This window comes from Haliotis rubra, unplaced genomic scaffold (genome assembly GCF_003918875.1).
Source record: "Haliotis rubra isolate DU_JTF1 unplaced genomic scaffold, ASM391887v1 Scf189, whole genome shotgun sequence".
In the NCBI taxonomy this organism is placed as follows: Eukaryota; Metazoa; Mollusca; class Gastropoda; order Lepetellida; family Haliotidae; genus Haliotis; species Haliotis rubra.
Genome location: NW_025765880.1, coordinates 910,082 through 982,170, shown reverse-complemented (window position 1 = coordinate 982,170; position 72,089 = coordinate 910,082). Strand labels below are relative to the sequence as shown.

The 72,089-nt window shown below is 41.4% G+C and overlaps 3 protein-coding genes, 3 long non-coding RNA genes and 1 pseudogene across 8 annotated transcripts; 2 read left to right on the top strand and 5 right to left on the bottom strand.

The window, feature by feature from the left end:
- Window positions 1–21,375: 21,375 nt before the first annotated feature.
- On the top strand, window positions 21,376–26,436 carry LOC124274228. Its single transcript, XM_046709566.1, has 5 exons — window positions 21,376–21,484; window positions 21,964–23,208; window positions 23,720–23,919; window positions 24,373–24,773; window positions 26,192–26,436. Exons 1-5 carry the CDS (start codon window positions 21,430–21,432, stop codon window positions 26,373–26,375), a joined length of 2,085 nt encoding a protein of 694 aa, XP_046565522.1. The 5' UTR covers window positions 21,376–21,429; the 3' UTR covers window positions 26,376–26,436.
- Window positions 26,437–30,824: 4,388 nt separating this feature from the next.
- On the top strand, window positions 30,825–35,758 carry LOC124274225. Of its 2 annotated transcripts, none has more exons than XM_046709562.1 (5): window positions 30,825–30,942; window positions 32,495–32,922; window positions 33,458–34,350; window positions 34,901–35,118; window positions 35,426–35,758. In XM_046709562.1, the coding sequence occupies exons 2-5, from the start codon at window positions 32,499–32,501 to the stop codon at window positions 35,505–35,507; spliced, it is 1,617 nt and encodes a 538-aa protein (XP_046565518.1). In that variant the 5' UTR covers window positions 30,825–30,942; window positions 32,495–32,498; the 3' UTR covers window positions 35,508–35,758. The 2 variants fall into 2 exon arrangements, with proteins under 2 accessions (XP_046565518.1, XP_046565519.1); XM_046709563.1 differs by having other exon boundaries at window positions 30,835–30,942; window positions 32,498–32,922.
- A 1,965-nt stretch (window positions 35,759–37,723) lies between these two features.
- On the bottom strand, window positions 37,724–40,853 carry LOC124274226. Its single transcript, XM_046709564.1, has 3 exons — window positions 40,240–40,853; window positions 39,311–39,392; window positions 37,724–38,831 (listed from the first exon to the last, which is right to left on the bottom strand). The coding sequence occupies exons 1-3, from the start codon at window positions 40,301–40,303 to the stop codon at window positions 38,462–38,464; spliced, it is 516 nt and encodes a 171-aa protein (XP_046565520.1). The 5' UTR covers window positions 40,304–40,853; the 3' UTR covers window positions 37,724–38,461.
- Window positions 40,854–41,037: 184 nt separating this feature from the next.
- LOC124274227 lies at window positions 41,038–44,533 on the bottom strand. 2 transcript variants are annotated; one of them, XR_006897892.1, is made up of 3 exons: window positions 44,391–44,533; window positions 43,393–43,476; window positions 41,038–41,138 (listed from the first exon to the last, which is right to left on the bottom strand). It is a non-coding gene; the product is annotated as an uncharacterized LOC124274227 (long non-coding RNA). The 2 variants fall into 2 exon arrangements; XR_006897893.1 differs by lacking the exon at window positions 44,391–44,533 and adding an exon at window positions 43,787–44,384.
- Window positions 44,534–46,741: 2,208 nt separating this feature from the next.
- Window positions 46,742–49,357, bottom strand: LOC124274186. The gene is made up of 3 exons (XR_006897885.1): window positions 49,237–49,357; window positions 47,507–47,901; window positions 46,742–47,046 (listed from the first exon to the last, which is right to left on the bottom strand). It is a non-coding gene; the product is annotated as an uncharacterized LOC124274186 (long non-coding RNA).
- Window position 49,358: 1 nt separating this feature from the next.
- On the bottom strand, window positions 49,359–51,288 carry LOC124274187. The gene is made up of 3 exons (XR_006897886.1): window positions 50,088–51,288; window positions 49,598–49,955; window positions 49,359–49,423 (listed from the first exon to the last, which is right to left on the bottom strand). It is a non-coding gene; the product is annotated as an uncharacterized LOC124274187 (long non-coding RNA).
- Window positions 51,289–54,036: 2,748 nt separating this feature from the next.
- On the bottom strand, window positions 54,037–70,822 carry LOC124274204 (annotated as a pseudogene).
- Window positions 70,823–72,089: the final 1,267 nt, after the last annotated feature.

Sequence of the window (72,089 nt, the reverse complement as noted above, 5' to 3'; positions counted from 1 at the left end):
CCGACCGATGATACTGGAAAGCCTTTGAGCAAGCCCACCGAGAATCGACCACACGTACGTTCTAATTGAATCGTTCAGTCTGACAACACCATGACGAGAAAACCCTTTCGATGTATCCAACATCATTTTTTTCCAATCGTCTTCAACCTATTTGGTTTGCTCGACATTTTTGATGGTGAAAGCAATGTCGCCTGTAAAATCCATATGATCATCGATGGCCTTGAAAAAATTACCTAAAGATATGGTGAATTACGAAGTTTGTCACTGTATGTTTTCTCAATGCTTTTATGGGGAGTTGAATGCTGTATGGAATACCCAAACCCAGATTAACGCCTGCCAGACGCCAATCCGCCGTCTTCGGATCAATTTGAAATTTCGGCGCAAAAACGTTCGAACGCACGTCGATCATACTGATTGTTCGTCGCGTCCCATGCCACATCTTGTGGAAGCGATGCGCTGATTACTTTCAGGATGCGTCTGATCTGGTAGTACACGTGAAACGAAAACACGGACTGATTCAGTTCATCGCGACGAGTGTCTTTCAAATTCACACCGCACCGGTCATGGCACACCACAAAGTGAAGTTGAGTGGATTTTGCCAGAACTACATCGGGTTGTTAAACCAAGCGTGCACCGCTTTCACAGTCATTACAGACAACCTGTAATATTCAAACACGTCGATGAACCGAGCTTGGAAATGGGATCCATCAGCATCGACTGCAATCTTCATGCGAGTGAGCTTGGCAGTGGTTACACAATCATTTTTGTGATAAAGCAACATATTGAATATTATAATTACTTAGATATATATAGTTTCAACATGTACGTGATGCTGCCGGGAATATGCAGCGGCGAGCCCATTCAACGTGATTGATAACACGTTCAGTCGACCCGAGGTCACCCCCTGCAATATCATGTACTAACCGCGATGGACCAACATTGACGGCGGCAACAACAACCTTTTTGTCGACATACGGGGACACACGCTGACCGATGGTTTCTACAGAGTGTGCTTGCCCAAAGATTCCATTGGCACCGTCGTGCTATCAAACAACGGGAAAAGTGTCCTGAGACCCAGCCGAACTTCTGGCCAGAACGCTATGTGACAGGCACGAAACTGGCCGACCTAGTTACCTATCGTGAGCTGTGCATTCATCTCGATCAGATTAGCATGACCGATAACATTCAAGTCAAACGGCTTTCCACTCTGCTGAGAGCCATACCTGTCTAAAAGGAAAACTACAACGACAGCAGAACCGAGTCATTTCCGTACCTGCAGTACAAGAAATTTACCTGAGTCACAATCACGGGATTAAAAATATCAGTGTTAGATATGAATCATGAACCAATATATACTGAGTCAAAAAAGAAACTTCACATTCTTTCTTCAGGGCGCTATAAAAGAACAAGAGATGGTAAGATGGTTAAATTGTTATTATTTCATTACTGAGATCTGTGTGATGTACTCGATACACTGACAGTGCCATAATCAGTTCCATTAGGCTACACCGCCGTTCCAAAACATGGGTATACAGAATGTCAAGTCACAAGAATAAAAATGCGAAATTTCTCGGTTCAATATCGTGTATGGTCGCCCCGCACATTCACCACTGCCAAACACCGTCTCCTCATCGACTGACTGATGCTTGTGAACACGTGGTTGGGGATTCTGCGCCATTGCTCTTGCAAGGCAGCGCCAAGTTCCTGCAAATTCTGAGGTTGGTTCCTAAGACCACGAAGCCTTCTCCCAAGTGCATCCCAAACGTGCTCTGTTGGATTATGGTCAGGGGACCTCGATGGCCAGTCCATGACGTTGATTCCAACGTTTTGAAGGAAATTTTGTGTCAACATCGCGGTATGCGGCCGAGCATTATCATGCTGGAACTATAGACCTGGGCCATGAGCCGCCATGAAAGGAACGAGTTCAGGGGTGAGCACCTGGTAAGCAGCAGCTGTGAGGTTTCCACAGATGACCAGAAGTCGGGAACGGTTGTTCCCACAGAAAGCTCCCCACACCATGCAACTTCCGCCCTCGAATCTGTCGACTTCCTGTACACAACATTCGGCATACCGTTCACGACGTCGTCTCCAGACTCTATGCCTGCCGTCCGCGAATCTGAGGGTAAACCTGGATTCATCACTAAAGACGACTCGATTCCAGTCTCTCTGGGTCCATCGGAGGTGACGTTGGGCCCACAGCAGACGTTGATGTTGATGAAACGGCATCAATATTGGCCAACGATATGAACGTCGAAAATGGAGATTGGCAGCCCGCAACCGATTTCGAATGGTCTGTGAGGACAGTCGACCTCTAAACATCTCAGCCCTGGTTCGTGTAGCCGGCAGAAATCTGTCACGTAGGTGACGTAGGACGATTTGACGGTCTTCTGCTCGTGACGTCACACGTGGACGACCTGACCTTGGGCGATCAGAAGTGGTGCCAGTTTGTTGTAGACGACCTCGCAAGTCATACACAGTACGACGGCTGCATCCCATTGCTCTTGCGATGTCAATAACTGATCTTCCCGCTTGCAACATGCCAACGGCACGTTCACGTTGCACATTTGACAATCGTGGCATTTCAAGTACCATTAGAACTGTGGTTTAAAAGTGTGTTTTTTTAATTCTTGAGGCCAATGCAAACACGTGCATATGAAGAAAACTTCGATGCGAAGATCACGTGATCGACTGCACGTGCAAAACCTGATTTGGCACTAACGTCATTTGCACGAGGATTTGATGGGTTTGAGTGGGTTTTGCTAACGTTTTTCTCGAGTCGAGAAATTATTCATTATTTTTCAAATTACATTTTGTGAAGTTTCTTTTTTGACTCAGTATACATAGGATATCTCAGCACGATGCTGCACGTAAAACAATGACGCAATCTTAGAGTCCCAGAACCACGCAAAGCAGAAAATGTGCCACCCTTGCGATCTTAGACCTCGGGGACTTCGACAAACCTGGAATCGAAGGCAGGCTGTATGCCCTGAACAGCGTGTACAAACACAGCGGTGGTGGCGGAAGCGTCAGCAACCTAGGAGATTTGGATGATGTCGAGACCGGGGACTCGTCAACAACACCCCATGCAATATCACTCGTAACAATAACAACAAAGTGGTGATGGTCACGGCATTCACTGTTGTTCTAGGGGATTTAAACGATGTCGATACGCGGGGTACCTCCTAAAACACCACCTACAATCTTGTCTACACCGACGACAACAAATAGACGATGATCTCACCTAAAATCGACTGGCTGCTCGATATCAACGTCGTTTTTCCCTACCTGTTAACGGAGAATAAGAGTCATTATTTAACGAAAGTCGTCAATAATGGGATCATGCTTGGAGCTTATTATTTGTCCCGTCGCAAAGACAGAGTGTGCTCATGAGCGTCGTCTCGAGAAAAGCAGACCACATGCTATCGGGTCGACCGAACCTTCGAGATGGCACAAGTTTGCAGATGGTGACCAAATTCAATGAAGCATTGAATGTATTACAAGGGATTCCATTGACCACAACGGTATACGCTGTTCAACGTTGAAATCATGACGGGAGTCAAACATCATTATCACGTTTGCATGATTTACGTACAGAGAAGCATGTCGGTTTTTGCAGTCTCGAGGGGGGCAATGTTACCATGGAGGATATTTCGCTCAACAAAATTTTACTTACCCATGAATTTACATCTCGTGATCTTGAAGTTCACGCACGAAACACTATCGGAAAAACAATTAAAACTATTTCGTAATTGATATGTGTAATGATGGGTGAAGTCTCAGGCAAACATCGCATTACAAAATGTGCCACACTAGCACTGTCCAATCTCTGGGACACGCGAGCATTCGATCAACCCGGTACGGAAAATTCCTTGTATGCATTTTGCTTACAAAATCATCTTTACCAGCGACGAGAAATGATGCCCGATTATCAATATTACCCTCACCCACTACGTCATCACGGATGATGAGGGGCATGTCACCGAAATAAAAAACATTGGGCTTCTACTCGGTACTTTATTAACTGAAGTTCGAGATGAAATAAGAAATATGTTAGTCACCCGTCAGGAAAACACGTTTAAACTCCATTTAACAAAAATGTATCAAGCCCCAAATACGTGGAGAAAAGATGTTATACAAGGTTCTACACTTATTATTCAAGTCTTTCTTTTATATATCGACATTGTTCGTATTTATGTGCGCCCAGGAACACCTTTACAAGCCTCGAGGGGATCATGGTTTTCAAGATTGATCGTCTCTTCTTTCACTAAGTACTTTTTTTATGTACTCACATATGGCCTTAACGGGCGTAAAGTATATAGACCAGAAATTGTCAGAAAACCAATTAAATATTATTTCATGACTTATATTATACAAGATGGGATTATATCCCACCATGGACGAAGTGGCCAAAACACTCGAAACCGTGGACGGATTTTTGTCTGTGACAGATAAGCGAGATCAAACGCCAACTGGAACAAGAACGAGACGCGTGAAGCGCATTGCACAAAAAGTACCACAGAGCTGTGAATGACGTCGAAGGTGTTGATACGGCACTAGTGACAGCCCATGGGACTCAGGGCAGACGGGGTAGGTCAGTCTGTCAACCATCATAGCCACGCCAGTCGTCCTAGGGTTGGAAATAGCAGCGGGGGTATCGGGGCTGGCGGGAATAGCTCTCAAATTCATTTCATGTCGGCTGCAACGGAAAGCCCTGAAGCATGACGAGATCAGGGTTCTAGCTGAAGCCAAGTTGTAGTTTTCCAAGTTGTATCAATGGCGCTCGCCGACAGCAAAATTACCGAGGAAGAGTTCCAGCTGATCTTGGCAGAACTTGTCAAGTACCACAGAATGAAACAAGAGATTTGAACCAAGGTCCGCAAGACGAACGACATCAGCGAAGACGAGAAAATAAAGCTCATAGAACAGGGCAGGGAACAGGCCAGGCAAGCGTTCCTTTCCAAAACCAAAGAGATCATAGGAGATTGATACTGAACTGTTTCCTAGATATCAATGTAAATCCATGAAATAATCCGATGTTTTCAGGGTGTTCGATAAAACTGTTAAAGTGGTCGGTACGATTTTGCATGGACGGCGAATGATGGCATGCCATCATACACGCCTAATTTTTAACTCCCGCAGGGAACGGAGTTTCACAAAAATAACACTTATAGGGGACCTGAGCCCGTGCCACCATCGCCTATACTACTATTTTGAAATCTAAGGTGAACAGCTGGTAATAATGACATTAGAATATGTTTTCAGTAAATCATCATCAGTATCTTTATTGTTTAAAACAGTTTAAAATCCTCTAAAGGCAGCAATTTTCGTTTGCTTCAGAGTGCTTTCTTACTTTTGAAATTAAACAGGAATAGAGTTGTCGTTCTTGTTTGAAGTAGTTTTGATTCTCAATCGCCAGTATGAAATCAATCCAGACGGTCGCTGGTCGCTGGTCGCTATTCGGTTTGTCCTTCAATAACACGTGTGGGTCACGAATGACTTTGAGCATCACTTCAAACAGTTAGTTACGATATGACTGAAATGTTGCCAAAGTGACTTAGAATTTTAACCTTCTCACTCAATTCAAACAGTGTCCTGTTACAGATAGTGTCTGCTATTTCCTGCAGTGAGGAGTGGTAACTTTATAAAAGGTTAGGTCAAGCTTAAAAATACAGTGTTTGCTATCTCTCACCCTGAAACGGGTTGTGGACTGAATTGGATTTGAAAAGCATAATTAACTGTTATTCTTTGCCAATTTATTATTTTTTTATCTTTCAGTTTCTGTTTATGAAGGATTTTAAGTATAATTACATTGAATTCTTGATTTCCTGCCGTTGCACGCAAATTTTTGTCACAAATAAAGAAAGACAGTAAAGAACACGTACGTTTGTATTAATGCGATGGTATTCCAGCAATATCACGGCTGGGGACACATTACTACTATTTATATGAAGAAGTACAGTGCATTCATAATTGTTTCAATGTGTACATTTTACAACTGTTGAGGCACCATCGAGCATGCATTTTCTAAGAAGATAAGAAAGGGCGCCTTGTGACTCTTGCTTAGAGGTTGTTTGATCAGGATCTTAGTACAAGTTTCAAAACGTTTTGTAAGAGAATTTATTTGTAGTCTCAGTGACCAGCACACAGGCCTACACTGAGATTTATACTATTCTACGGACGTTTAAATAATCAACGCCATTTAAAATCTACCGAAACATATTCCAAATGGTTTAAAGGCAAAGTAGGAATGAAAATTATTTGACAAACATTGAGGACACCAGGTGTTCTCAACATTGGTAAACGGTCATGGTGTTCCTGTAGCACCCGCCACTCACACACATTTCACTAACTTTGTATCTGACAGTATATAAGAAGGTGTATGACATCATGTGATGTTATAGTATGGGGTGGCATTGTAATTATAAATCTAAACATAGTATGTGTTTCCGTGAAATAAGCATAGCATGTACATGCTGTCAAATACCTAAGCATATACCCAAGTGCTGATAACATATGGTCGACGTTACCCAACATGTGTATCATCCTTCTGGTCACTAGGCTTGAAACAGGAGTGAGTGAGTTTAGTTTTACGCCGCACTCAGCAATATTCCAGCTATATGGCGGCGGTCTGTAAATAATCGAGTCTGGACCAGACAATCCAGTGATCAACAGCATGAGCATCGATCTGCACAATTGGGAACCGATGACATGTGTCAACCAAGTCAGCGAAACTGACCACCCGATCCCGTTAGTCGCCTCTTACGACAAGATAGTCGCCTTTTTATGGCAAGCACATGGGTTGCTGAAGACCTATTCTACCCCGGATCTTCACGGGTCGCTTGAAACAGGAGCTCTGTTGGCAATGTTTGAAAGTTATTTTGAATACGAAGACATCAAATGCATTTTGCTGAGTTTTGACCCTGGGTTTGAGCCCTTACGTACTTTGCAACACACCTTTTCAAACCCCAGCCACCATGTGCAAGCTGATAATGTATTCACCTTATCTATTTCTCTGATTTCGTCGCATGATGTACAAGGGAACTGTATTTTCAAGTGTAATGTCTAGGTTAAAACAGACTGATATGGTCACAGCTAACATCGGTGCCATCTCATTCCCAGAGGATCCACATCCAAGGCAGGTCATCATCATCATCATCATCATCATCATCATTGTAATCATCATTGTAATCATTCTCATGTGCATCCAAACGACTGACTACAGTACATCCAGAAATTATTGAGAATTTAAAGATTGTAATTTTTATATTTTTTTTCACTCATTACTCACGTATTAAATGTGAATAGTAGGAGAACATAACTCCAGATTCAAAGACAGGTGAACAGTTAGTATTTTGTCAAGTCACCATGGGCAGCAATGCAGGCTTCAATGCGGCGGGACATACTACTGATCAAAGAAGTTAGAAAACCGTGGTCCATGCTGTCCCAACATCGGACCACCTCTTCTTTCATTTCAGCAATATTTGTCAGATTTTTCTTATTGACACTTTCCTTCATAAGTCCCCAAACATTTTCTATTGGATTTAGGTCAGGGCTAAAGCTTGGCCAATCTAATAATGTCATATTTTGGGTCTGAAACCAGGCCTGTGAATGCTTTGAACGATGTTTTGGGTCGTTGTCCCGCTGGAAAATCCAAACATTTCCATAGAACACGTGAGCAGATGGAAGTAAATTTCCCCTGAGAATATCTGTGTACAGCTCACTGTTCATATTCCCTTCAAATACACAGAGGGGCGTTGCCCCTAACACAGATATGCCACCCGTCACGTTAAATTTAGGACTGTACTTTGGGCACTGATACAAAAGTTTTTCAGTTTGTTTGGTTCAGAATTTCAGTGTATTAGGAAACATCTACACAGAACTTTCATCTGAGAAAATCACATTGTCCTAGTTAAAATTTCTATGCTGTAAGCACCAGTTCAACCTTCGCTCCTTTTGTTCAGGTTTCATGATTGGTGATGGAATTCCTCGACTTTTCTGCCAACCCATTGCATGCAGCTCAGTTCTAATTGTCTCCTTACAGACAGGCACAGTTCCTCTATCAATCATATCCAGCCTTAAGTTTTCTAAACTCCTTCATTTGTTTTTAGAAACAAGAATACCAAACCGCCTCCTGTCACCGACAGTCAATTTTCTGGGCCTACTTGCGCTTCCTTGGTGCTCAATGCCATATCCATTTGCAATATTTTTCAAAACACGATAAACAGTGGACAAAGGGATGCGTGTTCTACTTGAAATCACTTTTGCTGATCTGATATCCTTGTTATAATACTCTAAAATCATCTTCCTCTTCTCTAAATCATCCATACTGAGGATCACTGAAAATGTCGTCTGCTAGCAAGTAAACAAAGGGGGATAACTCTTCACAAACTAATGAAAAAGGATTAACGGAGTTGTCTCTCTTGAATGAAACCAAGCACTTGATAGCTGGTCAAGGTTGTTTATACTAGAAATCCAATTAAACATATTTCTAAAATTCTCAATAATTTCTGGTCATACTATATAACCACAACAGAAGCATGTACAATGAGCAGTCAAATCACTAACGTGGATACAAGAAATGTCAATAATAGTTCAAAATCGTTGGTTGATTGTCTATAAACGCAAATTAACTACTGATACAGATATGTTTGACATCTCAAGATGTGCGACCGTCAGAATATTCCCGAATTGGTTTAAGAATTAGGAGATAAACATCATGTGTTGGACAATTGCCGGGTGTTATTGAGTATTTGAAGCACGGTAATTCATTTGGAAACCGACGGCGTAAGCCGGAGGTTTCAAATGAAACATTCCTCTGCTTCAAATACTCAATAACAACCGGATCTGCTTCTCCCTCTGGTAATACGGTCTAATGTACGCCTTTTTGTAGCAGTGTCATCCCTCGCCTACCGGCTCCGGTGACGTACACTGCTACAAAGAGGCGTACATCAGACCGTATTACCATCGAGAGAAGCATACAACTTATAGTGTCAATACACAGCGAATAGTCTTGCAATTTCCCAGAGGATCCACATCCAAGGATAATGTTTTTCAATAAATCAGATTAAAGAACGCCGTGGTATTTGGTTTATAATGGAAGTTGCAGGTGTTCTGGATTGCCTCATCAGTTTCCTATCTCATAAATTCTTAGGTAGAACAGTTGGTTGTACTGTTAGCGATCTGTTTTGGAGGAAGACTGAGTTGAACCTGTCACCCACACATTCGCGATGACATACACATGGTCCCTCATCTCATTCCCAGTCATATATATGTATGACTCTCCCAGGTACACAGTGGCAAAGATATCTGATAAGAGTACAGTTGTATTTATTTTATGTATGGTTTTATGCTGCTGGTCAGTGCTGACGTCTCTGTCTCATGTTAACAGTGTTATGAGATAATCTATACAATAGTAAGGCATTTTGGAAGGTTTTGAAAAGGTTTTCAGGCTCCGTCCCTGTTAGACCTAAAATTTCCCTGCAGGAATGGTATGAGTATTTTTGCAATATATATGTGTCTGCAAGTTGATCGGATTCTACCAGTGAGGAAAGTGTTGATGACTCATCAGTTGATGAGGTGCTCAAGGCAATCAATACACTTACATGTTCTAAATCAGCTGGTGATGACAAGTTAATTGCGGAGTTCTTTAAGCACTCGTGTGATGTTGTTGTCCCTCTTATCACTACACTTTTCAATATTTTATTTGATAAAGGTATATTGCCAGCACAGTGGTCTGTAGGGGTAATAGTTCCTATCCATAAGAGAGGTGAGGTACATGAGGTCTCTTGTTATAGAGGTATTACAGTACTCAGTGTTTTCAGTAAGTTATATATATCAATCATTAAGGATAGACTCCAGTTTTGATGTGATGCTTATGATAATATTTCAGAGTTGCAGGCAGGGTTCTGAGTTGGTTATTCCACCTTTGACAATATTTTTATCTTGCATACTATTGCACAAAGGATTCTATCCAAGAAAGGCAAGTTATATGCTTTTTTGGTTGACATCTCAAAAGCTTTCGATCTGGTTAATAGGTCAAAATTATGGTTGGTATTGAATAGACAGGGTGTGTCTCCTAAAATGCTAAAAAAACCATAAGGTCCATTTATGACTGTGTCAAGTCCTGTGTTAAATCTAACAATTATTTTTCAGAAATGTTTCAATGTAGCATTGGGGTACGACAAGGTTGTGTCCTAAGTCCCTTTTTGTTTTCCATATTCATAAATGATTTAGTAGATAATATTGAATCTGTTTGTTATCCTGGTATTCAGCTGCATCCTGAATTGACGCAATTGTTCCTCCTTTTGTTTGCCGATGATGTTGTTTTTCTCTCTGATACTATATGCGGTTTACAAAAGCGCATCAATGTTTTAGAACAGCATTGCATTGATTATAATCTCACTGTTAATATAGAGAAATCTCAAATTGTGGTGTTTAGAAAGGGTGGACGCCAATGGAGAAGGTTCCGCCTCCACGATAAACAGCCAGGACACGTGCAATCAAATCCAAACACTTTATTGTCGAAGCCAAGGCGACACACAGACAGACCGAAGAACCGATCATAAAACTGGGAAAGCGAGTTTATGTTTAAGGGAGATAACTCTAAGAGTCATTGTGTTAACTAACTGCCAACTGGCGTAACTTTTCCTTCTTTCGTCTTATAAAAAAAATTATGGATGGGATCCACACATGTTTGCATATGAAAGGGGAATACCAAATACAACGGGCCTATGTGGTAGAATATGATCACTAAAGTTAATAACAGTAAACAAATGGTAAATTGTCGTTTAGACTCTTTGGAACAAATATGTCCTGTAGAGGTGGATTATAACACTGACAAACTGAAAAGGAAATGAGAGACCATCACTGAGTAGACTGCCCTCCAGTCTCGGGGATTATTCTGCCCCATCACATAAAGCAACTGATATATGTAACACAGTATCACCAGAGGATGCTCACACACATTACTCTAGTAAAGGATATAGTCTGAGAGGTGGCATGGCATCTGACGATTGCGACTGGACCGACGCAACTTTGGAGACATAGAAGGTTCTGATTGATCGATAGGGGAGTCTGTTGAAGTATCTTCTGGATAGTCAGTGTTACCAGTAGTGCGATACGGGTATGAATTCATGTCAGCATAATAGGGTCAGCTCTCTGCAGGTGTAGGGGCTCCATGATGACATCTGGTATAGGAGGAGGTTGAGGAGGAGGAGGTAGAGACTTTGGGAATCTGTCATGTTCATCTCCCACTGGCAGATATTGAAGATCAGCCGACAAAGTGGATGCTTGTTGCAGTGAAGGTTTTGTAACAGAGTAACACTCCGACTTTTTCACTCTATAGGAAGTGTTTCGAAGTTGTGATCCGGTGAATTTACGAACGTTGCACCAGTCATTGTCAACTGCTGTGACAATGTAACGATCACGGGCACGGGACTTGGAGCCATCGCTGTGAATGTAGACTATGCTTCCTACATCAATGTCAGGTGTCAGACCCTGCTTGAGGGTGGGAGTCTTAGACTTCTCACTTGATAAATGATTGGACACACGTTGGCCATGTTGACTAAGAATTAGATCCATGTCATGTATAGGCAACTGAGAGTTTGTGTGCTGGTCGCGTTGTGTCCACAATTCCCTGGCGGAGAAACCTCTGGTTCTGATCCGTGAGTTCAGACATGCAGTGGCAAGAGAAAGGTTGAGGGGCGAGACGTAACTGCACTGAGGGTCTTGACGCAGTAACTCAGTTATGAGTTCTTGAACAGCTCTTTCTGCAACTGGGTTCTTATTCTTGTTCTTGACTCGACCGATTTCAATAACTACACCATTTTGTTTCATAAACCTGTCATTAACAAGGGCTACAAAACCGGGAGCTGGATCAGTTCGAATGACAGCAGGCGGTCCATCCATTGGGTGAACTTCACTGCACAAAGCAATAATTGAGCTGCGGAGTGTGTCGTGACGCTCGTCATCGAGTAGACAGGACAGTGTAAGAGATGTGACACATTCCCGGACTACAAGTATGAATTGCCGGTTGCGGCGAACAACGTCCGCTGCGAAACTGATTCCAATAGTATCAGGCGGGTCTCCAGTGGACTGTTGGATCACTGTATGTGGTAAACTGCGAAGTGATTGACATCTATGGCAACTGGCAGTGGTGTCTTCAATAGTCTTGTCAAGATCCAAGGCATAGAAGTAGCGCTGTATGACCTGTTTCATCTGGTGATTGGTCGGATGATTGAGTTGAATGTGTAGGGCAGTCAGTAATCCGCTGACAATTTCATGCGGTACAATGATCCGTTCTCTGTTAAACGTGAAAGGCTCCTCCTTGACAACAACAAGTAAGCCGTCCCGCGCAATGGAAGTGACCTGTAGGTAACGTTTAACGGCCCTGATGTTAGTCAACTTCTTGGACGGACGTGTACCTTGAGTGAGATGGGCATGTGTGCGTCGAAGATCACTGCACTCTGACTGGATGGATTTCCAGGCAGCTCTGCTTGTGAATGGTAATCTTGACTCTCCAGTGATAAAGTCCTGAATGGAAGTGATACGGACAACCGAATCTTCCGTACGAGCCATGAAAGAGCAAATTTGACAAGTAGGTTCATGGCAATCTAGGGCATTTCTGCTCGCAAAATCCGAAGGCAGGTTTGCGGCACCTGCAAGGTGACGAATAGATGCTTGATGGTGGCTCACAATGGAGAGGAATGTGTACACTCGTGGACTGGCAGAAAATTCTCCCCTGCACAATTTCTCAAAGGCTTGGACACAAGGCTTACTGTCAGTGAGAACACAAGTCTTATGCTTTGACTGGATCATGTAAGGGTTGAAGTGTTTGACAGCTAAAGCGATGGAAAGTGCTTCTATTTCACATGGTAACCACTTCACTTGATGACCTCGGAGCTTGGAGCTGAAGAAACTAGCAAGGAGAGGCTTGTTGTTTCGAGTAACATAGAGGGTAGCACCAACACCCTGTCTCTTAACTGAACCATCGGTGACAACCCATAACTGGTCACCAGTACGTGGAAGAGTGAGTACACGACAAGTTGAGACAGCCCTCTGAGAATCCCTGAACAGTTGGATGAGATCTTCAGTCCAATGTATTCGATCAGTTGACTGCTTTCCGGCAATAGCATCATCAAGGGGTGCCAGGATAGATGAGCAGTTGGGAATAACTCGTGCCAGCACTTTGTATGTCCCTACATAGGACCGGAGTCCTTTCACTTTCTCAGGAGGAGCACAAGCAGACAATGTAGAGATCCGGTGAGGGCTTGCAGAGATCGTACCGTTTCTCCAGATCCAACCGAGGATGGTTGTGGATGTGGGTGCAATAATGGTCTTCGATGCAGAGAGATTGAGACTGTTCTTGTGAAGAGTCTCCAGTAGACGTTTCCAGTTGCTGTATAGATCATCAAGCGAATTACCACCACAATACAGGTCATCAGCAAGTTTTACTACCACCCCTTCTTCAAGTAGGTCGCCAAGTACACGGCACATCAACTCCTCCAACGCAGTCTCGGATCCAGGCATGCCCATTGCAGATCTTGCATACATCCGTACACCTCTGAAAGGGGTTGCTACACCACAGAACTTCATGGAGTCACGAGCTAAAGGTATCTGGTAGAAGGCATTGGTGAGATCCGTGGAAATGAGGAATCGCCACTGAGCAATCTGTCGTAGAGTGGAATCAACATCCGGGAGAAGTGATGGTTGGGGCTTTGAATATCGTCCGACATATGCGAAAGCTGTAACTAAGCGAAAGCCGCCCTGAGGTTTCTTCACAAGAAAGGATGGGTTAAGGTACTCAGCAGTTACCCCAACATCTTCGGGTCGAACAAACACTCCTTTAGCTTCAAGATCGTTGAACTTGGCTTGCAACTCTTCAAGTTTATCTCTGGCATACTGGGGTACTCTACCTTTCCTTTGAGGAGGCAACACAGGGCCCATGTTGAATGCAGCATATACAGGACCAGAAGCTCCATTATAAACTTTGAAGTTGGGATCAAAGACATCGTCATACTCATCAAGTAAGGTTCTGAACTTCTGCAGCTTATCTGGGGGTAGGGCATGATCCGGATCCAACTTAACAGCTTGAGAGAAACCACTTTGCTGCTTCTTCTGGAGCGACACATTTTGGCTAGTGATGACAGAGTCTGTGGGTTGTACTTTGTCGGGGGCATCTACGACATGTCTCACCTGGCAGAAGTGTGCATGTTTCAATGACAAAGGCCCATCTGTCAGGTTCGGGATGCGTATCCGTCTGCAGACACTGGGAACGATGTCAACCTCTGGCCAGTTTTGTTTCCCCGATGGGAGAGTTTTCAACCCTAGGTTCCAGGGCGAGATGGTCATCATGTGTAGTGAACTCCGGTGGAACTTCCAGCTCGATGTAGTCTCCTGGCCAAATAGTGGTGGGACTGTTCGCAACGGTGTGTTGATCAAGCTTTGACTCCTTCCCTGAATGGCTGTAATCTACGATGACACGTTCACCTCGAAAGATTTGTCGCCTAGCGGGTCTGGCATAAACATCATTCAATTCCATAAAGGGAATGCCTGCTAAAATGTCGACATCCAAATCCTCAACAACAAGACCCTCGAATGTGAATTCTTCCTGGCCACGAACGAAGACAGCACTAACTTCCCCCACAACTCTGAGGGGCGAAACACCATCTGCTTGCCTAGCTGACTGGGTGCTAATCTTGACGTCAAGATCCAAGTTCTTTGCCACAGATAACTTCACCATGTTCCCGGTGGCACCACTGTCCAAGGTAATGCGTGCCAAGTGATGTTGGTAAAAGGTATTGAGGCAGGGGGACTGAGATACTTGGACTCTCATCACACCAACTGGTTCCTCATATTCTTTAACATCGCAGTCATCATCAGGGGTTTGGTCATGACTATCGTGGGAATCGTCCTCAAGGGCAAGTACGATCTGTCGAGCCTTAGCTAGATAACGTTTATCACTAGCCGGAAGGTAACTGCACTCACTCAGAAAATGGCGATCAGGTCTGTCAGCCAACTTGCACAAAGGACAAGACTTGTCAGTTTTCTTGTGAGGGAAACGGCTTGAGCGAGAATGTTGCCGTTTGTCCTGAGTAGGGAACGACGTTGCAGTTCTCATAACTTTCATGTCCTGATTAGTCATAATTTCATCTTGAAGGGAGGACATAGCTTGAAAGATTTCAGGCTTTATGGATGCCAGGGTACGAGAACGTAGTTCAGTGCCATAGCGTTGCTTAACCAATTTGGGTAAGTCCTTATGTATGAGGCTAAGCCACGTGAGCACAATAAAGTTCTCAAGAGATGGGGATAATTCTTCATCCTCAATGATTTCTTCTCCATGGTGTGTGATATTACCCCCCAGTCTTCATCAAGTTATCTTCAACGAAGGCAACCAGACGCTGGTAAAGGTCTTCAGGACGCTCATCTGGTAACAAAGAAATGTTGGCAAAGTCCAGAAAATGTGATCCAGTTGACTGAAATCCGTAATGTAAACGTATTTCCTGCCAAATGTTGCTGAGAGAGGTTGACTTCTTGACAATGGTGCTTCTAGCAATAACAGGGCAATAATTGGCGATCTGGCCAAGCATAAGTTCAAGCATTGTCACTTTCTGTTCAGAAGTACGACGAATGGCTATATCAACATCATCGCCATCGTTTACAAAACCACGTCAAGGGTTATCACGAGTTTTCTTCGTCCAGGTCACACCATCCACCAAAAAGTGTGCAAAATTCTGGTCTAGTGACAGAGTGTAATGGAGATTTTGTTTCCAGTTCTCAAAGGAATTAACTGTCTCAGATTTTGTAAGACACCATTGCTTCGGGGCTCTATGTGTATGCGCCATTTTGGACAGTTACAACGATCACACGTGCTATCCAACCAATATGCTGACTGACTGACCGTTTACGTTTTTAGTAGTTACCGGGAAGCGTAGGTCATGTAGTTAATCCATATCGCTGCCACCACGCCAATGGAGAAGGTTCCGCCTCCACGATAAACAGCCAGGACACGTGCAATCAAATCCAAACACTTTATTGTCGAAGCCAGGGCGACACACAGACAGACCGAAGAACCGAACATAAAACTGGGAAAGCGAGTTTATGTTTAAGGGAGATAACTCTAAGAGTCATTGTGTTAACTCGCTAATAACTAACTGCCAACTGGCGGGAAAGCTTTCTAAAAGAGAAAAGTGGTTTCTTGGAGGTAGCTTAATCGATTGTGTAGCTTCTTATAGATACCTGGGTGTACAGTTCTCCCAATCTCTAGCTCGGTACACCCACTTTGATAACGCCATTTTACAATTAAAAAAAAGACTTTGTTCAGTATTTTCAGATCTCTATCAAAGTTACATGCCATTTATTTTTCAAAAAATTTGACTCGAAAGTAACGCCAATTTTGCTTTATGGCGCTGAAGTCTGGGGGCTAGATTGTGATATCAGTTCTAATGTGGAGAGGGTTCAGACGCTGGCCTGTAAAAATGTACTTGGTGTTAAATCATCTACGTCCATTGAGGTTGTTCGTGGGGAATGTGGCAGATATGCCATATATATTTATACGTACAAACGCTGTGTCAAATATTGGTATAAGTTGTTGAAAATGCCGACATTGCGTTTTCCTAAAAACTGTTATAACTTAATGTTGCTAGATGTTTCCCATGGTAAAATTAATTGGGCCAGTGTATTAGCAATCTAGACTCATTTCCTTTTGAATGTACAGGGTTGGCATGAATCATTAACATTGTAATATTGTACTACGGGCCGATGGCCTACATACACCAGAATAAAGAGAGATTGAGAGTGTGTTTTTTGTAATTTGTATTATCATTGATTAGGTAATAGTTATTATGGGTCACAATGTTTAAAGTTTTGAGTGTGGGTTGTGGGTCACATTTCGCATCATATATGTTCAATGGCAATACTATTTTTAGCGGTACGCCTTTATGATAGAGCTCCAGAGTTGCCTCCCTTGGTTTTATTTCAAAGACACGTAACCAATGTAAAAAAGATCGTTCCCGTTGACAAGTCCAAAGTCACCGTTCAGACAACAAGCAAAATTCAAGGTCATGGGGCTGACATAACGTGTTTCACAGATGCTGCTTATACAAACGAAATGAATGGGAATCTCCATGAGGTTACTCTTGGGTCACGTGTCTACGTCCAGGTAGAGACCAGTGTTGCTGCCGATGTCAAACTGATGGTGGACAACTGCTACGTCACGAGTGGAAACTCGACACAAATCCCAATTATGCTTAACAGGTAAACTCGTCTCAACAATATGTAGTAAAGATACGAAAACACGATACCATTATGTGGACACATGTAACAAATGTGATATTATGTAATAACGATCATATATAATATTACTTAGAAGGGGAAATAACAAAGTGAATACATGTGAAAAACCTTCATGATGACAGAACTGTTGTTTCACCATAGAGAGTTCCATGTGATTATTGCCCTTTGTGTGTTGGTACAAGTGTGAAGCCAACCATTTCACGCACATCATTGGACATGTTTACAGGTTAACACGTTTCTACTTCACATGTGACGTCAGCTTCTGTCCACTCATGGATTTTTCATCACAATGCCAAAGTGAATGCCTCAGCACAAATCCGTAGCAGAAAGAACCGATTATGCCAAATGAAAGAATAACTTTATGATGTAGTTTGTGAAATGCAATCCGATCCTGCAAATTTTCAGCCAATCCCCAAAACGTACAAAATTTCAACTTGTGTATATTTAACGCGATAAGAAAAAGATGGCTAAAAAAATCCCTAAAACAGGTACAGCCCACGTTTTCCTGTGTGTGATCTATGTTTGTGAATCTGTTGTTATAATCAAGTGGAGGGGCAGATTATCCTCATTTATTTATGATAATATACTTTGATCATACATCAAAGAATCAATTTCGACACTAAGTCATCTGTGAGTGAGTGAGTGCGTGAGTGAGTGAGTCTGGTTTTACCTTCTTTAAGGATTATTCCAGCAATTTTACACATTGTGCCAAAGTTGGGAATCGAACCCGGCTCGTCGCTGTGATGAGTGAACGCTTTGACCATTAGACTGCCCCACCGCCCCATGCATGGGAAGTGTAAAGTGAAACATTAGAATCACATTCTTTTCTAAATGTTACATAAACGTGTTCCACCGAATATAAGTCCGTCTTGTATTCCCCTTGACTACCTATTACGCTTTCTCCTCTTCAACCCGTCCTTACAGAGGTGACATCCGTTTTAGTGTCCATCCTGTACATTGACGTCGTCCATTGTTTTGCTTGACTGCACACAACAGAGGTGGCAGTGTGATAGATATTGATTATTCTTATCGCGTTGCTCGCCATTCCGTTTTGAAATCATACTTTTATATAAGTCACATGCTACTCGGAAAACGTCCGACGTCATGTCGCGCCTGAAGTCTGCATCATGAGGTCATGTCGCTGAAAAAAACGAAGCTGAACTAAACGGTTCCTTAGTGCTGCCCAGGACTTCCTCTGGGTACTTTACACCACTGACGGCGCGGTTGGCACGGATGACGTAAACACTGTCTGATCAGATATCTTTCGCAATGCTGGACGTACAGACCCGTGCAAAAAGTATTCGGCACTTGACGTAATTTCCATAGACTTACATGCTATTTCAGTGTAGCATAAATAATTTTCATGATGTGTGTTTAGGATGGATCTTTGTCAAATTTGCCGGCAAATTTGAAATCATTTCTCCTCTGCGCACATAATTTCAGTTCAGTTTTCCGACCACTATTTAAAGGAGTTCACGGCACTGTACATATGTTGGTTAAATTGTTGCCATTCGATAAATAAGCAACGGCAAATTAAACAGAAATTATGTGATTGTAGGTAAGATGATTCCTAACAAATGTTCCAAATTTGACTTGAATCTGACTTAAATTAAATTCATGAAAAGTATTTATGCTACACCAAATTAACATGTAACTCTGTGGAAATTACGTCAAGTGCCGAATACTTTTTGCACGACTCTGTATATGCATTCTCGAGACTGGTTATTTTATCCGACGTTGGCGTTTTATAGTTAAATTTTAAAAGTTTAACTTTTATCCTGATTTACTTTAAAATTGATAAGGAAGTTAATGCGTAAGTCATACTTATTGGGCTGTCTGTTGACGTGCATCTCAATGTTACCATATTGTGTGGTAGTCAGCATATGTAGAATGGGTTAACAAAGGGTTAATCATCGTTTAGGAGCGGCTGTTTCTTAAAAGTTTTGTAGGAATCAGCACATGCTTGCACTGAAATATAAACCTTATCATGACTTCTCTGACATTGGAGGTTATCATTTGAACAACTTTATCTTACATGCTTCAACATAACATAATATATATTTTGAAAACTTATATATTTTTTTCAGTTAAGAATTATCGTTTATTATTAAACAAATATGTATCCTAAACGGCATTCACAATTTTGAATTTGGCATGTGATACATTAAATGACAATTTGTACAATGTGTTCAACACTTCTTAGTATAGTATATAAATATTGTGATGCACTTTATGACATGACAGACTGACACACCGTACATGAAGATGTTTTCACGATTCATTCATGCATTCCAGTATGTTTTAGATACATCCCTGAAGTCCATACATTGAAGAAACTGTATGTTTTATATATATTAACGTCAGTATATTATACAAAGTAGTAGAAGAATGAAAGTCGGGTTCCTAGGAATATTCTTAGATCTGTTTTTCGTTCAAACAATAGGATGGCATCATTTAAATATTTGTTTGAAGTATTTTGATACTTTTGCTAAAATAGCAGTACTTAGTATATACTTATGCTTATATTACTGATGTCTTGACTTCTATGAATAATATGAAACACAACTTGTTTTGAGTGATATATGCCATTATCGTCTCAGAACTTTGGAATTAATTAATTGAATTTAGGGGTAGAAATGCGTCATCTTACGAATAGTCGCCCATTCATCATCCAAGGATAATTGCCTTCTGAAATCACACCAGATTACAGAATACTTTTGTTCGGAACTGACTATTGCGGTGGCATCGGGAAGAGAATTCAGTTTAACATGGCTGTGAACGATTTTGTGCTATCTTGACTGTTACTTTTCGGAAAGTTCGAAATACTTTCAGTATTGTGCTGACACATCTATGATCAGGACAGAACCTCCTCCTAGAATCGAATTTAAACAATTAAACAACTTGGAATGGACAAAACACGAACGCAAAATACATGCCCATATGTTATAGACAGCATACCACGTCCCATCCATTCGGCGTATCCACTTCGCCTGTTACTACCTCCCTTTGATTAGGTCAGTTAGTTGAATGGCCTGACATATGGGGTCAGAGTACCTTATGGCACTTTAAAAGATAGAAATGTATATTCCCATAAGCATTAGACATTCTTTTTGTATAAAACATAATCTTGGGAACACAAACAAACCATTAATGCCAGGGAAAGTACGTCAAAAAACAAATTCAGTTCAATTCAAATCAAAACAACGGTGAAAATCAGAATACCTTATGACACCGCAACTTTATAGATAGCAATACTCGCTCATTGATGATGTAGCCAGAAAAAAAACACAGAATGATTATGGCTTATCTAGAATTAATGACTGAAGACTGTGCTATCTACTCAAACTACCAAAAGGAACAGGAGAGAAACTGGAAAAGAAAAATGATTATTTCCAGAACCGTTAGACATTTTTAAACAACACATAACCATAAAGGTAATACTGAGAACACAAACATGCAGAGAAAAATCATTCGTGACTGTCTCACGAAACACATTCCGTTGAATTCACGACAAAACAGCAGTGAACAGCACTAACTGAACTTCTACTGCCAAACAATTGTGTACTACCATAGTGTTACCTTTGTATTGATACATATTGAGTTGGATACTAGAATACAATTGTTCATTGCATACATTTCTTTGTTGTTTGTTTTTTCACAGTTTTCTATTAAGGACTGATTCTCCGGTTACAGCTTGGGAATCCACACGTAACAACTGCCAGTATGCCTCCCTGCTGTGGCATCATACCCTGTCTGAAGTTATAATTGATGAAGTCAAAGAGTTAAATGCTTTGCAGATACATTTGATTAGTATTTAATCATCATAAATTTCCTCTTTTCTTGGTCTTAAGTGGATTTACTTTTCGTGTAAAATCCTGAACAAATAGAAACGTGTGATCTTCATTTCAAAGACAGTCCAAAGTGTCCTAAGTATCGAATCAATGTAGGTTTTCTGGATTCTCTCATCAGTTAACAGCTTGTACTGTTAGCGATCTGCTTTGGAGGAAGACTGAGTTCCACCTGTCACCCACACATGCGCGATGACATACATATGGTCCTTTATCTCATCTTCAGTTATATATGGCTCTGCCAAGTACACAGTGACGCATTCACTGCACAGAGCCTCTAATAACAGTCATGTTCTCCACCGGACTACTGCTATGGATGCTCTGCATCACAAGCTCAGCTGCTGGTGAGAATTGCATACTGAAACCATGATATACAGTCCATAATGTCAAATAATGTCAAAGATATCTGATAAGAGTACAGTTGTATTAATCTTATGATCGCAAATGATTTTCTGCACATAGTGTTTAATAATAAAATGCATTTGTTTATGCTTTTAATACTCCAAGTTGCTGGTCAGTGTTAATTTTTCTTTAGATCCTTAAAGCTGTAAAGATATCTGATAATACCGCAAAACACAGGGAATAGACAATACAGCGTTGATATCTTGTCCTTACTGGGGAAAACATGTAGCTTCTTCTACGTCAAAGCTACATATTCCATGACAAAAGCTACAGACAATGAGACAGTATCCTGGTACACGTACTGAGCAAATGACAACAATAAGTACAAAAATATTAGTCTAGCGGTAAAAATAAATGATAAAAGAATTAGTGTGATGGGTTCCATTTCTGAAGACCTGTATTTTTCTTTTTCATCAATCAGGTTCAGCGATGTACCTCGGCTATCAGTTTAATTTTGCCCTATTGCCATTTATTGATTCAAGTAAACAAGGGACAACGGCTGTTTTTCTATATATCACACATACAAGAGAAGGCAGGTGCAACGTGACAGACGTCGACGGGTCAGAGTACGATATCCAGCTGCCCGGGAACGACAGTGTGACACAGTTCCACCTTCCGACAAACAGAATATTGACCATGGGTACTGCTGTGGAGGAGCATCGTGCAGTGGAGCTTATTTGCACAACGGAAGTCAGTCTCACTGTCATGCACAGATTCCTTCCTGGGGGTGTTGCCGATGCATTTCCGGTCCTCCCATTGGCGTCTCTGTCTACCAAGTATATCATACCATCAGTGCCAAACAACGCTTTGCTCGGAGTGTTGTCTGTCCACAACAACACAAATGTCACTGTCCATCTCAACTCCACCTGTTCCTACTCCTTCAGGGGTTACGATTACGGGCAGGGAAGCAAGTTTAATATTGCCCTGCAACAGGGAGAGTTGCTCCAGTTCACTTCTAACGCAAGTAGTACTCTCAATGTATGTAACCTGGGACGGACAGTTGTAGAGAGCAGTCATTCAGTTGCAGTGTTTTCAGGCTCTCCTTTGTTGTGCTATCCTGGGGATACATGTGATGGAGCTATGAGTCAAGTTCCCCCAATAGAAACATGGGGGACATCATTCATTGTGCCCCTGGTTCCTGGAATTGATCAATACAGCATTCGAATTACAGCAGTGTATAATGGTACCAAAATCACCATTGACACATTCACAAGTGTTGAGTCTATCGTCTTGAATGAAGCGGAGGTTTACGATAACTACTTCAATAAAACATTTGCTGTATACATCAGAAGCTCTCATCCAGTACTTGTGTTACAAATAGCCGGTACAACTGATTACCAGGTGTTTACTTCGATCGTTCGACCAACTGATGCCTATGGCACTGACTATGTAATACCCGACATCCAGAGCAGTTCCAAGACGTACACAAGACAGGTCACTATCATGACAAGCTCAAAGTGTACATCACATATAAACATCAATGAAAACTGGTCAGATCGGTCAACAGATTCACAGACATTCGCCATAGCCAGCTTCTACCCCACTTCCGGTTCCCTCGCCATTAAAAGTAATTCCTCAGTGTGTCCTTTTGGCGTACTTGTCACTGGTACAGCAGACAACGAGATGTATGGGTATTTCAGCGTCCCAGTGTTAGATAACAGTGGTGGTGAGTATAGATTAGATTCTAAGCTCACCCGAGTGAGCATGTAAAATGTGTAGCAACAGAACGTCAGCGCCAGTTTTGACTGTCTTCATAAATAGAATACATTTAGTGTAAATAGTAAATGGTAAGAATCCATTGAATGGACAACTGAAAATCAGTGTTCGCCAAAAGGGGTTCACAATCAGCCTAGATGCCTAGAGTAACTGAAAACTGTGTAAATATCAGAAACAATGTGCACCCATGTTTTACCCCCGCTGTAATAAAAATAGCATTACTCCTACTTGCATGTGTGAGCCTGTTATTATCAACAAAGAAACAAACAGTAGAGTTTTTCTTATTAACTTAACGAGGTTGGATCAGTGTTGAATGTAGATTTAGACTTATCAATATAATATATTTTAACAACATTTTTTTCAGATTCAGCATTTGTGTGCTTTATCATAATATTAACCCTCACCTTAATTCTTGAACTTTATGTATAATGCTATAACTGCAGTACCTGTACATGTTTCAGTATCTCTGGAACACTCGGTTAACCTAACTTGCTCTCAAGACAACTGGATAGTCACCGTGAATACTCAAGACATCGCCACTGTATTCCCGACCTCTGTCAAGAAGAATATCTTCATGTCGAACGCCTTCTGTCCTGGCGTCCTGGAGGGAGATGTCCTTGTGTTTAATGTCTCCTACAAGGATTGCAACACACTTATCCAAGTATGATGTCCTTGTGTTTAAAGTCTCTTGTAATGATTGCAACACACTTGTCGAAGTATGATGTCCTTGTGTTTAATGTCTACTACGACGATTGCAACACACTTATCGAAGTGTAAAGTCTTTATTTTTAATGTCTCCTACAGGGAGCTTTACTGAGGACTTGCATGTGGTAAACCATGATCAAACAACTTTCAACACAATTCTGGAACTGTCCCTTTAGTGAGATCGAGGGCTCAGTTTTTCATTTACCATGATTGAATGACCCCGTAACAGAAACATGCTGCCTGTTTTGAATTTGCGAACTTGGAATCAATGGGACTGCAAATGTAAAACCAGCTGGTCGATGATCGAAGCCTTGGGAGGCTCCTGCGACGTTCTTACAAATATATATTGGGAAAATACATGCTCGTACTTCATACACATTGAACTTGACCAATAGATCATATGTTTCAGGACAGCAGCAATACAGTGACATTCAGCAACTATCTGATTGAATATGAGAGAGACGCACAGACAAATCTAGCGACAGGTGCAAAGTGGCGCTACAACTTGGAATGTGTCTTTCAAAGACACGAAAAAGATAACTTAACGTTCGTTCCCGTTGACAAGTCCAAGGTCACCGTTCTGGGAACAAGCAAAATTCAAGGTCATGAGGCTGACATAAAGTTTTTCACAAATGCTGCTTACACAAACGTACTGAATGTGACTCTGAGTGAGGTTCCTCTTGGGTCACGTGTCTATGTCCAGGTAGATACCAGTGTTGCTGCCGATGTCAAACTGCTGGTGGACAACTGCAACATCACGACGGACATCACGAGTGGAAACTCGACATACGTGGCACTTATACACAAGAGGTAAACTCATATCATTAATATCTACTAAAGATACCAATACACAACACCTTTCTGTGGTCAAATGTAACAAATGTCAGTGTTGCTATTACACATTCTTTGTACAGTTTGGTAATTATTTACAACTCTCATACTGATTCACTAAATCGCACAGTCAACGATGCAACCGATTCATCCACAAAGGCCTCCACAACATAATGTAGTGTGAGAACACGTGGTGAAGATCACGTAAACTGTGTACATTAGCCGGCGAATTAGTGGCGGACTCTGAGAGTGTTCTTTAGACAGAATTAATAATTTACTTTTAAGAAGTGTAATCATAGACTTTTCTAGAAAATAGAAATCGAAAGAATACAACGCCCTATCACAGGGGCTTGTAACGAAAAAACGCACTGAATAGAGCCAGCAGTTTCATGTGACATTTATGACACAGGCTCTCTTCAGAGCGTGTGTGTGTGTGTGTGTGTGTGTGTGTGTGTGTGTGTGTGTGTGTGAGAGAGACCAATGAGAGCGCAGGCTCTCTTTAGTGTGTGTGTGTGTGTGTGAAAAATAAGAGCGCAGGCTCTCTTTAGTGTGTGTGTGTGTGTGTGTGTGTGTGTACAATAAGAGCGCAGGCTCTCTATAGTGTGTGTGTGTACAATAAGAGCGCAAGCTCTCTTTAGTGTGTGTGTGTGTGTGTGTGTGTGTACAATAAGAGCGCAGGCTCTCTTTTATGTGTGCGTGTGTAGACAATGAGAGCGCAGGCTCTTCTCAGAGTTCGCGCGAGCGTGCGTGTGAAAGTGTGTGTGTGTGTGAGTGAGAGTGTGCGTGTGTGTGAGAGAGCGAGAATGCTTGTGTGTGTGTGAGAGAGAGAGTGCGTGTGTGAGAGAGAGCGCGCGCGTGTGTTTGTGTGTGTGATTTTAGTGTCTGGGAAAGAATAGCGGTACAGATTCTGAGCAGGGATATTTGCTCGGGATCGAAGACCCTAGCTCAAATGTCCGTCTTCGATTTTATGTGATCTATGTCGCATTTCGCAGATACTGTTTTGATAAGGGTACATACAATGATTATTGTCGAATTCGTCCTGAAACGAACTTGGAGTCTTGATCTCGTTACACCCCTTCCGGTTTATATAGTACTAATACCCCAATTGTGACAATATATACCTCCATGCAACGTTTTGGCGTTACAAGCCCCATGTGGTCCCAAGCAAAAACTGGCTTAACAAGATTTTAAAGGACAGGATTACTATACATCAATTGGGTTTGCATTCAGTGCAGGCTTGGTGCAAGGCTAGTGTAATACCAAATGTGATATGTGTTGCTTCAAGATTAGTCAAGGCAATCGTGAATAAGATCATGTTATGCTTTTTTATGATGACAGAACTGTTGCTTCACCATAGAGAGTTCCATGTGATTATTGTCCTTTGTGTGTTGGTACAGGTGTGAAGGCCCCAACCATGTAGCGCACATCATTGGATATGTTGACAAGTTAACACGTTTCTACTTCGACGTCTTTGAACTGCCCCATCACCAGGACATGTACCTCACATGTGACGTCAGCTTCTGTGCACGCATTGACTTTTCGCAAGAATGCCAAAATGGCTGCAACAGCATAAATCCGTAGCAGAGTGAACCATTCACGTCAAATAAAAAACAATAAGATTATTTTAGTTTCTGAAATGCAATCTCATGTTGCAAATTTTCATTTAATACCAAACTTTCAGCTTGTGTTCATGTATCGCTATAAGAAAATATAAATGTCGTAACACTCACTAAAACAATTACAGCACATATTTTCCTCTATGTGATTTAAGGTTTCAAATTTGTTTTTATAATCAAGTGGAAGGTCAGATTATCTTAAATTATAACTGACAATATGATTTTATCATCAATCAGATAATCAACTTCGAGACATCTGCATGTGAATGAGTGAGTGAGTCTGGTTTTACGCTGCTTTACGCTCCTTTATTCCTGCAATATTACACATTCTGCCAAAGTGTGGAATCGAACCCGGGGTCTTCGCGAACGCTTTGACCATTAGACTGTCCCCTGCATGTGACGTAACGTGAAACATAAAAGATCATCATACTATCATCTAAATGTTACACAAACGTTTTCCATCGAAAATAAGCCCATGTTGGATTCTGACTGACTATCTATTGGCGTTTTCCTCTTCACAGACGTGTGCCGTCCTTACAGAGGTGTTCATCTTGTACGTGGACGACGTCTATTGTTCTGCACACTGCACACAACAGAGGGGGCAGTGTGAGAGATATTGATACTTCTAGTCGCGTTGAAGTTGTCCCTGCTCGCCCATGAAATCACACTTTTACATGTCACATTTTTAGTCGGACAACGTCTTGAACCTAACCGTTATTCAGCGCTGCTTGGCCTTCCTCTGGGTACTTGACACCACTGACGGAGCAGTTGACGTAAAAACACCGTCGGCCGTTTTTCATTTTTGCACTGTCTGATCAGATATCTTTCGACATGCTGGACGTTCGGCGGATACTCGAGGCTGGTTATTTTATCCGATGTTGGCGTTTTATAGTTAAATTTAATTAACTTTAATTAAATTTAATTATCCACATATGCTTTTAAATTAAGAAAGAAGATCAAGTCATACTTATTGGGACTGTCTGTTGTCGTTGAATATTACCATCTTGTGTGATATTTAACATCTGTAGAATGAAAAATAAAGTTATATGTAATGCTATCAAAAGTACTAGGTGACAAAGGGTTATCATCGTTTAGGAGCGGCTATTTCGTTAAATGTTTTGTAGTAATCAGCACATGCTAGACTCAAATATAGACCTTATCATGACTTCTCTGACAGCAGAGGTTATCATTTGAACAGTTTTATCTTAAATGGTTCAACCTAATATAAGATACATTTTGAAAGCATAAATATTTTGGGGAATTTGTGAATCTTACTTAAATAAATCATGAAAAGTATTTATGCTACACCAAATTAACATTAATATTACGTCAAACGAATATGCACGACTCTATAACGAGACATATAACATTTTTTTAATATTTGTAATAGTTAATGTGTCCTTATGTTCTACGTGCAATAGTAATATTGTGGTAGTCAGCATATGTTGGGTTAACAAAGGGTTAATCATCGTTTAGGAGCGGCTGTTTCTTTAAAGTTTTGTAGGAATCAACATGCTTGCACACCTTATCATACTGACAGTGGAGGTTATCATTTGAACAGATGATACATGAAAGCATAAATATTTTGGGGAATGTAGAATATCGATTTATTCATGCATTAACATTTTAATATTTGTAATACATGTGCCATGTTCTAAATAGTAATATTGTATATTTTTAGATCACAATCAGATGAAGTCTCATGCTTCAGTATATATATAGTCTGCTTCATATATTATGTATATTATGCAAAGTGGTAGAATAATGACTGTAAGGTTCCTATTCGTAGATCGAAAATCTGCTTTTTCTTTGATTTCCTTTCTATTGTTCAAACAATTGGATGACATCACTTCATTTGTTTGTAGCATTTTGAATCTCTTGCTTAAAATGGCAGTAAGTAATATATACTACTCAAAGCTTAATACGTGATGAAATGACTTACATCTGGGCTTCTTTAACTTGTTTGAGTAATATAGGTCATTATTGTCTAGGAACTTTTGGGTGAATTAATGGAATCCTTTGAGTAGTCGCCAATTCATCATCCCTGGAAAATTGCCTCCTGAAATCTCAACAGAATACAGAATACTTTTGTACGGGACTGACTATCGTGGCGAACGCACAATAATACAGTCAATTTTAGCATCCCTTAACGACGATTCTGTGCTATCTTGACTGTTACATTCCTGAATGTTTGAAATACTTTCAGTATGGTGCTGCCACTCCTATGATCACGACAAATCCTCCTCGTATTGAATTAAAACGATGAAAATCTGGAATGGAGAAAACACGAACGTAAAGTACATGCCCATATGTTATAGACAGCACACCACGTTCTATCCACTCGGCGTATCCATTTCACCTGGATATGTATCGCTAGCAGTTATTACCTCCCTTTGACTAGGTCAGTTAGCTGAATGCCCTGACATATGGGGTTTGAGCCAAAGAACACCTTGTGACACCGCAACTTTTATAGATAGAAATGCTCGCTCAATGATGATGAATCCCGGAAAAAACAGAGAATTATTATAGCTAATCTAGAATTAATGGCTCAAGACCAGTGCTACCTACTAAAGCTACAAACAGGGTCAGGAGAAATGATTATTCCCATAAGCATTAGACATTCTTTTTGTATAAAACATAATCATAAAAGTAATATTGGGAACACAAACAAACCGTTAATGCCAGGGAAAGTACGTCAAAAACAAATTCAGTTCAAGTCAAGTCAAATCAACGGTAAAAATCAGTGATTAGTGTGATGTTTTTTCAAACAATTAAAATCACTTTAGACTGCCTCACACATTAAATCTAACAAATGCAATGTATTACTGAAATACTGCCTATGCCCAGTTTGAATGTCTTATCTTAACATTTAATTAAATATAGGTACGAGTTCTTAACTTCTGTTTACAGCGTCTGATCCTCAACTTTCTCCCACAAAGTTGTCGGATCTCGGCACTATGCACACATGGACAGTATTATGATTTTATTGTGCAACCAAAATGTAAGGTATCTGAGTAGCAGCGCTTGTGAAAGAAACAAAAACACTTAATTAACTGGTTACGTATGCATAAACCGGTAAATTTAGCAGGTGATAGGGACCGTTCATAATTTATGGCTTGGGGATGATGATGATTTTTGTGGAGTATCATGTACAATGTGACTGCCCACCCCCCACCCCAACCCTTAAAATTTATGTTCAAAGTAAGTGACAACCGCCCCCTGCATGCCATGTTCAAAATCAGCTTACACCCCCCATAAATCTGAAGCATAATTTTGTATATTTATACGTACAACTTGACCCCCTAGTACATGTGTACAAAATTGCTGATACCCCTACCTCCCAGATTAAAAAAGCCCCCTTTAAATCATCATCACACGCCCCACCCCCAGCCATACATTATGAACGGTCCCCTAGTTAAGTATGTACAAGTTCAAGTCTTAAGTCATTAGCCAGCCCAAAGTACATCTTTGTTACTTCATATTAACGTACAATGTATTTTATAAACATTAACATACATATGTTCAATCTGTGCACAACCATTGCGCAGTAATCAATTACACAGCAGAAATACGAAACAATGATACAAATTATATCCCTTCAACAAGCTTCTTACAGGTAACACAAAACCAAATGTTTTCCCATAGACTTCTAGAGTAACGTAAACTTTAAAATCATCCGGGTTGTCAGCAGCCATTCCGTGTACACATGGGTACAGTCTGGCCTTTAAACTACCATAAAACACAAATTCAGGCTAGCTTAGCCTCCCTATTTTCGAGCACAGGAAGCTGAACGTATCAACTCCAGTTTCACACCAAATGTCACCTACATGAAAATATATGTGCACACATTCAGCATAAGTGATCGTGTTAAGAAAGGCAGCACTATATGTTAAAAAATGTGGTCAGTTTTAATTACTGGATGGATGTACATTTAAAAAACATAATTATCTTACACAATACCATCCAATCACAGCTGTCACATACCTCCATCAGGACTGAAGTTTACTTACAATACTCGCTCAGGGAGCTATTTAACTGATTTTCATTTAGTGTAGTAGAACCTGTACAGTGCATGTTTAGTACAAAGTGCGAATTACCTCCCTTTGTGTGAATGACCCATTTCCCTGCACACTGTGTCAGAAACCGAGAAGTCATATCTACAAACTGAAATCTACCCGCTCTTTAGATGTTTGTCAGTTTATCAATGGCAATAACTTGTATCTCTTCATACAGTGAACACACAATAACACAGTCTTCTATAACTGCATTGTGAAATGATGTTTACAAATGCGATTATAGCTTGGTCTCCTACCCCGCCCATGGCCTTCGTGCAAATAAAACCACGTCTGCGTATCTCTGTGTACGTCACATGACCGACATTCATTTTGCTGTGACGTTTATCAAGTGTCATACCACACAATACAGTTATGTCACTGTGACCTGGCGAATCATAAACTTCCTGTTTTCGCTTTGTAATACGGACGATCGATACCGTTCATTGCTGACAACACGTTCAACTACAGCTTTGCAAGGTAAGTGTGTACAATTTTAACTTCACTTAGTGTATTACGGATGAACCAGCTTTGCGATAAAGATTTTAACGACTGACCATTATGATATGATCTTACTCCATAGGGAAACCCGTTAAGACCACGGTTAGAATTGTTTTACCGTAACCTATGCTTGTCGTAAGAGGCGACTAACGGGATCAGGCGGTCAGGCTCACTGACTTGGTTCACACATGTCATCGTATCCCAACTGCGTAGATGTTGATCACTGGATTGTCTGGTCCAGATTCATCTATGTATAGATCGCCGCCATTTTGCTGGAATATTGCAGAGTGCGGCCTTAAACAACCAGAAAGCAACCAACCAACCCCATAGGGAATGTATAGAATGCACACGTTGACAACGTGACCGCAGTCATGTGATAGCACGTGATGTGTAATAAACACAGTCATTACAATCGGGGAAGACTGTTCACCACTAGTAGCATTGTGTTTTCAGCTGATATATTGTTATGCATATCGAAACTGCCTTTAACCTTGTGATGCGTTTCCTTTACTCTACTTTCGTTTTCATTTTCATTTAACGTAAAGGCAATTCACGAAACCGATTATAATATCTACAGTCAGTGGACACAAATATACATAGTTACAAGGAATAGTGAGTTACTGCATTAATTTCAGAGCTGAGTGGTATTCAAGTGACATCAGATGTCATTTACAAACCCGTCTAAAAATAATACAAATATGTCGACGAATATACGGTGGTGGTTCAGGGGGGTCGACCCTCCTTTTAAAAATGACTAAATAGAAGTTACACACACACACACACACACACACACACACACACACACACACACACACACACACACACACACACACACACACACACACACACACACACACACACACACACACACACAGACACACCACACACACACACACACATATATATATATATATATATATATATTATTATATATATACCTATTATATATATATATATATAGAGAGAGAGAATCTCACCCGAGTGTCTTTTGATATCAAATATATCACCACGAGTTGATAAAGTAACAAATATCCGAGGCTTGCCAAGGATATTTTTACTTTTATCAACGAGTGTTGACATATTTGATATCAGAAGACACGAGGGTGAGATTCTATTTATCATAAAAAAATCACTCTTCATTAGTTTTCAATGAAATATGTTAATCTCTGAACACAGTACTGCCATTAGAATTGCAGTGCAGCGATGTCATAGCATTGTGACGTCATCAAGTTCATGACGTCATAGCATTGTCAGGGCATTGTGCAAAATCTACTGTCAAAACGGTATCTGCTAGGAGATATCGTCTGATCTCACACAAGCGATATATCCTGTGGTACACAGTTTTGGATGATAAATATATATATACCTATACCTATGTGTATATATGTATGTTTATATGTATGTACGCGCGCGCGCACACACAAACACGCACACACACCGCCTCCGTTTCAATTAAATTAGCCTCGGCTCGTTACTTCGGTTGTATGGGACCCGCGTCTTTTATTAATTTTAAATATTTCTTTGATTTCAGCAGAATGGCCTATCCAAGAAAAAACATGACCAGTTCAAAACTAACTTTTGTGGAATCAATTCCTTATGCATCTGGGTTGCGCGTTACCTTCCTACATGGGGATATAACAGAGGCTCGGGCTACTGCCATTGTCACAGGCGAAAACCAAGACTTTCTCGTCGAGAGCTCAGTGACTAAAGCACTTATCGCTAAGTCGAAAGATTTTGAACATTTGAGAAATAAGCTCAGACAAGACAGGTCAACTCATGACTTATGGACTGTATGTCCAAAGGTTCTTGGACGGTCATTTAAATATGTCCTGTTTGCTTTTATTGAACATATGAACTGTGATGACTGGATGAAGGGAATGAAGTATCTGTATAAAGATCTCTTCCGACATGTTGAAAAACAGGACATTGAGACCCTAGCTGTACCGCTGTTAGGGGCAGGTAAGAAACGTTACCATTAATACGTAATCATGTGAGAAAAAGGAATTATCATAAATATGTTGTTGAGATGAGTTTCGTTTGGGTGCACACATCAGTGTCATTGCTTGTGTTTGGTTGGTGTAACACCGGGGGTACAGGATGTACTCATCTTTTCGCGAACACCTGGTGTCATTTTTTCATATTGTTTCATAACAAAATTTAATGTTTATATGTGGTTTTAATCTCGTCCTACGTACTCCAGGTTTACGACATATTTTTCCTCATCACGAAACATTTTAGTTGTTATCAAAATCAAACAAAGACTATAAGACACATGGTGTATTTGATACACTTTTTCGACCAGGTTTTCGAAACATTTGTGTTATCCTTTTATGACGATCTGAAGATCATTTGAACTTGACGACACAATTTAAGTAGAAGTGGTTCAGTATGGCCACATCCCCACATTTAAAAAGAAGACTTTTCAATATTTACATCATAAGGGGCGTATATATAGACTTTTAGTTCGGTAATTACATGGCCTGCATTTTCTCAGGTGTGGCCAAAATGGAAGAGTCAGCAATAATTGCCGCAGCAAGATCCACCGTTAAATACAAACCAAGCAAGAAAAGGGAAGTTATTTTCGTTGCATCAAGTTTTGATAAAGCAGACAAAATGGTTACACAGTGGAGGTATGAATTGCATGGCAGGGAATCTCAAGGCACTTTGTCACGTATCATCTCTGCTGTTAAGGACACGTTTGAGATAGCTCCACCCGACAGACTTTTTGCGAGACCTCGAAGTAACGGTACATGGGTTCAGGAATGCCAATCGAAAAAGCAAGGTCATTCCAAAGGTTCCACGACGAACAAAGGCAGGAGGATCAGCTTAAAAGAACAGGAAGACATCGACAGGGCCATAGCAGAGTCACTAGCCGTGGAAACCAAGCACCGTCACTCACGAGGTGAATACAATCCGCGAAGAAATGGCCGAAAAAGCAGCCGAGGTCAATCTCCAAGAAGAAAGAGTAACGGAGAGGAGAGGTTCCAAAACTTCCGATGTGACAATTATCGTTGGGAGAACATTACTGATGAAGACATGAAGGCTGTTGCCACGCAACCAAGTACTGACGGTGACACTGTTCCCAGATGTACAACAGAGGATGGCAGTGACTCCGAGGATATGTTAATGTGTGCAATATGTTTGGGTGCCATCATTGATCTGAAGCAGCTGGACAAATGTTACCATGTCTTCTGTAAATCGTGCATTGACCGCAGTTTCAAGGAGCACAAACCTGTTTGTCCCACATGCAACATGGTGTATGGGACCATCAAGGGTAACCAGCCTGACGGAACTATGAAGGTTTTCTACAACAGCACCCACCTGCCTGGTTATGAAGACTGGGGAAGCATCCAAATCAACTATGACATTCCAAGTGGTATACAAACGGTAAATATACTAATACCGTATTTCCTCTAATAAGCGCTGGGTCTGTAATAAGCGCTGGGGCTCAAATAAGTGCCAGGTCTGGAAGCCCGTTGAAAAAATAAGATCCCGGGCGCTTATTGGAGGGAATAGGGTACATAACTTCCATCCCCAGGGCATATTACAGTTCTTCACATCGGTTTAGCATCTGGAGATGTTTAGCAACATTCATAGACGTTTGATTGAATGTACATCTTTCTTTGTCGGCGTACAATTCATGTTTGCGTCACACGACAAAGTAATAATGGCTGTAACCACTAGTATGCACCTGTAGATTTTGAGTTGGTCTCCAGTCACCAATGCTTGTCTGAAGAGGCGACTTACGGGAACGGGTGCTCAGGGGAGTCAGAAGGTATAGTTCTACTTTTAGCAATGTTCCAGCATTATCAAAGCGGTTTTGTCAACCAGATCGATGCTCATGGTGTCAGTCACAGACTGTTTTCCGATAGCTGTTGAATATATATATATAGTGGCATGTAGTGGCATTTAAACAAATATTTTAAAATATATCCAGACAGGACACCCTCACCCTGGTAAGCCCTACAAGGGAATCACACGACGGGCGTACCTCCCAGCCTGCCCAGAAGGAAAGGACATCCTGAGACATCTCAGGGTTGCTTTTGACCGGAAGTTGACATTTGCCATAGGCCGTTCTACAACAACCGGGAGGGAAAATGTCGTGACATGGAACGACATTCATCACAAAACATCAATGGATGGTGGTCCGACAAGGTACAATTATCTGAACTAATTGGTCCGAGATTTGACAATGCTAATGTTTTGTTATTTGGAACTACAAGCGACTGCTTTCGATAATCATGTATTTTCAGATGTGTGATTGACCCCAGGTCAATGATGTTTCATTATGAAACATGGAAAGTGCGAGATTTTGTTTTTGAACAAATATGATGATGCGCCATTAGCATTCAACGCATATTTTGTCAGACTGATTGCGGTTCTCATGGTAATAGTTAATATCTATTACTTATTACTGGTATTATTGGATACGAGCCGAAAAGGTTTCTCATGTACGTTTCAGATTTGGCTACCCTGATCCGACATATCTGGCTCGGGTTCGTGACGAGCTGGCCAGCAAAGGAGTAACAGCAGACAATGTCTAGACGCTGAGAAGAGATCTTGTACAACATACAATGTCTAGACTCTGAGAACAGATCTTGTACAACATACAATGTCTAGACTCTGAGAACAGATTTAGTGGAACATACAATGTCTAGACGCTGAGAACATATCTTGTACCGAGTCTTGAGGATTGGGACAAATCTTGTATAGCATATAATGTCTAAACGATAGGAACACATCTAGTGCAAAATACAATGTCTAGACGGTGCGAAAAGGCTAGACATGTAGACTATATCTAGACGTTAGGAACAGTGCTTGAAAGGTAGACTATGTCTAGAGTGAGTGAGTAAGTTTAGTTTTACGCCGCACTCAGCAATATTCCAGCTATATGGCGGCGGTCTGTAAATAATCGAGTCTGGACCAGACAATCCAGTCATTAACAGCATGGGCATCGATCTGCGCAATTGGGATAACATGTGTCAACCAAGTCAGCGAGCCTGACCACCCGATCCCGTTAGTCGCCTCTTATGACAAGCATGGGTTACTGAAGGCCAATTCTAACCCGGGCCTTCACGGGTGACTGTGTCTAGACGTTAGGAACAGGGCTACAAAGGTAAACTATGTCTAGACGTTAGGAATAAATCTGAACTGGCACTTGGTGTCCTATCTGCCGCCAAGAAGACTTTGATCCGGTGTCGAAATAGATTATTTGACTTGATATATGGATACCTTCCAACGTTAAGTTTTAGTATTTCACACGTCATAATTTCTTGTCACCTGCGCATATCAGCGCGTTGCACTGTAAAATGATAACTGGGATATATTTCAAACGAATGACACAAATGAGATGATCACACGTCAGCGAGCCTGACCACCCGATCCCGATAGTCGCCTCTCACGACAAGCACGGGTTACTGAAGATCAATTCTAGCTCGGATCTTCACGGGTTCAAGGCATTTGGATACACCTACTGGAGTGATGATTTTTACAACACGTATTGATACGGTGTTGTCATATACATGTTGAACAGATATCTGTGTTGATCTTTACTGTAAATAACAACTGTGATATGCAACGAATTACGGAAACTTAACTTATTTTCTTATGCAGCACCCAATCATGTTATACGACTATTGTCGTTGCTTTTGTCTTTGCGCACAATTTATTACTTGGGTTTTGTCAATATGGATGTGGGTGTTACTCAGAAGCAGTGTTGTTATGGAACCGTAATGGTTTGATTGTCATGATATTAATAAATATTGTAGTTATGCCTCTATTTCAAAATAGGAAAAGCCATTGTCTGTGTGCGTGCTGAAACTTTTAAAACAGCTTCCTATTTTTGTGGACATTGTTAGTCACTATACCTACTCATGCTTTTACAGTAGAGAGTTTGTTTTTATGTAAATCATATCTGTCACTTTATTTATTTTCTTTAACATTTTTCTTCTCATTAAGTCAAATACTGTTAAATGTTTTTTCACATCATACCTAAAACTCTCTTACGTTGTTTTATGTCAGTCATGTTGATTGAAAATGGCTTGTGATAATGGTGACACTGAGTGGGGCATAAGGTGACACCACAGACTCCGTTGATTCAAGGGACGTTGAGTACGTTGTGGTCTAGCACATGGAAGTTGTGAACCCAAATACCATCTGCACAAGCGACACACCGTCTGGGCATGTACTCTTGGACTAGTTGTCCTTTACCTGTGGAACAGTTTGCAACTGATTTATTAATGCTGGGATTCTAATCTACCCTGGGTTGGAGGTGTTGCCCTTGACGATCGTCACTTTATGTTGCCCTTGACGATCGTCACTTTATGTGCTGGTTGGTAAAAGAGCCAACAACCTGATCATGACAGTTTGACAATCAGGTTGCTTTTGGGCAACAATATTCTGATGTGAGCACACTTGCAACATGTCTACGACCCGTAAACGTTCAGCACGTTGCAGGCTTCGTGTGATAAAGTTTGTCACTTCCTTAATGATTATGTGATAATTTGTCATTGAGTGGTTGGTTACAAGAAACACATTTGCATGATCTGACTGACAATGGTAACTCTGAGATACCACCTCTTGCACGTGTATTACTTCATGACTGTAATATTGTTTTGGTTCGTAGCTGGATGATTCGGACATTAAATTCACCTACTTTCATACATTGAAATTGTTCCTGTAGCTTCATCTGAAAATAAAACATCCCCTACTTTTTGCCATGGTACCTCTCTTTTTGAACAGGAGATAGAAAACGATAATATATAGCACAGTGTATGTTTATTTCCATCATTCCATGACGTACCGAACGCGGTAGTGGAACTAATGAGTGATGTGCATAAGAGTACTGGGATATCTTCCTTGTATGATATTAATCATTCAAGTAGGCCCGCTTTATATCCGCAAATAAATATTGAAACAACAAAAATTAACACAATGTCATACAAAAAGTGGTGAAATGTAACATAGGTTATAATTGGCGTTGAACTTTGCTGAGAGAGCGTAATACATATGTAACAATACATGTAACATGTAATGTGAATTAACCTCAATTTCTACAAAAATGTATTTAACTATTGTAGTGTCATGATTTCTAACAGTATCTAAATGATCCTAAATAGGGAAATGAGTGAGAGAATATGGCTTTACGTCGTTTGTAGCAATATTCCAGAAATTTCAGGCGTGGGACAACAGAAATGGGCTTCACACATTATACCCATGTGAGGAATCAAACCCGGGTCTTTGGCGTGACGAGCGAATGCTTTAACCACTAAGCTACCCCACCGCACCTATAGGGAAATGAAGCGACGCGTGCAAGGCTGAGCACGTTACATATTGTTTATCACTATCAATATAAATTTAAGCGGCGTAAAACTTAAGTCACTCACTCACTTCCACTGTCAGCACAACTGAACCATGTATCTACCGGTCTACAAGGTTATACAGGACAACGTGTAATTGTACACTGATTTCACCTCAGACACCTCGCTAAGACTTACAATTACACATACGATGCCTGGCCTCTGTCAGTGATATATTGACGTGCAAGGTGCGTGGGGAAACGTTCTTGTCCATCCTGCATGTTGATATGTCGATGACCTTCGTGGATGCTGTCCAAAGATTCGTAATGGTGTTCGCTCTCGCGTTCTAACTGTAGCCTGTGGTTGGTGGAGTGAATATATGGCGGAAGCATTAGATAGGCCCTCTCGAGGTCATCAGGCTGATTTGATCCAAGCATCGATGTATTGGACGCAGTTTCGTTACCTTGGTTTCCATCGTAAATGTCACTGTCTTGAGGCAATTCTTCTGGTGGAACCATAAAAATAACCCGTACCTTTTGTTCCGTTTTCCGCTTTCGTGGTAAAACGCACCTGAAACATACACATGAACACAAATGAGATCAAGTTCGATGATAAAAGCATTATTTCCGAAATAATTTTTTAAATATATATCGTGTGTGCAACTTAACAGACAAGGGACTCTGAAATCACGCCAGGACTTTCTTTCATAACTTGTCAGGCCTCCGATCTGCGTCTATACATGCGTTTAAATTAACCCATGGAAGTGGAACTCGATTTACTCACGTAGATCCGGGTCGGTCTTTTGTTTTCTCCCATAACAAAGTCCTAATGTCCTTGCATTGCAACCTTGGGTACAACGTGCGATGCCCATTTATTGTGTCCCCCGCTGTGATATTGCTCAAAGCGGCGTAAAACCAAACTCACTCACTCAGATGATTGCTAACGTCCTGATACTGAATCATACGTATTTCTTTTACATAATCGTGACAACAAAACACAGGTTTAATATAGATTATATGTTTATAGTATGAATAAAGCAACCCACTCACCAGTTTAAAGTGGCAAACACAACAATAAAGCCAGCCACTACTATTGTTATGATCACGGCAACCACCACGGTGCTGCTGACATCTACAAAGGAGGCAACATGACGAATATATTACAGTTAAATCTGTTGATATCCTTGTTACACCTTCACATGCTTTATACACCTTTGGATCGGTGGGGTAGCTTGTGGTTAAAGCGTTCGCTCGTCACTTCAAAGACCCGGGTTTGATTCCCCACATGGGTACAAAGTGTGAAGCCCATTTCTGGTGTCCCCTGCTGTGATAATGCTGGAATATTGCTAAAAGTGGCGTAAAACCATACTCACTTATTCAGTTTTATACACCTTGATTACAACCTTAAATACATCGATACACTTTTATACATCAATATGTACGTTACGTTACATGTGAACTATTAATAGTCAATGGTTTGATACATTGCCGTGTACCCACTACGCCCTTGATAAAGTGATATCAACCGGTATCCACATGGCAACAGACATTTTGCTGATCAGCTGTCTGGGATAAAAGCTCTTTACAGCGAACCAGCTTCGTCTAAAGTATATGAACACTGACATTAGATGCACGTGATGCACAGAGCCAGAACTGTGACCTTGCAAAATGGCGATAACTATTAATATCTCAGTCTCCGTCTGTTTTTTAAATTGTGTTAAATGGAGTCTAGATTAATTCGTTGAAAGCTTTTTACTCGGGGAGAAAAGTTCGGGGTTTCAGTCGAGGGGTACACATCCAGACTGAGGGTCACACCATTGTTCTCGTGTTATCCTATAACGTATATTCATCGTTACAGAATAAAAATAGGGAAAATACTTTTTTTTTTAAGTTTAATTAACATTTTAAAAGTTTCATGGATAACGATGTCTAATTCTTTCCTAATTTGGACTCTCACGAAACTAAATGCAAACACTTACATGTCGCTCCAAGCACAGTGCCTGGGTGATCAGATGAGCCGTTATAAGAAGCAGCTTCAGGCATGCTTTCCCGAATCTCCCGACGACACACAGAATGGCAGGATTGGAACTTTCCAGCAGATGTACAGTTTCTAAAACATTTTCTCTGGCAAACATCGCCATAATACCCGTCGTTACAACTTAGACTGCACGTCCCGGTATCCTGATTGCACGGTCCGAGTCTTGCAGTCCTGGTCTTGCAATTAATGCCACAACGTTTACTGCACAGGGGGCCATGGTAACCATCTACACAGTGACCTTGACATTTGGCATAACGCAGGTGACAACCATCTTTACATTTAGAGCATCGCTTCTGACAGGTCCTACCATAGAAACCCTTCCGACATTCGGTGCATAAAGATCCTAGCTGTTTACAAGACTTACAGTTCCGAAGACAATGTTGAGAACACTGATGTCCTTTGAATCCATCAACACAACCATCGCAAACCCAAGTACTATTGTCCTGAAAACAGTTTTTTCTTTTGCATCGATGTCGAGTAACTTCGCTTAAGCAGGTTTCTTTTGGTATTGAATGAGCTGAAGTTTCATCATTGGGCAATACAATTCTCTGTGGAGCTAATATACATTTTCCTGTGTTGCGTTCACAAACCCCTGATTGACACAGGCAAGTTTGGTCGCACTTTTACCATACCAGCCAGGTTTGCACCCGTCAACGCACGACACATTAAACCTATAGCATCGTCCTCCAGAACAGTTAGGGGGGCATGTTTGGTTGCATGTTATTCCGAAGTATCCTGTGATGCAGTCAGTGCATAGTCCTTGACTGGAACAGTTGTCCCGACATACGTCTGGACACCTCTCACTACATCCGGACCCCCAGACACCCACTGGACATGCCACTGAAATTGTTAAGTATCGGGTAAGAGAGGGTTGCAGTGTTCTCATTAAAACACGTATACTAACTGATTGAGGCTGTTTACCTTACAGTCAGCAGTATACTACTTATATCAGATATAATGCAAACGTACCCAAAACGGCAGGTCCAACACACTTCTTAATGTCGTCGAACATCATGTCAAGCATTGACTCGAACGAAAGGATAAGATAAGCAGCCCTAGCTCACTCGAGCAGTATGGGTCGTGCCTAATTCAAGCAGCGTTAGTGTATGGGCCATGGTCATACCTGATTCGAGTAGTGTTGGTGTGGGGTCATACCTGATTCGAGTAGTGTTGGTGTGGGGTCATACCTGATTCGAGTAGTGTTGGTGTGGGGTCATACCTGATTCGAGTAGTGTTGGTGTGGGGCCATACCTGATTCGAGTAGTGTTGGTGTGGGGTCATACCTGATTCGAGTAGTGTTGGTGTGGGGTCATACCTGATTCGAGTAGTGTTGGTGTGGGGTCATACCTGATTCGAGTAGTGTTGGTGTGGGGTCATACCTGATTCGAGTAGTGTTGGTGTGGGGTCATACCTGATTCGAGTAGTGTTGGTGTGGGGTCATACCTGATTCGAGTAGTGTTGGTGTGGGGTCATACCTGATTCGAGTAGTGTTGGTGTGGGGTCCTACCTGATTCGAGTAGTGTTGGTGTGGGGTCATACCTGATTCGAGTAGTGTTGGTGTGGGGTCATACCTGATTCAAGTAGTGATTCAAGTAGTGTTGGTGTGGGGTCCTACCTGATTCGAGTAGTGTTGGTGTGGGGGTCATACCTGATTCGAGTAGTGTTAGTGTGGGGTCATACCTGATTCGAGTAGTGTTAGTGTGGGGTCATACCTGATTCGAGTAGTGTTAGTGTGGGGTCATACCTGATTCGAGTAGTGATTCAAGTAGTGTTGGTGTGGGGTCATACCTGATTCAAGTAGTGTTAGTGTGGGGGTCCCAGCTGATTCGTGTAGTGTTAGTGTGGGGATCCTACCTGATTCGGATAGTGTTAGTGTATGGGCCATAGCTGATTCGAGTAGTGTTAGTGGAGGTCCTACCTGAATCAGTAGTGTTAGTGTGGGGGGTCATAGCTGATTGGAGTAGTGTTAGTGTATGGGCCATACCTGATTCGAGTAGTGTTAGTGTATGGGCCATACCTGATTCGAGTAGTGTTAGTGTGGGGGTCATACCTGATTCGAGTAGTGTTAGTGTGGGGTCATACCTGATTGCGAGTAGTGTTAGTGTATGGGTCATACCTGATTCGAGTAGTGTTGGTGTGGGGTCATACCTGATTGGAGTAGTGTTAGTGTGGGTATGGGGGTCATACCTGATTCGAGTAGTTAGTGTGGGTGGGTGATACCTGATTCGAGTAGTGTTAGTTGTGTAGGTCCTACCTGATTCGAGTAGTGTTAGTGTGGGGTCCTACCTGATTCGAGTAGTGTTGGTGTGGGGTCATACCTGATTCGAGTAGTGTTGGTGTGGGGTCATACCTGATTCGAGTAGTGTTGGTGTGGGGTCATACCTGATTCAAGTAGTGATTCTGAAGTAGTGTTGGGGGTCCTACCTGATTCGAGTAGTGTTAGTGTGGGGTCCTACCTGATTCGAGTAGTGTTAGTGTGGGGTCCTACCTGATTCTGAGTAGTGTTAGTGTGGGGTCCTACCTGATTCGAGTTAGTATTCAAGTAGTGTTAGTGTGGGGTCCTACCTGATTCGAGTAGTGTAGTGTTAGTGTGGGGGTCCTACCTGATTCGAGTAGTGTTAGTGTGGGGTCCCAGCTGATTCGTGTAGTGTTAGTGTGGGGTCCTACCTGATTCGAGTAGTAGTGTTAGTGTGGGGTCCATAGCTGATTCGTGTAGTGTTAGTGTGGGGTCATACCTGATTCGAGTAGTGTTAGTGTGGGGTCCTACCTGATTCGAGTAGTGTTAGTGTGGGGTCCTACCTGATTCGAGTAGTGTTAGTGTGGGGTCATACCTGATTCGAGTAGTTAGTGGGGTCCTACCTGATTCGAGTAGTGTTAGTGTGGGGTCCCAGCTGATTCGTGTAGTGTTAGTGTGGGGGTCCTACCTGATTCGAGTAGTGTTAGTGTGGGGGTCCCAGCTGATTCGTGTAGTGTTAGTGTGGGGGTCATACCTGATTCGAGTAGTGTTAGTATGGGGGTCCCACCTGATTCGAGTAGTGTTAGTGTGGGGGTCCCAGCTGATTCGTGTAGTGTTAGTGTGGTGTGGGGGTCATACCTGATTCATCTGTGTATCCATGTCTGAGAAACATCACGATCACTATGGACAGGCACATATATTGTTGCATTGTGTGCAATTATCCTGAAAACAAGGTAAAATACATAAACTATAACAGCAGTATACACGGGAGTATACGGAAGGTGTACTGAATGGAATGCTTGCACACGAAATATTTCAAAACGAGTGGGCAGTTTCAGGCTATCCACGATTATCCTAACTTGTTGGTTGAATGCTAACATTGGGCAGCCTGATCAATCTATTAAACCACATACATTAACAATATTGAACATTACGAGTGCAAATCACGACAATGAAAGACCTCAATACAAAGAAAAGGATCTCGTAATCTGCTATATCTAGGTACAAAATTCTTAAAAATAAACAATAAAACCTTAATGCTTATGGATGCGTCGATAGTTCTCGTAGATAGTTCTCGCCGCCAGTCAGAAGTATGGGTGTTCATTAGTAATGATGCATTCGGATGTTTCCACGCGGATTTTGTCGGACGCGGACGCTTGAGGAACATATTAACAACAACATCCTACTTCCTAGTCGTTTGTGATGAAGCATGCCATCGTTCCTTTAAATAGTATCATATATTAGAGACCACTTCTATTCTGTCGGTTTTGCTTTCATTACGTTAAGGAACATGACTATACGTCATATAAACTGTTTACAAAATAACGGTGTTGGATGTGCTCCCAAAATGCCGTCATTTATGTATAAATGTTACAAACACAATATTGGTGAGACATATATTGACACATGGGTTCTGTACGGGTACGAGAACTATTGGCACCAAAGAGGAGGTTTTATGGTGTCAACTTAATAGCTTTAATGATAAAGCGAAAGTTCGGTTCAAAGTTCCATGTTAACGTTGCACTTTGTTCAAAATATGACTCTCACTGTGTACACATGCAACTGAATAGAAAATTCAAATTTGTACGTTTTACACATACTTTGTGCAAATATTATTAATCAGTTTTAAAACTTACCTGCCGATGACATTGTTGTACAATTGTTAAGCGATACGAAACATGGGTTGGGTAATTTAGTGGAGTAAAGACCATGACCATGAGTCACACAACAGCTGAAGCGACCCACAGACCGTGCATTGGCCGTTATAACAAAGGTAGCTGACTCAGTTTCAGTTCGTCACAGTGTCCCAGATGTCGTAAATACTTCCTTGTATGTGTTTAATACATAGGAGGTTATACTGACACTCTTATGTTAAAAATCACCTCAGTCACTTATAGCATTGTGGAATTTCAACTTGACCCTCCTAAAGTAATATAGAAACTTATTTAAAAAACATTTTGCATGTACTCATATTCTTTTCATGTGAGACCTTTGAAAATCCTATTTCAAAACACAATACCATAGAAGACTATGGGAGAAGATATTACTTTCATTATGGCTAAAGTATTACATACATATGTAGAAAGGTATCGCAACGTAGCATATTTTTAGTATCATCAATATGTTACTATTTTAACCTTAGCAAAGGAACGTACCAAAACCGCGGTTGAACTTATTTTCCGAATTGACCCTCAAGGAATAATCAAATGACAAAATAAAAATAGAAAAGGAAGAAAACCTACAGTTTATTCATGCAAGCGAATTAAACATGGCAAAACACTGACTCATTTTCTTGTGCTCGTAACTTTAGTCGTATGACGTTAACAGGTGCGGTCATGTTCAAAACACTGGCATACAATCCTTCAGAAATCACATTAGTACCAATAACCGAGCACATTGTCATTATCTGGTGTAACCTACGCCAACTAAAATAACATCACCGACATATTCTCCTCACTGACGTTGAATTTGATGTTAAGGTCCTTCAGAAATCACATTATTACCAATAACCAAGCACATTGTCAGTATCTGGTGTAACCTACGCCAACTAAAATAACATCACCGACATATTCTCCTCACTGACGTTGAATTTGATGTTACGCCAGGTAAAATAACATCACGATTTGTTCTTGATGGAGAGCCTGTTCCATACATCAAGATTTTGTACTGGAGGATCTCTGGAATTCGTCCATGAATACTGGCCTTGGATTCCGAGGTACGAGACCCTGTCCAGGATGTCAGTGATGTACAGTTGTCCATTTTGTCTGATCGTCACAAGGTCAAGTTTACAGTCACGCGAGAGGCATCACCTTCAAAGAAGGCCCGATACATGCGCCCAGATATTCCGATATGTGCACTGTTTCTGCAGTGTTGAACACGAACAGTCAGGAACAAACGAATTCCAGTGACGTCGACCTTGACACCGAGCTAGTCGTGCTACCTTGAGCTCTGGGGATAGCAACAGTTGTCTGATTGGTCGTTTGGACCTACACCCGGCCGATGTTAGGTGATTCCGGACAGTTCTGTGGGATAACCGACGATGTGGAAGCCACTGTTTTTATAGTGTCATTTAACATGAACGGATGACCTCTTGTGATTCTGAGTGAGTGAGTTTAGATTTACGCCGCACTCAGCAATATTCCAGATATATGGCGGCGATCTGTAAATAATCGAGTCTGGACCAGACAATCCAGTGATCAACAGCATGAGCATCGGTCTAAGCAATATAAATACGATGACATGTGTCAACCAAGTCAGCGAACCTGACGGGATCGGGTGGTCAGTCTCGATGACTTGGTTGACACATGTCATCGTACACGATTGCGTAGATCGATGCTCATGCTGTTGATCACTGGATTGTCTGGTCTAGACTGGATTATTTACAGACCACCGCCATATACCTGTACCGTATACCTATTTCCGATATGTATCTGTATATCTTATGCTTATGACCAGGGTGGATGTTAATCGCCACTTTTGCATTATTGGAGTCCCTTGACCACAGAACCGGTGATTTGTATTATTAGCAACTTTCCATGCCGTTCGGTTGAATGAATGAATGCTATATTCTGTTAACAGATATCAGATACCCACAGTGTCAAATTGAGCTCGATGTTGATTACAGAGGGAAAATGACTGTTTGTCTTGAAGAGGGACCGATAAAATATTCGGTTCCCGGATTTCAAATTCATTGACTTTCATGAAGGTCACATTTTATTTTCTTGCATCTGCTAGTTTCCACCAGATAAGCCATTTGTACGAGATCTCAGTAATAAGCAACCGGTGCAGTGTGTAAAGGACAGAACAGCTGTGCACTGAGAGCCCCCTTCCCAAAGCTCTCATGACTCATAGAATAACTGAGACAAACTGTAGATAACACAATTCCAATTTCCAGTTTGAAACTGAAAGAGTGGAAGTTTTCGTTTTGACTGGTGAAGTTGGGGAGTTTTGAAGTTGGTGAGTCAAGAATGAAACATACAACTTTATGGATGTTTGCACAGAGTTGTTTATTCCATAAAGTTGTCCGTTTCATTTTTGAAAATTTGCAACATGAGATTGCATTTCACAACTACATCATAATCTTATTCTTAATGTAATCGGTTCTCTCTGCTACGGATTTGTGCTGAGGCATCCAATTTGGCATTGCATGAAAAGTCCATGAGTGGACAGAAACTGACGTCACATGTGAGGTACATGTTGTCATGGTGATGGGGCATTTCGAAGACGTCGAAGTAGAAACGTGTTTAGTTGTAAACATGTCCAATGATATGCGTGAAATGGTTGGCTTCACACCTGTACCAACACACAAAGGGCAATAATCATAAGCAACTCTCTATGGTGAAACAACAGTTCTGTCATCATGAAAGCTACTTACCATACCGTTCTTTCCAAGCTACATATATGATCATATTCCCGAAAGAAACAACTGTTATATTCGGGATTACACTTTCTTTATAAAGTAGACATTCCAGAACCGTCCCAACCACACTCTCAGAGTTAACCACCAAATGGCTTTACACACTGTACACAGTTTACGTGATCTTAACGACGTGTTCTCACACTACATTATGTTGTAGAGGCCTTAGTGCATGAATGGGTTACATCGTTGAAGTGGTGCCTCAGTAAGTGAGTTTGAAATAATGACTAGACTTTACTAAGTAAGTGTAATCCTAAATATGACATTTGTTACATTTGTCTACATACGGGTATCGTGTATTCGTATCTTTATTACATGTTATAGATATGAGTTTACCTGTTAAGTATAATTGGGACGTTTCGAGTTTCCGCTCGTGATATCCGTGGTGATGTAGCAGTTGTCCACCAGCAGTTTGACATCGGCAGCAACACTGGTCTCTACCTGGACGTAGACACGTGACCCGAGACTGACCTCAAGCAGAGTCCCATTTCGTTTGTGTAAGCAGCATCTGTTAAAAACGTTATGTCAGCCTCATGACCTTGAATTTTGCTTGTTGCCTGAATGGTGACCTTGGACTTGTCAACGGGAACGAACGTTTTCACATCGGTTTCGTGTCTTTGAAGGACACATTCCAAGTTGTAGCGCCACTTTGCACCGTTCACTAGATTTGTCTGTGCGTCTCTCTCATATTCAATCAGATAGTTGCTGAATGTCACTGTATTGTTGTTTTCCTGAAACAGGTGATCCATCCAAAGTGTAAGGTACGAGTATGTACTTTTCCAGTACATCATTTGAAATAATTTTACAAGAGCCTCTTAAAGGTTCGATCATCGACCAGCTGTTTTACCATTTCCTGTCCCACTGATTCCTATTTCGCAAATTCAAAACAGACAGTATGCTTATCTTACAGCGTCATCCAGTCATGGTAATTGACAAACTGAGTCTTTAATCTGACATTTTCAGCAATTTTGCCTAAAGTTATTTTGTTCAATGTTTCGACATTTAAGTCCCCAGTAAAGCTCGAAAGGCTTATGGTATTGATGGGGAGTGCATTTCCAATTTTGAGGCGTTGATTTCCGACAGATCCCTATTTACCATAATGTTCCTGTGTGTTTTCAGGAGAACATTTGACCTCCCTTGTGCTTGTGAAGGGTGCCACATATGGGACAGGACACCTGATATCATCACTATTTAACAGTGTTTCCTAAACACACTGTCGACACAATGGCGCTACTTAGTGTACACCTGCCTGATTTAAGTCGTTACGGCAAAATAGAAAGGCAGTTCTGCTCAGTTCTGATACATTACATTGATCTGTGTGTCAATGTTTAAAAATCCACAAGTATTAAAAAAGAGCCACGACTACTAAAACTATATTTAGGTATGGCTGATGAGGCATATATATTGAGAATGTTACGGAAAAACAAGGAAATACTCCAATTCGCCTTTGGAGAACACTCCATACATTAAGGGAACGGGTGGTTATAATGCTAAATTTTCAATGAAAATGTTCATGGTGTACATTTCTCAGAAGGACACTTTCAATCGCCTTGCACACGTAAACATGTCCTTGACGATGAAAAAGGACATCATACAATTGTGTTGCAATCCTTATTTCAAGACATTATAAGCAATTGTGTTGAAATCCTTGTAGGAGACATTAAACACAAGGACATCATACTTCGAAAATTGTGTTGCAATCTTTGTAGGAGACATTAAACGCAAGGACATCATACTTCGACAAGTGTGTTGCAATCCTTGTAAGAGACATTAAAAGCAAGGACATCATACTTCGAAAATTGTGTTGCAATCCTTGTAAGAGACATTAAACACAAGGACATCATACTTCGAAAATTGTGTTGCAATCCTTGTAGGAGACATTAAACGCAAGGACATCATACTTCGATACGTGTGTTACAATCCTTGTAGGAGACATTAAACGCAAGGACATCATACTTCGATACGTGTGTTACAATCTTTGTAGGAGACATTCAACACAAGGACATCATATTTCGGCAAGAGTCTTGCAATCCTTATAGTGGACATAAAAAACAATTATATCATACTTCGATACGTGTGTTGCAATCTTTGTAGGAGACATTAAACACAAGGACATCTCCCTCCAGGACGCCAGGACAGAAGGCGTTCGACATGAAGATGTTCATCATAACAGAGGTCGGGAATACAGTGGCGATGTCTTGAGTATTCAGTTGTCTTGAGAGCAAGTTAGGTTAACTGAGTGTTCCAGAGATACTGAAACATGCACAGGTACTGTAGTTACACATATATTTAAGGAATTCCAAAATATGATTCAAATATATCATATGGATACGTCTAAATCTGCATTCTACACTGATCTAGCCTCGTTAATTAATTAAGAAAACGCTGCACTGCAGCTGATTGCTTCTATGTTGATAATACCCGTACCTGGTCTTTCAAATCATTCTAATTACCCCATGGGTAAAACATATGGGTGCAGACTGTTTCCGATGTTTACACAGTTTTCAGTTGCTCTTGGCATCTAGCTGGGTGATTGTGAACCCCTCTCTTTACGTGACTGCTTTTGCCATCTTCTTAGCTGTTCATATAAACGCAGACCCGTGAGGATCCGGGTTAGAATTGATCTTCAATAACCAATGCTTGTCGTAAGAGGCGCCTAATGGGATCGGGTAGTCAGGCTAGCTTACTGGGTTGAAACATGTCATCGTATCCCAGTTGCGTAGATCGATGTTCATGCTGCTGATCCCTGGTCCAAACTAATCTCATTCACTCATATAAACGCAAGCTGCAATGAAAACAATGCCTAATTATATAAAATGTTTCGCCTCAAAATTAATGTTGAAAAAGCTAAAGATGTTTGGATTGGAACTATGAGCTACACATGTAGGGTAAATAGCACTGTAACTAGTGTACTCACCACCATCTGGCGCTGGGGCGCTGGGGCGCTAAAATACCCATACATCTCGTTGTCTGCTACACCAGTGACGAGTACGCCAAAAGGACAGACTGAGGAATTACTTTTAATGGCGAGGGAACCGGAGCGAGGATAGAAGTTGGCTATGGCGAATGTGTTGGAGTCTGTTGACTGAATTGACCATTTTAAGCTTATGTTTATATGTGATGTACACTTTGAGGTTGTGATGATAGTGTGATAGTTGTGAACGTCTTGGAACCGCCCTGGATGTCGGGTATTACATAGTCAGTGCCATAGGCATCAGTTGGTCGAACGATCGAAGTAAGCACCTGGTAATCAGTACTGCCGGCTATTTGTAACACAAGTACTGGATGAGAGCTTCTGATGTATACAGCAAATGTTTTATTGAAGGAGTTATCGTAAACCTCCGCTTCATTCAAGATGATAGACTCAACACTTGTGAATGTGTCAATGGTGATTTTGGTACCATTATACACTGCTGTAATTCGAATGCTGTATTGATCAATTCCAGGAACCAGGGGCACAATGAACGACGTCCCCAGTGTTTCTATTGGGGAACTTGACTCATAGCTCCATCACATCTATTCCCAGGATAGCACAACATAGGAGAGCCTGAAAACACTGCAACTGAATGACTGCTCTCTACAACGGTCCCTCCCAGATCACATACATTGAGAGTACTACTTGTGTTTGAAGTGAACTGGAATAACTCTCCCTGTTGCGGAGCAATATTTAACTTGCTTCCCTGCCCGTAATCGTCACCCCTGAAGGGGTATGAACAGGTGGAGTTAAGATGTGACATTTGTGTTGTTGTGGACAGACATCACTCCGAGCAAAGCGTTGTTTGGCACTGATGGTATGATATACTTGGTTGACAGAGACGCCAATGGAAGGACCGGAAATGCATCGGCTACACCCCCGTCCAGCGTTCGCAACATGACAGTGAGACTGACTTCCGTTGTGCAAATTAGCTCCACTGCACGATGCTCCACTACAACAGAACCCATGGCCATTTGTTTGTGTATCGGAAGGTGGAACTGTGTGACACTGTCGTTCCCAAGCAGCTGGATAGCGTACTCCGCCCCGTCGACGTCTGTCACATTGCACCCGCCTTCTCTTGTGTGTGTGACATGTAGATACTCAGATATTTCCTGGGGGTAATCATCAAAAGAGACCAGGGGAAATTTAAACTGGCAGCCGTGGTACATTGCAGAACCTGATTGATAAAAAAATGAAAGTTTTCAGAACTGGACACCATTCCACTTATTGCCTTATTTTTCCACCGCTAGACTAATACTTTTGTACTTATTGTTGCAAAGGCGACTATAGTTACTTGTCAATTGCTCAGTACGTGTTAGCGTAACATGATACAGTCTCATTGCCTGTAGCTTTTGTCGTGGAATATGTTCCTGTACAGGTTGACAACTGACTCAGGTAACTTCTTCAGTAATGACAACATATCACGCTGTATTATGTATGTATGGTGTTTTGAGGTATTTCAACATTTATTTACACCTAAAGAGGTATCAACACTGACCAGCAGTTTTAGGTATTAAAAAGCATAAAACCACAATTTCGTTATCTAACACTGTCTGACGAAGTTCATATGTGATAATAAAATGCATTTTTAAATAAATTGTACTCTTATCAGAAACCGTTGACATTATTTGACATTATGGACTGTACATTATGGTTTCAGTTTACAATTCTCACCAGCAACTGAGCTTGTGATGTAGAGCATCCATAGCAGTAGACCTGTAGAGAACATGACTGTTGTCAGCGAATCAGTTCAGGGAATGTGTAACTCCTTACTTGGGAGAGCAATATATAACAGAAGATGAGATAAGGGACCATATGTCATACATGTATGTATGTATGTTCTGGATTTTCCACTGTGGAGGAAGAAATATATACTAGTTGAATAGAAAGGAGTTGAATGTAACGAGGAAAACTAACATTTTTAGGCAATTTAAAATGGACAGATAGCCGAATGTACTGGACTTTGTAAACTTCTGCTCAAATGTATCTTCAAACATTAAACTCCGTGATTATATCAATTACAGCTTAAGACAGGGTATGATTATACAATGGAGAGACATACCAACAATGGAATTATATGGTTAACTTTAGTTGTTGAAAGTTGAACAAATCCGTGAATATTCCGACCGACGCACATCTTGAGATGTTAAACATATCTGTATCAGTAGTTAATGTACTTTTATAGACAATCAACTAATGATTTATAGGTGATCAACTATTGTTTACATTTCTTGTTTCCATGATAACTGTTGTTAAGTATTGTGATGGGTCCGTTGCATCTCCGTTTTGCAATGGCGTTAATTTACAAAACAAATCAAAGGTGTCTCTTGACGGTTGGTTGTACATTTCTCTGTTGTAGTTATAGGTGGTATTTGGGGTGCACTGTCATTACATGAGGAACATTGCAATAATGATGATGATGGTGACCTGCCTTGTATGTGGATCCTCTGGGAATTAGATGGCAACTGTGCCCCTATCAGTCTAGTTTAACCTTGCCGTAACACTTGAAAAAATAAACTCAACTGAGAGATATGTTATCAGGTTAAATAAGGTGCTTGAGTCTTAAAGAAGTACGTTGCAAAGAACTTAATGACGTCAAACACAACGTCAAATCTCAGGAAAATGTGTTTCATTTGACGTCTGAGAAAAGTCATCGTATTCAACGTAAACTTTCAAACAATAGTGATAAAAATTCTGTTTCAAGCCAAGAGACGAAAGAAGATTGAAATTTCATTTTACGACGTCCAAATGCGATCAGCTTTTGGATACATGCTGAGGTACTTGAGGGCATGTACATGCAATACAAATGTCACGGAAAGACATATTTTGCTTTTCACCACCAAATGTTACGGCACTTTGATGAAATAATAGCTAATATACCATCCCGTACTGTGATATCACATGGGGATATACACCTCCTCATATACTGACAGTCTAAATGTTAGTGAAATGTGTGTGAGTGGCGGGTGCTACAGAAACACCAGGACCGTTTACCAATGTTGAGAATTTTCATTCCTAGTTTGTCTTTAAACCATTTGGAACCTGTTTCAGTAGATTTTATATGGTGTTGATTAATCAAACGTCTGTAGAATAATATAGATTTCAGTGTAGGCCTGTATGCTGATCACTGAGGCCACAAATTCAGAACTATCTTTCACTAATTATCTTTTAGAAACTTGTACTAAAATCCTGAATACTGTAATCCTTATCAAACAACCTCTGAGCAAGAGCCACGAGGCGCCCTTTCCTATCTTCTTAGGACATACATGCTTAGTTGTATCTCAACAGTTGCAAAATGTTTGAGCAGCTGGAATAGTGCAAGACATCTAGGAAATGTTGACTATTTATATGATTGTCTGCCCTCGTGTCAGCTCTACATCTCATCTACAGCTCGTGGGCAAGGCCTATTTGTTACAACAGATCTGGTTCTGAAGTACAAGCCCGTTTGTAGTCTTCCATCTATTAATAGGGTGATTCTCTCTGCTCCAAATGTCAGCCACAGTCATAAAAAAATGAGTCCATGGCGCTTAAGATATTGTTTGTGCTTAGGCTGGGCATTCACTGATGACAGTCACACCACAAGCGTTATAATCTACATGAACTCCATTGTGTGGTCGTTCAGAAAGCAGACCTACAGCTAGGGCAATATAATACACACTGAAGGCGAGCAGATGAAGAATGTATAAGCATTGTAGAGATTTTGCTTTTTGGATTGGTCGAAGAGGGATTTTGAGGCAATATATTTGATTTAAAGCTTATAACCGTTCATAATTAATGGCTAGGGATGATGATGATGTTAAGGGTGGGGGGTGTGTCACCCATTATGTTCTGGGCAGGTAGGGGTCAACAATTTGTATCGAACTATAGGCCTGTCTCTAATTTATCCTTCATATCAAAATTGCTTGAGAAGGCAATCAAGGTACGCCTTGTTGATCACTTGACCTTGAATGATCTCTATGACGTGCATCAGTCTGCATATCGCTCCGATCATTCCACAGAGACCGTACTTCTGCATGTGATGGAGAGACTTCTTGCTGCAGCTGATGCGGGCTATGTTACAGTTCTAACGCTGCTTGATTTATCAGCGGCTTTTGATACCATTGACCATGTTCAACTAACTGAGTGTCTGAAAACAGAATTTGGTATTCATGGCACAGCTCTTGGATGGTTTGTCTCATACCTCAATAATAGGACACAATCTGTGGTCATTCAAGACGTGAAATCGTGTACGCATCAGCTTACATACGGAGTGCCACAAGGTTCCGTTCTTGGGCCCATTCTCTTTTCACTCTATATGAAGAATCTCGGCAATATCATTCGGCATCATGTTGTGATGTACGAGTCATATGCTGATGACACCCAGCTGTTGCGTTCCACTAAACCGGACTCACTTCCAGCCGATATGTCTATAATCGAAGACTGTATCCTTGACTCCAAAGCATGGATGATACAAAGGAAGCTGAGATTAAATGACAGTAAGACCGAGGTTTTGCTGTGTGGATCACCCAGTAGCACTGCTAAGGTGGATGTGTCTTCGTTGGTAGTGGGTAATGAGAAAGTTCCTTTCAGTGATTCCGTGAAAGACCTTGGTGTTTTTCTAGACTCAAATTTATCCATGGAAACACACGTAAACTCTGTTTGTAAGTCATGCTATTTTCATCTCAGAAATATTGCTTCCATTCGTGATATTCTGACATTTGATGCAGCTCACCACCTAGTTCGTTCACTTGTTCTCTCACGTTTGGATTATTGCTGCAGTCTTCTTGTAAATATCCGCCAAGATCTATTGTCCAAGCTCCAGAGGATTCAGAACTCTGCGGCGCGATTGATTTGCCGAGTCAACAAGCGCAGTCACATTACACCATTGCTGATACGCTTACATTGGCTGCCCACGAAACAGAGAATAGAATATAAAATCCTCACTCTCGCTTTCAAGTGCCTCCATGACAAAGCTCCAATCTATCTGAAAGATCTCCTCAGTGAATATGTCCCACCACGGCTTTTAAGATCAAGTTCTAATTGTCAGTTGAATGTCCCCAAGGTCAGATTAAAGTCATATGGACATAGACAGTTCTCTTACACAGCTCCCCTTTTCTGGAACTCACTGCCTCTTCACATCCGACAAGCCGCGTCCGTGGAATCTTTCCAGTCCCAACTGAAAACTTTCCTTTTTAAACAAGCTTATGAACTTTAATCCTTTCTTCAGATCACTCTATCTTTTAGCGCCTAGAGAAATTGCCTTGCAGTTTGATTTGTGCGCTATACAAGAACACTTATTATTATTATTATTAGTTACCTCATCGTTCACCATCAGTAAACAGCTGAGGAGATCCTGCCTGTCTCCGTGCTTTTCAAGCACTTCAGCCAGCTTGATGATGTACCAAGAACCGTGTCGCTTGCTCCTGTAGGACACGTATCCTGGTGCTGTTGCATACCCAAGAAGGAAATCAGATTCGTCAGGGATGATGTCAAGCTCTTTGTGGGATCTCTCAGAAGGGCATTTCGGTTTGTCAGATCTGTCATGCGGTGGGTCGCCTCTTACCACAGATGCATCGATTGCTGTTCCTTCAGATGGCACTGGCAAGTCTAACCTGTCCTCAACGTTCAAGCCTTGCATTCGGATGTTGCCTTGGGCTGCTAGGATGAAGAACATTTTAGGTTTGCCTGCTAAGGAAGGACACGCTGATGCCCTGAAAGGGGCTGTGAGATCAGAAATTTTGACTTCTCTACAGTTTGTCCCGTACACTCTGTCCCTCACGCCATGAGACAGAATACAACAGACAAAAGCGTTGAAGGGATTATGGTCAGTTGTGGAGGCTACGCATTGCAGTTCCTCCACCATTTGTGTGTCAGTAAGGTTGGTGCACAGCCGTATGGTAAACTCCAATTTGCTGAAGATGTATTCTAATCTCTTGGCGTCAGCGTCGGTCCCTTCCCTCTTCCCAAGACGATGCTGTCCTTTGTTGCTGCGACGTGTAGCATCACTGCTTTCCTGGAAGTAGCGGTTGTTGATGATGACGCAGATACCACGTGGACGGGCATTCATTGGATACGCTGAAAACGCAAATGATCGGGCATTTATATGACCATTGACAAAATGATGAAATGTGTTATGTTTCACCTTGGCCCAATGTCGCTTAGTGTTCAACATGTAGCAGTTTCATAGTTAGCAACCGCTACATAGAACTGTTAGATTGGCATTTTTAGAAGTTGATGGATAATAGAAAAGTATACAGTACAACCAGAAATTATTGAGAATTTAAGTTTGTAATTTTTTTAAAAGATTTCACTCATTACTCATGTATTAAATGTGAATATTAGCAGAACCTAAGTCCAGATTCAAAGAACAGTTAGTATTTTGTCAAGTCACCATGGGCAGCAATGTAGGCTTCAATGTGGCAGGGCATACTACTGATCAAAGAAGTTATAAAGTCGGGGTCCATGCTGTCCCAATATCGGACCACCTCTTCTTTTATTTCAGCAATATTTGTCAGATTTTTCTTATTGACACTTTCCTTCAGAAGTCCCCAAACATTTTCTATTTGATTTAGGTCAGGTCTATAGCTTGGCCAATCTTATAATGTCATATTTTTTTCGGTCCGAAACCAGGCCTGTGAATGCTTTGAACAATGTTTTGGGTTGTTGTCCTGCTGGAAAATCCAAAAATTTCCATAGAACACGTGAGCAGATGGAAGTAAATGTCCCTTGAGAATATTTGTGTACCGCTCAATGTTCATATTCCCTTCAAATACACAGAGGGGCGTTACCCCTAACACAGATATGCCACCCCACACGTTAAATTTCGGATTGTACTTTGGGCGCTGATACAAAGGTTTTTCAGTTTGTTTGGTCAAGAATTTCAGTGTATTAGGAAACAGCCACACAGAACTTTCGTCTGAGAAAATCACATAAATTAAAATTTCTATGCTGTAGGCACCAGTTCAACCTTCGCTCCTTTTTTTTCAGGTGTCATGTTGGGTGATGGAATTCCTCGACTTTTCTGCCAACCCATTGCATGCAGCTCAGTTCTAATTATCTCCTTAGAGACAGGCACAGTTCCTCTATCAATCATATCCAGCCTTAAGTTTTGTAAACTCCTTCATTTGTTTTTAGAAACAAGAATACCATGCCGCCTCCTGTCACCAACAGTCAATTTTCTGCGCCTACCTGCGCCTCCCTGGTGCTCAATGCCATATCCATTTGGAATATTTTTCAAAACACGATAAACAGTGGACAAAGGAATGCCTGTTCTACTTGAAATCACTTTAGCTGATCTGATGTCCTTACTCTAAAATCAACTTCCTCTTCTCTAAATCATCCATACTGAGGATCACTGAAATTGTTGTCTGCTAGCAAGTAAACAAAGGGGGATAAATCTTCACAAACTAATGAAACAGGATTAACCGAGTTGTCTCTCTTGAATGAAACCAAGCACTTGATAGCTGGTCAAGGTTGTTTATACTAGAAATCCAATTAAACATATTCCTAAAATTCTCAATAATTTCTCAACTTCTTTATTTCTTATGATAACAACTTTATTTCTTATGATGCGACTTTTCGGTATAGATTCGTATACCGTTGTCAAGCAACACAACGGTATAAGAAGTTGTACTACATATACATACATTTCCAAGCTACATGAAATGTGTCTTTGATTATTCAAAGGCCGGTGGAAATATAAAATATTACCAGATTCAGTGTCTTGGATGGGCATAGACAGGAATGACTGAAGGTCATCTAATGCAGCAACATCTCCACCACCCGTCGTTGTATTAGCAATGACGTCACCCCGGTAAGTAGGCACAAAGTCGGACACAACGCTCAAGGTGTCGGGGACGCCACAGAAACACTTCAGATTAGTTATGTTCCTCCGCCTGAAGTCCTGGTACAGATCGGGGTATTCCTTCTCCATTGCATCGATGATATGGACATGGGATACGTCGGCATGTTCAAGAAGTTCCTTCCATTTCTGGCTGTTGGTAATAGAATTACTTGTCAGGCGGCATGGAGAGCATTGTCTATAACCCCTGCCTTGAACAGAGATGTCGCCAGTCTCTTCACCTTCAACAGATAAAACAAATATGATGGAATGAAAACAGTGTAAAGGATAATAAACTTCTTAACATATGTCAAATGGTCAAACAAAGTATTCTTATGTACACATGAGAAAGATTCAGAAGTGATTTTGTTGTTGCATAAAAAGCACAAAACTACTGCTTTAATTCCACAGCCTTCGCGCATGCATATCGCAATCCCAGTGTCATTTCTTCAGAATTTCAAGCGTGGGAAAGAATATAGGAACAATATATTGGAAGTGTTTGGTTCTTCCCCCCTGACACGACAAAAATTGGTATCAGTTGATATTCTACTATGGCTACGTGAAATGCTCGAGTTTGATTGGTCAATCAATAAAATTAGACGCTATCAATTTTGGATTGAAAATTCGTCTGATTTCATGATCGCTTCACTGCGCACGTATACAACACTGCAGCATCAGTTTGACCACCAACATGGTTAATATCAACACAACAGACGTGATGGAAATGCTGATAAAACATTTATTAAAACTCGAAAAATACAATTATTACATATATATATGTATCCTCCACAATTATTAGGGAACCTCAATATCATATAACCTTCTATAATAAAAATATTCAAACTCAATTACAATAGACAGCCCCAAACATAAACAAACAATATCTAACATGTAAATCAGAAAGCCTTGTAACTTTCATCCCTATCTATACAAAATGTGCAGCAAATCCTTACTAAACATTTACCTACCTGGTAAATGGTATATTTGTTTCCGTTTAGAATCATAAGAATGGGAAATTCGCAAGATAAGGGTCAGGCGAAACACAAAATTTGTGCCACTCACACTCCATCATGTCCCGTTGCATCGTTCAAGAAATACATGTCAAAAATTGAACCACCAGAATTCTGCTCTCTGTCAGCTTCCCCACAAGGCTGTCACTGCTGGTGATCTATGTTCGTACACTTTGAAAAAAGTTTGGCCACAATCCAGTCCCAAACGATGAAAACAATGTTCCAAGGAATCCCAAGTTAGTCGCATGTACACAAAGCAGCACTGTCACTCTTTTCGTCGCATGCCGGGGTGGAGGCACCTACAGCCTATGTAAGTGAAATCATGATCAACACTCGCTGGTCATACAAATCTTTGAATAGTTACAGGTCGTAGGCGATCAGAAAATGATCTATTCTTCGATTCTGCAGGGTTCACATTCGACAGTCAGTCAAGATTTTCCACTGTCACTCAAAATGTAAACACTGGCTGTCCGCCATTTCAAACTGTTGCGTAACTGTCAACAACTACAGACTGCACTTCGAAGAAATATAAGTAGGTCAGAAGATTCCATTATAGTGTGGCCAGGGGATTAGAGTAACACGGCACGCAAAACAATAGGCTGGTTTCGGTCGTGTGGAGTTGGGATTTTATAAACCAAGCTCTTAGGTATTACATTGAATAAACAGTAGTTAGTTTTCTTTGGACAGAATATCATATATGTTGTGTAAGACCCTCAGCAACCAGCCTAAAACAACAGAGCAGATTTATGTCAATCCAATTTTTTTATGGCAGGCTCCAGACACGAGCATGCCGCTGCAATCTGATTGGTCCGTTGACAACGGATGTCCCTCTGCTCTTCGGCAGAGTTATCCCCTTTGACCATTGGCATATTACCGAAGATAGCTAATATTCTACATTCTTACACTCTCGCCCCCATAAAAAAAATGTCGACCCGACATTTCGAAACATGTATGCAACTATCAATACAATTACAAGTAAATATTAACCACTAATCAACATTCAATTTGTGACAGATTAAAATACCTTCGGTTCATAGCCATATACAAGTTCAGTAATCCACAATACCAACATTCCCACTCTAAATTCCAAAATACAACCAGAATATTGAAACCGCTTGAGAACCACAATACTATGAGATGGCCAGTCAACATAATACTGCAAGTCTACATGGAACATATAGTTAACACAGTGGGATAATTCTGGTAAACCGGCATGTCTACAGACATAAAAACTTGTAATTCAATAATATTCTGCAGTGCTTGCTTCATATGATCATTCAGTCTCTGATATGTTTGTTTAGTGGCAGTTGACCATTTGCACAGGTCTCCACACTACCTGATAGGTCCATGGGTTCGATATCACTGGTGATACTACAATCTGATAGAGGCGCTGTAGTGGGGCTGATAACACCGGCTGGGAGTTACTCAACACATTCATTGTTGGTCGTAGTTCACACCTCGTCGGGTTCCCAAGGGTGTCATATGTCAGTCTGGTTGGGTACCTTCTTCGTCGACGCTGCGGTCGGGGGTCCCTGATGTTGGTCTCGTCATCTGAGCATCCTGCATTGAGTCGTCATCACTTTCAACCGTTTCTTGCGGCGGATCAGCAGACTCTGTACCACTTAAGGAATCTTCACCTTGATGGTGATTCTTCGCTAGACGCTTTACTAGCTTCTCCATCCTCATCAGTGCAGTTACCATTACCGCGATCCATGGACTGACTTGACACTTGATTCTGTCTTCTTTCAGTCTCTTGCGGGTGACCGAGGATAATCACTTCAAAGTCCTCAAGATCACTGCTAACAGAAGAATCACTTTCATTTTCTGACTGTTGATAGTCTACAAGCTTTTACTTCACCGGAGCCTTTATTTTTTTCTCTTCCCATTTAACCTCCGTTTTTTCAACTGGCAGTCCATCACAGGGGAGCAACATATTTCTGTGCAACACTCTAGTCCTACCGATTCCATCCTCAGGCTTCACTTCACATACCGGGCTGTCCTCCATCAGTTGTTTGTTGACTATGTAAATCTTCTGTTCCCAGTAGGATCTCAGCTTCCCAGGCCCTCCTCCTCTCCGGCCATATTTCTGACGAGCACTCTATCTCCAGGTAGAAGGGGTACTTCTCACCTTCTTGTCATACTGTTCTTTTCCTTTAGCTGAATTCTTCTGCAGGCGATCTTGTTCGCTGGTCATATGCTTGCTGCATGCACTGTTTCCACTTCTGAACATACGCAGAGTGATTTCCCTTGGACCGGTTGTCATCTATACCAAACATCAAGTCAGCTGGTAGTCGTGGTGATCGACCATACAGAAGATAGAATGGTGAGTAACCTGTCACGTCGTTTCTTGTGCAGTTGTAGGAGTGAACTACCTTGTTCAAGTGATCCTTCCAGTTACTTTTCATTTTGCTCGGTAAGGTACGAAGCATGCTGAGCAGGGTCCTGTCAAAGCTCGACTTGTCCATTACCCTCAGGGTGATAGGGGTAGTCCTCGATCTGGCCATGCGACAATATTTCTGAAGATGATGAAACAACTGGTTTTCGAATTCGCGACCTTGATCATGATGGAGCTTAGTTGGAAATCCACACTTGAGCACAAAGTCATTAAAAATCTTCTCTGCAGCAGTCTTTGCCAATTTGTTTCGTGTTGCATATGCCTGAGCAAACCTTGTGAAGTGATCACAAACCACTAAGATGTACTCATAACCACCTGTGCTTCTTTCTAGATGAAGGAAGTCAATAGAGACTAACTGGAATGGTGCAGATGTTGATATTGGCTTCAGCGGTGCTTTCGTCGGGATAGTCGGCTTCTGGTCTTTCAAACATGTACACTCCTTGGTGACATATCTTTCCACATCCAGTTGCATGTGAGGCCAGTAAAACTTTTCCCGGACCAAGGCGACGACTCTGTCTGAACCCAAGTGTCCCATCTCGTTGTGAAACTCCTCCATCACAAGTCGTCTGAACTTTTTGGGAAGAACGATTTGTTGAGAAACAGTTTCTACTTTTCTCTCAGAAGATCAGTCGTTTCTGTTTTGTTCTTGTCATTGATCTTCACACTACCTTTTCCCTTCCTGTGCAGGCTACGAAGCACCGACCCAACATGATCATCATCCTCTTGAGCTCTCCTGATATCTTCAGCGGTGAAGCGACAGAAGTGTGAGGAGTTGCTCTGTGTCAAGCCTACTTCTGAGAGGCATGAGTGGTCATCTATTAGTGATGAAATCCAAACAATATCCCGTTCTCCATTAGCCTTAGAAACAGGCCTACCATACAAACGGTCAACAAATCATCAAAACTGAACTCATATACACCAAAACAGAACAAAAATCACCAAAAACTGCGACAATATCCTCTAAAACCGAAACAATACATCTGTAATGGAAGACAAATCGTTTGAAATGGAAACAAAACTCGAGAATTTTCAATTGACATCTGAATTGCTTCTTGGTCGATCTCGCAAGTGCATTCTGACATAAAATTGTCAAAGTCCAAAGGCATTGTGCTAAGTCTGTCAGCATCTAAATTCTTCTTTCCAGGCTTATACTTGATCGTGAAGTTATAGTCGGCCAGCTCTGCTACCCATCTGTGCCTTGTGCCATCTAACTTGGCTGATGTCAGGATGTAGGTTAGCGGGTTGTTGTCGCTGTACACTGTGAAGTTCGGTGCATAATAGAGATAGTCCCTAAATCTTTCTGTTATTGCCCACTGGAGAGCAAGAAATTCAAGTTTTCTTGAGTGTGCATGATAATTCTTTTCGTCTGGCGACAGTGATCTTGATCCATGCGCAACCACCCCAAGCATTCCATTTCCTTTATTCTGATAGAGGATGGCACCGAGTCCTTGCTGAGAGGCATCGACATGTAAGATAAACTCTTTCTTCCAATCCGGGTAAGACATCACCTTGTCATCAGGTCTTCTATAAGACTATTCAATGTTGCAGTGTGTTTCTCAGTCCATGTGATTTTGTGGCTTGATGTTAACTGTCCATTTTTCTTTTTCCATCTTGCTTTTGGTCTGTGTGCTTTATCCTCCATTACTGTGGCTGGTTTGGGCATACATAGCAGTTCAAATGGACACTGGGCTCTTCGAGAGTAATCTGGAATGTATCGACGGTAGTATCCGATGAAACCTAAAAGTTCCTTACGTCTCCTACAGTGCTTGGTTGAACTGACTTCAAGTTCGCTACTGCTTCCTTGTCCCTCGGGTCCATCTTAATGCCATTTTCCGATACTACATGTCCAAGATAACGCACTTCTTTCTTGAAAAGGTTGCACTTCCGTGGTTTCAACTTTACGCCAGATCCCTTTAACCGTTGCAACAACTTCTCACATCTTCCAAATGTTGTGAAAAATCCTTGCTGAAGACAATCACGTCATGTAGATATGGAAGGCAGATGGTGTCCCTCAGCCCATGCAAACAGATATTCATGAATCGCTGGAATGCGCTGGGAGCTCCCGTCAGGCCAAAAGGAATGCGAGTCCATTCATATAATCCCAAAGGACTGATGAAAGCAGTGTAGGCCTACAACTCTCCTTTACAAATCCCTGGTGATATGCCTTGCCTTGATCGAGTAGTGTGAACCATCTGTTTCCTCCAAGGCTGTCAAGAGCGTCTTGTATGCATGGAAGCAAGTGCCTGTCACTCACTGTTTTGCTGTTCAGTGCGGGTAATCTATGCACAGTCTCAGAGTGGAGTCCTTCTTCCTTACACATACCAGAGGACTTGAATAATTTGATTTGGAGTGTTTAACCCAACCCAATAATCTTTCACTTCCTTATATAATGGTCTTGGAATTGATACGTAAGACTTCTGTACAGGCACATTATCAGTTAGTTGAATGTCCATTTCTAATCCGGGGATCGTACCAATATCATCATCATTTTTACTGAAGACACCAGACTCTTTAAACAACATCTGCTGGATCACTCCCTGTTGTTCATCAGATAGGTCTGGACTATCTAAATCCACTGGAGGCTGCCAATACTCTGAGGTGTCTTTCTGTACAGGCTGTGATGTATCGTCCAATATCTGTGTGTCTTGTGAAGTAACTCTGTCGGCTGGTACAGCATCGTCTGGGAAGGGGATCACAGATGATCCTTGCTGGAGTGAACCATTAGGCAGGTCCTACTGTGTACCTTGATGTCATGGTTTGTGGAGTTCACTAATGTCACTGGAATGTTGTTCTTGACTCCCCTCTTCAGCCGAAGAAGTGATCATTGCACTTGAATCCGATTGGGCCATGGTTCCTCCATGTTTGGTTCGAATGAGACAGTCGTGGGTTCACTGACATTGGTTGCTACCATACACTTGACCTGTAGAACTTGACCTACCTGCTTTAACAGACATCACCTGTCTTCCACTGCAAACTTCACAGAAGGTCTCTGGCCGGTCTTCCTGCAATAGCTTCACAACAGCTTCCAGCTTATTTCTATTAACTGCTAGTAGTCCTGACTGAATGACATGTACCATACTAGACTCAACCTGATTGAAGAGATACTGCTCAATCACATTAAATCCTATAATGGGAATAACAATACTAGACATTCTAGTGACTAGAAATGGAACACACAGCTGTCTGTCTGCAGATCCCTTAAGCAATTCAAATTATACCTGTACCCATCCTTCAAATGGTATGTTCTCACCATTGGCTACCAACTCATCATTATCTAACAACTCACTAACTAGTCTAATTTCTAATTCTGGTTTGTTTTCTTTTAACCACTGCATTGGTAAAATAGAGACCTGAGCACGTGTATCCCACAATGCCTCTGTCTTCAATCCATCAAACACTCACATCATTTTACATTGTTTACCAACTAGACGCACTAATTTGTCTTTTTGCCGTTGGGTGAGATCAGTGTTCTTCCCTAACCCAAAATCGTTTTGTTCTAGTGTCTCTATAGCAGCACATATTGGTTTGTGTAAGTCCCAGTGCACTGCTTGACAACTGTAGGAACAACATAATGCACTATGACACTTCGAACACTGAAAGAGATGTTCATTATCCGCACCCTGTCCACACTGCACACATACATTGGGCAGATTGTCAATAGTCAGTGATTGCCCTACATTGCTGACTCACTCCGTTTCTGATGTCGGCCCTCGTCTCCGCCTCTGCTTGCAACCAGCCGAGAAGTGCTCTGATGAGCCACATCTAAAACAGAGGTCACAACGTGACTGTCCACTCTGCTGACACTGCAGACACAAACGTGTCCGAGGTACTCTTGGTGCTGCGCGCTGTTGTTGTTGCTGTTGTTTTAAAGAGGCAACTTCAGCCAGAAGTGTCTTCAAAAGTTCACCAGTAGATATTTCTGTCTCGACCGACTTCATGCTTGCAACTTGAGTATTCTTCCTCTTTCTTTCCTTTTCTGCAGACACAGTGGCGCCCACTTGACAAATTATCTCATCGTCATCAGGGTTCGATGTCAGGGTTGCTCTCAACTCCTGAGCTATTATCGGATCTCTCAACCCGGTGAGTATTGTTCTGAGTGTCATACTCCTGACCAGCTTCTGGTCATACACTATCTCTGATCCTTCTTCTCTGCAGGAGAAATTTATCTTCTGACTCAAGTCAATTGCAAGCATTCTCCAAACAAAATCTAAAGTCTCTTCATGCTGACCCTGAGCTCCACAACTCAGATCTTGATATAGCTCTGTAGCTGTCTTCTCTCCATAGTAGTATGTAATGGAAGGAGTTTACGAAAGTACAGGTAAGCTGAGGTCAGTCTTCCCTTCAATATATCCCTTGAGAGGTTCTGAAGCTGGAATCGCTCTGATCACGCCATCAATGATTTCAGCTGTCCTATACTCTCTTTCTTCCGCAGATTCAATCTGCCTGATCAAGCTGATACATCCTATCCCTTTCTTCATGATGGATCCATGAATCTTGAAGTCCTTTGCGGTCAGTTACTCTGACCACTGGTGGTTGTGCTGCTGGAGCCAACTTCGACTCAGATGAGATATCTTTTGATTCTCAACCAGTGCAGCTAACAACAGTTGAGTTTCTTCTCCCCCTTGGCTTCGTCTGTTCTGCAGTCAGTGATGTACGACTCTACTGTCATCAACAAAGTTGATTGGTCGGCACCAGACTTGACAGGAATCCCCATACGCTGGAGCAGATCTGACAAGTCGTAAAATCGACATCTCGCCATACAGACGTGACTTGACCTCCCATTCAGTCTGCATCGGCATGTTGCTGATGTCTCTTCTTAGAGACTATCAATTCTGCCTAACAATCATCTAATTTCCCAACACAAGACGTTTATCTCCTAAATATATGTTCTGAACTGAGGAGTTTGACTGTTCAGTCCACGTTTCAGGAGACGATTGTCTTAAAGCTGGGTTCAGCTGGGCTCGACGGTGCTTCTGATGTTTTGTAAAACTCTATTTCGATTTAACTGTGGAGATAAGGACTCCGCTGCAGCTTGATTGATTGTCTACCATTGCGCATTGTGGATCAGTCTCTCAATATCCCTAATTAGGACAGATCCGCACCAACAGAACAAGAACGGGTGGCCCAGTGGTTCTTATGTTCCCGTCATATTGCCCTGTAAGAACTTCCACAGCTCGCCATGATGTATCACTCAATATCATTCAAAGCAGTCGTGACGGACTGACTGGTGATTATCCTCTAGACCATTTCACACCTTAAACTCAGACATGTATATGTTGCTATGTATTTATCATCATGCACAGAGAGGCGGTGGGACAGTCCAGTGGTTACAGCGTTCACTCGTCACGGCGAAGGCCCGGGTTCGATTCTCCACATGGGTACAATGTGTGAAGAACACATTTCTGGTGTCCCCCGTGATAATGCTAAAATATTGCTCAAACTGGCGTAAAACCCAACTCACTCACTCACTCACTCATTATGCAGAGAGAACTACACACTGTCTTCAAATGACAAATACGTAACCTTGCCGTTTACATAAGCTACCATCAGTCCACGACTCAAATCTGATAATTAATTGCCTTATACCTATTGTGTGTAAGTGTGTTTACCTGGGACGATTTTCGATGCCTTACATGTACCACAAATCGAGCGTCTTCCGTGGATTCGTCTGGAGCATCTAGCTCTGCAGAGATGAGTTCAGCAAGGTGGTCATGATCTTTCTTCAGACTGGGTAAGAGGAATTTTGGAATGCTTCAAAGCGTTACTTTCCGTAGATATATCTGAAAAGAAAAACTTGTTGAAAGATACTCTGCGTAACTGGATATCACACGCTAACCATATCACACGCCAACACGTGAGTGTCGATTACCCGCGACAACAGATTCCATTGGACGTTAACAGACAAATTAGAGGGGCTAATTCCATGAATGGATCGCTGAAACATAGTGAGGCCAACAGTTGATCGCATGGACGGGAAAACATGCCCTACCTACCTGTAAAATATTTAGATGTCCCGAATGATATTACTTTTGTGGTACTTATTAGATTCCATTGTCAAGTATGAACCTCTGAATGACATTTAGAAGTTATAGGTGGGAGCTTTGCGGATATCAACTTCCTCATGTTGGCGCACACTCACGTTTCGGAGTATATACTTACTGCGTTCATATACATACCCCGAAGATCGCGTTAATCAAAATACAGAAGTTGACATCCATAGACTCACCCTGCACCCCCACCCCATCCCCAACCCCCATCCCACACCCATTTACGTTTCAACATTATTTCCTTGCTACATCCTGCAATCTACAAGCTGCTACCCTGCTCTATTGCATTGTGGGAAAACCATGGCAACACAGCGTAAGGAATGGTCACAAACCTTATGTATTTTTCCATATCGTGCACAAACACATATATGTTGCACAACCTGATCTACACATCATAAGGAACAAGACATTTAGCATTCATTAATGATCTTCACCTGCACAAACACATATATGTTGCACAACCTGATCTACACATCATAAGGAACAAGACATTTAGCAATCATTAATGATCTTCACCTGTAAAATTCTTCATTCTGTGACTTCTTGGTTCCCTTCATGATGATGCTGTCCTTGTCAGAAACAGACATGACGTCATCCTCCAAAAGTCGGTCAAGGACAGAAGAGTTCACAAGGTCAAGGTCGCTGATTAGGTCGCTGTTACATTTTTTCAGAGCGTCTCTGTGGATGTTGAGTCTCTTGTCTTCTTTTTCTGAAAATGGATCCTATAATGTCAACGCCAGACAATAACCAGTCTCGACTGACTGAAGAAACAGAATCCATCGGGCTTAAAAGGCAAAATTGTATTCTGTTGGGGTGGTTTCCACGCATTTTGAAAGGACGGTTACGATTTGAAAAATATGTGACCATTTTCATTGTCATAAAGTATTTGGGTTTCACATGGCCCTCGGGTTTACCAAAGGGGACAGGATGTTCGATCAAGCAATAAACACATATTAAGGAATCTAGAAAACATGCAACACATTTAGTGATTTCTGAAAGGTTTGCAATGTGTGTTTACCAAAAAGGGGCTTTGTTGTTGTTTAACGCAGCATTTAGCAATATTCCAACTACATGACGGTGGTTTGTAAATAATCGAGACAATCCAGTGATCAAAAACAGGAGCATCGATCAACGCAACTGGGATACGATGACATGTGTCAACTGCCCCTGACTACCCACCTCTTTACGACAAGCATGGGTTGTTTAAGACCAATTTTAACCTGGATCTTCATGGGTCTGTTCGGACTGACTGTAATGGAGCATAAATGTTCCTAAGATCTGATAAACCATTACTTTATACACAAAATACCCGTCGGATTTTCACGCTCCCCACGGTACAGATGTACAATACTCTTGACAGAGCACCACCGACAATTTAACTGGTTCCACTCACAGGCGGATCCAGGGGAGATGTGGGGTGTGGGGTGTGTGCAGGGGTGCGCACCCCACTTTTGTCCTGAAAGTTAATTAAATGACCATTGAAACTCTCTTGAAAACAGGTGAAAATGAAGTGTGCAAACCCCCCACCCTCGCCCTTCTGACTGCATGATCAACCTGTACACGTGCAATACGTATCTATTATAAACTGTTCCCTTTCACGAAATACTTGCATGATGTAATTTTCCGTGCAAGAAATATCCCTTTGCACTTTCTTCGGGTTGCACTGACCAAGTTGTAGTAATTTGGCACATTTTTGAGCATACATTTTGAACCTCTCCTCAACATTATGGATACTCTTTACCATCTCCTCTTTGATAATGTCCTTCACCTGTGGAATGTCATCAACACTCGATCCACTATAGTCATCCTCAGTTTCAAGGCCGCATAATCGTTTTAAGAGATCGTTGACGACCGAATCTGGCACACTACTCCGATATGGTTCCGCCATTTATGGAGTAGAGTCGCGTATTCCTACTGTTTGATGTGTTCGTTCCTGAAAGTAAGATGGTATTGTCATGGATGTGATAAGAACACTGTAACAAACATATTTATATTGTGAATGACCAGAAATGTATGAATGGAATGAATGAAATTGTATGTATGTATGTATGTATGTATGTATGTATGTATGTATGTATGTATGTATGTATGTATGTATGTATGTATGTATGTATGTATGTATGTATGTATGTATGTATGTGTGTGTGTTTGTATGGATGGATGGATGCATGTTTGGATGGATGCATGTTTGGATGGATGGATGGATGCATGCATGTATGTATGTATGTAGACTGAAATGAAAGGAGTTGAATGTAACGAGAAAAACTAACATTTTTAGGCAAAAGTTAAATTGGACAGAGAGCTGAATGTACTGGACTTTGTAACCTACTGCTCAAATGTATCTTCAAACATTGAACTCCGTGGTTACATCAATTACAGCTTCAGACAGGGTATGATTATACAGTGTATAAAAGAGACATACCAACAATGGAATTATATGGTTAACTTATATGGTTAAAGTTGAACAAATATTCTGACATCTTGAGATGTTGAACATATCTGTATCAGTAGTAAATGTACTTTTATAGACAATCAACTAATGATTTAATTATATGTGATCAACTATTATTGACATTTCTTGTTTCCATGATAACTGTAATTACATACTGTGATGGGTCCGTTGCATCTCCGTTTTAGCAATGGTGTCAATTTACAAAACAAATTACAGGTTTCTCTTGACGGTTGATTGTAGTTACCCCCCGATATATAGGTGGTTTTTTTTTGGTTGTGTGTTTGTGTGTGTGTGTGTGTGTGTGTGTGTGTGTGTGTGTGTGTGTGTGTGTGTGTGTGTGTGTGTGTGTGTGTGTGTGTGTGTGTGTGTGTGTGTGTGTGTGTGTGTGTGTGTGTGTGTGTGTGTGTGCCCATGTGGGGAATCGAACCTGGGTCTTCGGCGTGACGTTTTAACCACTAGGCTACCCCACCCCATGTATGTATGTCTTTTGCTTAACATACGATAGACGATGATCAGTGTCAAGATAAGAGATGAGAATAAGGTGTGATAATATAGTGATAATATCGTGCTTATGTAGACACGAGCATGTCCGTAATCGTGCCGGAGGACGGGAGCGCGTCTGTTGGTCTCACGCAGCCCTGGTTCGAACCACAGACTATCACGGTCTTAAATAAGAGTCAGATATTCTATCAAATTTAAAGGAAAATGTAAAAAGTTTACCTTCTTTAGATACGCTTTTCTCTGAATGTTACTGTTAAACTGTACCTATATTTAGTAACGATGTGAGGCTATATTTATCGATTACTCGTAAGGACTACATATAGCATTTACCGTTCAACCATGCAGGTGTTCACTCATCAACATCACGTGACATTTACACTGACACCCTCGACAACACCCGAGTCAGGTGACACTGACTGTGTTGTTCATTAGCCGGACATGCGTCTCCACCTGTACCAGCGCAACCCTACGGGCTCCTACTCGCAGACAACTCACAAGCACAGTTACTGACACATGATATAAACCTAGCTGGACTGACAACACCAAATAAACTTACTCACTCAAAACCTTTTACCTGAAGTTTGTAGCTCCCTGACAAGTTTAAAATGAAAGTTCGGGATTTTCCCCAGTTATATTTATAGTAAGACAGCGTAACTGGCACAATGTGGCAAATGCGCGTTCGCGATGGTCTAGTTAGACAGGAACCTAGTCCTATCAGAAGGAACGTTGCTTTCGTTTCTTATTTAGGTTCAGTTTGAGTGTAACATGACGCTAAAAACCGTGGTTTGACTTTTCCGGTAAAGTACCGTACAATACAATGTGGCATATTGTTGTTTGTGACGTAGGTGGGTATGTTAAATATGCAGGCGTATGTACCAAAACAGGTAACTTAATTTAGAGTGACTGAGGGGTGGATGAGTGAGTGAGTGAGTGAGTTGGGTTCAACGCCACTTTGAACAATATTCCTGTTATATGAGGATAACTGATATATAGGGAAAGCCCGTATTGATGCTGGTCTCAGGTGTCTGTTGAAACCCACCAGCATGGGTATATCGCGCTCTCAAGTCTACACACATATTCGGAGTAAACCCGGATTCGAACCCAGGTCCATGGGGTTTTGGCGTACACAAGGGACGCAACTCTGCACGACTAATTGCGGAAAGGTCTTTGGGAAAAAACAAACCATTCTTGTGAGGTCACGAACAGCGTATGTACGCCGTGTCGTCTCGGTGGAGCAGGCCTATACATCTACAGTTCACATTCGAAGTATCATTTTCTCAAGAATCTCAGGTTAACCTGTGGTTAATAACGACTCCTGACTCTTTAGTAGGGTGTTCTTGTAATGGAAATTCGTTGCCGAAATACTGATATACCGGAATTGCGTTTCACTGTACGCAGTGATAATTTTGGTATTACGGGATTCCAAATGACTGAGATTGGGTAAGTTCGATGTTAGGTATCCAGCTTCTGCCCGAGATGGAGAGATCAGAAATGTAAAACACGTTCTTTGTTAAGAGATACTTCCCGCACCTGAAGGGATAACGCCATATCTAACGTGCAATGTCATGTCTCAATGTATAACGTCATATTGAAAGTAGTATGTCATGTGTTAAGGTATAATGTCATGTTTGAAGTATTTTTATGGCACGTCTTAAAGTACTGTCGGAAATAGAAAAAACAATGTTTTTAGGCTATTACTCTGTATCCCTAACATTTACACA

Bases quoted from the DNA above. Each gene is read 5' to 3' on its own strand.
- LOC124274228 (XM_046709566.1), top strand. From the start codon at position 21,430: ATGTTCTCCACCGGACTACTGCTATGGATGCTCTGCATCACAAGCTCA. The intron at 23,209-23,719 runs GTGAGTATAGAT...TACATGTTTCAG, and splicing joins AGTGTTAGATAACAGTGGTG to TATCTCTGGAACACTCGGTT. The intron at 23,920-24,372 runs GTATGATGTCCT...CATATGTTTCAG, and splicing joins ATTGCAACACACTTATCCAA to GACAGCAGCAATACAGTGAC.
- LOC124274225 (XM_046709562.1), top strand. From the start codon at position 32,499: ATGGCCTATCCAAGAAAAAACATGACCAGTTCAAAACTAACTTTTGTG. The intron at 34,351-34,900 runs GTAAATATACTA...AAATATATCCAG, and splicing joins TTCCAAGTGGTATACAAACG to ACAGGACACCCTCACCCTGG. The intron at 35,119-35,425 runs GTACAATTATCT...TGTACGTTTCAG, and splicing joins ATGGATGGTGGTCCGACAAG to ATTTGGCTACCCTGATCCGA.
- LOC124274226 (XM_046709564.1), bottom strand. From the start codon at position 40,303: ATGCCTGAAGCTGCTTCTTATAACGGCTCATCTGATCACCCAGGCACT. The intron at 39,393-40,239 runs GTAAGTGTTTGC...CCTCCTTTGTAG, and splicing joins CACTGTGCTTGGAGCGACAT to ATGTCAGCAGCACCGTGGTG. The intron at 38,832-39,310 runs GTGAGTGGGTTG...TGTATGTTTCAG, and splicing joins GTGTTTGCCACTTTAAACTG to GTGCGTTTTACCACGAAAGC.